At 38.2% G+C, this 72,089-nt stretch overlaps 1 pseudogene across 1 annotated transcript; it reads right to left on the bottom strand.

The window, feature by feature from the left end:
- Positions 1 to 25,839: 25,839 nt before the first annotated feature.
- Positions 25,840 to 61,001, bottom strand: LOC149198169 (UDP-D-xylose:L-fucose alpha-1,3-D-xylosyltransferase MGP4-like; annotated as a pseudogene). The gene is made up of 4 exons (XR_016254799.1): positions 60,007 to 61,001; positions 59,582 to 59,743; positions 56,918 to 57,131; positions 25,840 to 26,579 (listed from the first exon to the last, which is right to left on the bottom strand). The product of XR_016254799.1 is annotated as a UDP-D-xylose:L-fucose alpha-1,3-D-xylosyltransferase MGP4-like (transcript).
- Between the last annotated feature and the right edge of the window lie 11,088 nt (positions 61,002 to 72,089).

Here is a 72,089-nt window from a genome sequence, read left to right as displayed (position 1 = left end):
TTTCAATTCTGAAGTGACTCAAATCTCAGAGACACGGATCTGAAAGAAACTTATATCTTAGCCCAATCACAGGTCTTAAATAGATCAGAACTCGGATATATATATGCCACGGATCTTAATATATATATGCCACGGATCTTAATAGATCAAAACTTGAACCCAGATTAAATAGATCAGAACTCGGACCAATATGTAGGTCACAGATCTCTTTGAATCTCGATCTAGATGCGTCCTTCAATTGTTAACAAAATCAAACCAAAATAAGTCAGTTGGCAACAAATTCGAACCAAAACATATCAGTTGTCAACAAATTCGAACCAAAACAGATCACAACAAGAGGCTCGCGTAACCTACTAGGTATCGGCATAGTAGCAAATCTCAAATAATAGAAATCTCATACTTGGATCAAACCACAGTGCACAGAGATCAAACTTTGGATCATCAACAATAGCCAAATTCAAACTAGATCATATTTTCCCTTGACCTCTTCTTTTTAACCCTTCGCATAGGAGAATATTATCAAAAGTGGGTGATTGAAATTGCTTTGAGGGAGAGCGAATTGAGTTCTTTATATAGTCATTAGTTGTGTTATGTAAAAAATTAATTTATTTTAGGTTATTGTTTAATTTTAGGTTTAGTTAGATGAAAGGGCACGATCATAAGATCATGCCCTTTCCCAAAGGGTGCCTATGGCGGTATATAAGCCAGGCAACCCATTGTAAATCATCATCATCTATCTATTCATTTATTAATAAAGTATTTTTATATATATTTCTGTTATCCAGAAGTTTTTACACTTCATCTGGTATCAGAGCAGGTTGCTCCCCATTGCTGAGAGGTCACCAATTTTTTTCCAGTATTGTTTTCCTCTATCGCTCTGTTGCCGGCCACTTTCATTGCTCATTCGCTACCATCTGTTTCCTGATTTTCTTTTTCTGTCGTCTGTCTCCCCCTCGCTGTCTCTGTTACCATACTTCCGTCGCTGGTAAATCACAACCCGTTCACATACCTGTTCCACTGTTTTACGTCCCCGACAGAACCGATTCCTATTCCCTTGTCATACGTTGTGTTACGTTGCCCCTCGACGTGCTCCCCACCATTGTTTTGTTTCCCTATCCGTCTATTCACGAGGTCTGTCGTGAAGCCGTCCAAGTTTCAACTCTTCATTCATCAATTCACCTTCGACTTCCACGCACTGTCACCTGTTCACACCCTCCAGCGAATCGTAGCTATCCGGATAAACTGCGGTGGTATTTCCATATTATTTTTTGACAGTCAACGGGTTCCAGCAAGAAACGTGACGGTTGGATTGCGTGGGCTCTGCCGGAAACGATTCAGAAAAAACCTCGTCAATTGTTGCCCTGAACCAACGAATTCAGGCGTTTTTTTTAACCTGCGGTGATATTTGCGGTTCCATTGCAGTGGGTATCACGGTAAAATCGGAAGTGTAATCTGCCACGGTTGCTGCCAATCAACACGACTGTTGACTCTCCAGCGGCCTGTCGTTTTAATTAAAGAGCGTTCAAGCATTTTCTGTTAACGTAATCGTAAATCACATATATATATATATATATATATATATATATATATATATATATATATTATATAAATTATATAACTTAATTACGTTATAATATAAGTTATATATATATATAACGGTTAATTTATTTATATATATATTATATAATATAAATATATATAAGTTATATAATATATATTATAAATTTTATAACATATAACTTTAATTTTAATTTAATTATAAGTTTTATATATATATATAAAGTTAATTTAATTAATTAAAATTATTTTAATTAATTAAAAAGTTATATATATATATAAGTTAATTTAATTATTAAAAGTTATATGTATAAAATTTATTTATATTAGATTAAAAAAAAAAAAAAGAGAGAGAAAAAACCCTTAAACTGGCAGATAAATACACGCCCCCGCAAACCCGCTCAATGTCGACAATGACAATGGCGGATTTCCAGAAAATGTTGTTGGATGCCGAGCATAGGATAAATAACAACCACGATGAGGTCAGTAAAAGATTAAATGAAGTAGAGAGCAAGCTGGGAGAGCAAGCGGACAAAATCAAAAATCTCGAAGATACGACAAATCGAATAGAGATAAAGATGGAAAGTCAACATGTTCAAACCGAAGTAAACTTCAGAGAAGTCTTAACAATGCTGAAAAGTCTGTGTAAAAAGTCGAATTGTACACCCGAAGAGCTATTAAAAGAAGGTGAAGAGAATCAAGAACACATCTCGTCAGATTCAACTAAGTCCACAGACTCTCATGACAAAGTTGAATCCCCAAAAAAATCAGCAACACCCCACCAAGAAGCAAGTAACACAGCCTTTAAAAACAAGCAACTCTGGGATAACTTTACCAATCAACATCCTTTCTTCGCTCAACCAGTGGCAACATACCAGCGACGGGCAAAAGTCGAGATGCCTAAATTCGATGGAAACGAAAAAAACAATGTTGCATGGATAAATAAAGCAGAAGAATACTTTGAGATATATGACATCACTGACGATGACGAAAAGCTGAGACATGCATCCATGAAAATGGAGGGAGAAGCATATAACTGGTATATGTGGTGGAAAAAGACAACACATGTCATTAGCTGGAGGAAATTTAAAGATGCATTCTTCAAAAGATTCCAAGGTGTAAAGGAAGAAGAGTTCTTTTCAAAACTCATCAAACTACGACAAAAAGGAAGTGTCGATGAATACACTCAAGAATGGGAGACGTTAGTAACACGAGTACCTGGGTTATCAGAATCTCGTCTAATTCAGTCATACATCTCGGGACTCAAAACCCATTTACAAGCAGAACTTGAGATGCATGATATTACATCTATAGAAGAAGCAAGACGAAAAGCAAAAACAGCCGAAAAGAAATCCGAACCAATATTTTGGTCAACAGCGGAAAAAGCTTATGCAAGACGAAGGATACCCCAGTATGTGGACTCAAATAATACAAGATATGTTCCACCACATCGTCATGAAGATGAAAAATCTAATGTGGAAATGCAAAGAATAAAAGAGGGTAAATGTAAACGCTGTGGTGAGAAGTGGGACCCCAAACATAGATGTGCTAAAGGTAAAGAACTAAAGAACCTATATAATTGTGAAGCAACCAATGATTCAAACAGTGAAGATTATGACATAGAAGAAACAGAAGACGCCCTAGAATTCTCACCAGAATTAGATGACGGAAGTACTCCGCAAGTGTCATTATCAGCCATGACAGGTATATCACAACCTCAGACCTTGAAGTTAAAAGGACACATAAAGAAGAACAACGTAGTGGTTCTCATCGACTCTGGAAGCACACACAATTTTCTAGATACGACTGTGGCCAAGAAACTCAATATCTTTTCATTTCCCTTACCAAACATGAAAGTGATGATAGCTAATGGTAAGAAGATTGAAAAGGTAGGGAAATGCCATAAAGTCAATTTGCAGATTCAAGACTTTAAATTAGAGTCTTCGTTCTTCACGGTACCATTAGGAGGAGTAGATGTAGTCTTAGGCATCCAATGGCTACGAACTTTAGGTACTTATGCCACCAACCATCAATTACAATTTATAAAATTCAAATGGGGAGGTCAGAAGTACAAACTACATGGATTCCAAGCACCAGAAAATCATGATGTATCATCATCTCAGATGATGAAGCTGAGTCGATAAAGAGCACCTACTTATGCAGTACAATGTCATCAATTAGAAATGTTATCTGCAAATATGACCAGAGCCAGAGATACAAGATCTGATTCGGAAGCATGAAAAAGTATTTCAAGACCTACCTATGAAGATGCCGCCTAATAGGGAAATTGAGCATACAATAGAAGTCAAGGCAAGACCAGACCCTGTTAACATCAAGCCATACCGATATCCACATCACCAAAAAACGAAACTTGAGAGATTAATCCAAGACCTTTTAAAGTGTGCGACCTTGATCATCTTAGAACATCTGATCAAGTGGAAGGACTTACCCGAAGAAGACGCTTTCTGGGAGAATGAATCATTCTTCAACAACATCCGTCGTTACTTATGCTTTGAGGACAAAGCATTCTTTCGAGAGGAAGGCAATGTTATGTAAAAAATTAGTTTATTTTAGGTTATTGTTTAATTTTAGGTTTAGTTAGATGAAAGGGCACGATCATAAGATCATGCCCTTTCCCAAAGGGTGCCTATGGCGGTATATAAGCCAGGCAACCCATTGTAAATCATCATCATCTGTCTATTCATTTATTAATAAAGTATTTTTATATATATTTCTGTTATCCAGAAGTTTTTACACTTCAAGTTGATCTGAATTGGTGAGTTCCTAGGTAAAACATATTAACTATCTAGAAAGGTTGATCTGAGTGAGTTTCTAGGCAAGTCGACTTGGCACATGTGGAGCCAGTTGTAATTACAAATAAAAAATACATTTTGACCATTACCAAAGCATGATGAACATGCTAGAACAATAATAAATTGTTTTTGCAATGATAGCAAATACTTTTTATAAAAACCGACCATAGCTACAATTTCAACACTTCTAGAGGGAGTTGATAAACCTAGGGTTGTATCCCTTCTAGTTGTAGTTGGTAAACTGAAAGTTGTATCTTTCCTTGTAATATAGATAAATTGTGTGTGTGTTTATATATATATATATATATATATATATACAAGACAGCCTCAAGATGTCATTATTGGAAATACCAAAAGGGTGTGTGGATATATATATATATATATATATATATATATATATATATATATATATATATTGTGTTCCTTTGATTTAGTATTATTAGTTAATACCTTTGATACTATATTGTGAGTGAAATACTAATTCACTCCCCACCCCCCAATATTTCCATATATATATCGTGTTCCTTTGATTTAGTGTTATTAGTTAATACTTTTGATACTATATTGTAAGGAGTGAAATAATAAATCACTTCCCCACCCTTCTCACCCCTCAATATTCCCAACAATGACATCCTAAGTAGGTCCTTCAAATGTCCCTTGCTAAATAAGAATATACGAGCATTTCTCAACCTTACAATCGATAGCCAAGCATCCTTTCTAGCATTAGCATTTACTTAAACATTTATCATTTATTTTATTTATTTTTATTTGACCTCATTTTATCTTATATTAATGTTATTTGTAATTCATTGATGCCTAAAATATAACTCTAGTTATTGATGCCTAAAATATAACTCTAGTTATTGATTTTTGTGTCAAACGCATGAATGTCATTTAGCATGCTAGAATTTATGCTAAAAATGATTCAATAATTATGTGAGTTAGGATTAATGTTGCATAAGGTTATAATTATGAATATTTAATATATAATTATCTTAGTTGAAAAGAATTTTTAAGTCACATAATAATGTATAATCATTTTTCATTTGGATTTACTCCAAACATAAATTATTCATTTATTTCAAATTGCTTAAATGATGTATTCTCTTCAATATTTTATATTATTGAAGATGGAGTATTCTTATGTTTTCTAATAATGGAGTGTAATTAAGTTTTCCTTATGATGGAGTGTAATTAAGTTTTCCTTATTTATTATCCCTTCTTGTTCCAATTGTCCCATGAAACTTGGAGGCGATATGTTATCCCAAGAAAATTGTATGGTCTCTACAATTGCCCTTAAGGGTCATCCATTGTCCCTGAAAATATCCTCTCGTGTAAAGAGATTATGCAACCTACTAGATTTTTTAGATGAAAAGTATTTTCATATAGGCATTGTATGGCGTGGGTATAGCTTTTTGCATGCCATTGAACTTATTGTGTAATGGTACTATTTAAATGGCACATGTTGTAGGTAGACATTTAGGTTATTAAGTTGTTGACATGTTAGTGTTGGGTAGGCATTTTAGTTATCACACTGCATATAACCAACATTGGCCAATGGGATTGGAGGGTTAAGCCAACTATTTCAATATTAAAAATGTTACAATCCTTGATATTCAAAAAAAAGACATGTTCTTTGTCACTCTCATCCATCCACTCAATTCCACTTGTGTCCAATCATTCCCACTACTTTCATATGTATTTATTAATCAATCCATCCAATTCCACTATAAATCATCTCTAAGAACCCTTAAGATGTTAAAGACTTCAAAAAAAATTGTTCAAAGAAAATTAACTCAAAAATAACAAAATTGACAAATGTATCTTACAACTAACAAGTTTGCAAATGCCACTTGACAACTAATTGCAGGTTCATCAAATTTATATTAATGCTAAAACCCAAGTAAGCACATATAAGGTCATGCACGAGTCCTAAATCATTTTTGACAAAAATTGAAGAGAACAAAACGTGAGCAAAGATTGTTTGTCTCAATATTACAAATCAGTTAAATAAGATTACATTGGAGACATCAACATTAAATGACTGCAGTGAGACTAAACTAAACTGGACTAAGTGAAACTGAACTAGGACACTTGGATGGATGGTTTTTACACCTAGCAAGTGGTTGGAATTAGATTCTCCAAGACTCCCCCTTTATTACAACCACATAAAATTTTAATTAAGATGTTTGCTGGTCTATGTCCCAGCTAAGCTTACAATTAAACAAACAAAAAATCACTTCAGCTAGATTTACTTTTCTTCTTCTCTTCTTCCAGATCCTGTAGCCTCTAAATTGTTTGAGCATTTTCTTCTTGTTGTATCCTTCAAACCTCAAATTCTTCATTTGTTGGTGCGGGTCTTCCATTGTTCTAGGTTGTCTAAGCATGTTCTAAATTTCTTCAAAAATCAGCTTGTATGTGGACTACTGCCACATGTCATCTTTTGTTGTGTGATCTTCATCATCTATTTGTTGCAACATAAATTTATAATAAACAAATATTTCTTCAAGACTCAAACACCTGAAAATTTCATTGATGTTCTCATCATCCAAGATGTCTTCAACATGCATTTCTGCAGCTTCTATGCAGACTTTATCAAGGCATGGTGTTGCAAGCCATGCTTGAAGGAACTTTAACTCTTCTTCATAATCGTTTTGTGTACCTGCACACTGGAAATCAATGTTAGAATTAAAAATATTTACAAAACCACATTGGTTTTGTTCCTTATGCTCTGCAATGAGAGCTTTCTCCTATTGTTTCTCCTTTTGTGTCTCTTCTTTTGTCTTTGTCTCTTTGACTTCTTTACTAACCTGTGTTGTTGCAGACAAGTTGTCTTCCACTGACTCAAGTGGGTTTTTCTCACCGAATAACATTATGTCGATTTGATTTTTCTATTGCATCATCTGCTTCTATTCATCTTTAGGCAATAATTCTTCATCAAAATTTACATAGCAATATTAATTGCTAGATTCACCATAACATTGGTTGCTCCAATGGTAGCTTCACTGTCATCAACAAGCTTTGTTGTTGGATTCACCAAATTGTCATCAGCAAGCTTTGTTGTTGGAATCACCAAATTTTCATCCACTTGTGGCTGTGCACAGTGGGGTTCATGATCATATATGTGCTCCTTCTTTGATTCTTCTACAAATTCTTCACTCATCATCCATTTGTGGTTGAGCACAGTGGGATTAACCAAATTTTCATCTCGTTGTAAATCTGTTGCTATAGATCCACCTTCATCTTCAACTTCAATGCTCCCCTTTACACCAAAACTCCTCTCAAGGGTATCTCAAGCCTCCTTGGTTGTCTTGGCATCTGAAATCAGGGGAAGAATGTTGTCATCCACAGATTCTTTTATGCATGTCAATGTGAAGACATGCTTTTGCCTATTCACTTCCAAATCTAAAAAGATCTCAAACATCTCTTCTTGTCGCTTTGACCTTCTCAACCTCTTGGCTTTTCCCATTTGTTGAGTGTTGGCTTACTACGACTTAACAAGCAAAACAAACTATAGAAATCACATCTAGTTGCAATAAAAACGTCTCTGCTTCTTAGCTTCCACAAACAAACGAACCTACAAATTTTCACATGAGCGACACTTTCACAAAAATGTTTAAAAAAACATTTCTTTTTAAAAAATCTCTGTTTTCTTTTAAATTGCAGCACCTCTTTTTTTATATAACAACTACAATTTTTCTTTTTTCTTTTTTTGGAAAAAATGACAAATGCTCTCCCCTTTTTTTTAAATGACAAATCCCTTCTGAAAAAATCACATAAACTCCTTTTCCTACTTATAAATCCCTTTTCGAAATCCTCTGAAATTCTTTTTTTAATATGAAATAGAATTTTAAAATTTTAAACAATATCCCAAAAATTCCTTTGAAATTACATGATCCAAATGTGATTCGAACCATTTAAAACAACATTGCCACAGAGCACTTTTTAAAAAACCTAAAATATCGAAATCAAGTTCGAAGTGAGTACGAGCATGCTTCAAATTTTAGTACATTTTATAACTTCGATCAGAACCTTTTTAATTCGTTTGACCTTCATTCAACTTCGTCGAGTGTGCTTAGACCTCGTGCTCGTGCTCCTAGAGGTTCGGACGAAACTTGGTGCAAGCAAAACGAAAATTGCCCCCTTTCTTTCTAAACCTCATTTTCGTCTTTGTGCAGTTCACAACAATTTATTTGCGCAATTTTGCGCTATTTTTGAATGGAAAGAACGTGTCAATCGTACAAATTCAACAATTTGGTAAGTTTGTTGTTTCTTGTGCAATTTATTCTTTGTTGAGCTGCGAATATGACCTACTAAGCTTTTTTTTACAGGTGTGCAATTGCACTTTCCTCTTTGGCCTCTCACAACCCTTGCTTTTTTTTGCGAACCAAAAATTATTTGAAGTGCCACTCTCTTTTGAGTCTTATGCAACTTGGTGCTCTGATACCATGACAAAAATTGAAGAGAATAAAACGTGGAGCAAAGGATTGCTCTTCTCAATATTATAAATCAGTTAAAGAAGATTACATTGAACACATCAACATTAAATAACTATAGTGACAGTGAACTAAATTGGACTAAGTGAAACTGAACTAGGACATTTGGATGGATGGCTTTGACACCTAACAGGTGGTTGGAATTAAATTCTCAAACAATTTTAACTACATAACGGTACCCCTCATTACACACCTATGCTTAGGAAAACTATCATAACCCCTAGAGATTAAATTTCCAACTGGAACAAACAAAGTTCGTTCTTAGAGTTAAATGCGCCAGAAGACTTGGAATATGTAGATCTACATTGAAGATACAAGAATATATATTAAAATGTAAGAATGAAAATGATGTTACAATTGAGAGTGAGGGTCCTGCTTATATACTAGGCAGGTGCCTCTTCATGGAAAAGTGTGTCCCATTTAGAGATGCCTCTTCAACACTAATTACTAATTAACTAACCATTATTACAATTATCATCATTGTTTATATCTAATATATTTTATTCACAACATTGTCTTCCTCTTCAAAAAGCTTTGTCCTCGAAATTTGTTGATGAAAAAGCTTGAACTCTTTTTTTGTTTCGAACGTCTTTTCGTCTCAAAACTGTCATCTTCGTTGATACAAGTTGATATGATCTTTGGAGTGATATATAAAATTAACGCACAGAAAAAGGATCTGTCCATCCTAAATTAATCTTTTGTGGAATCTTTCAATTTATAGAAACTTGTAATGAATCGTTATCACTGCACTGAATTATGCGCACTTCAGTATCTTTCTGAACATTAGTTTGTTATTTTTTGTTTTGAGAGATACAGATATGCAGACTTATTAGAATGTTTGCTTTTGTGATTAGGATGTAGATAAGGAGTTTGTTTGTCCCTTATCATGTGTGTGGCAAGATTGAGACTTACTTCAGGTTCTGATGTCGTCGAGTTCGTTACAAAATCTTTCCCTAGGTTTTTCATCATTTGAACTGCAACTTCTGAGTACATCCTTACCTCAGTTGGGTTTGGATTTGTCTGAATTGTGAGATTAATGGGATATGTGTTTGTTTCCTTTTCTTCGACTTAGACCGTTACATCTAAAGACACTGATACTTTTTTCGTGAATAATTCTTCTAACTTGTTTTTTAATGATTACTTATCATCATGTTTCTTAATTTGAGTAGACTTTGATTATGCTCCTCTTAGACGTAAGAATTCTTTGATTTCTAATTCATCAACCTTATTTTCAATGTCTTGACTTTTAAGCTTCTCATCTTTTAGATCTCCAATTTGTTCCAATAACATTTGGTTCAAGTCTTTTAAGCACAAATTTTCTTCTTCCTTCTCTGATATAATCTTGTTGAATTTCTTCTCGACACATCCATTTTCTTCTTCTAATTTTTTCTTTCGTTCCTTCGACTTCTTGACCTTCACAAGTAATTTTTGGCTATGGTCCCTTAGACGCAAAATTTCCTCATCTTTTTATGTTAATTTGTGTTCCAATTTTGCATGTTTTTCTTCTCGTCCTGTCATTTGCATCAATACATCATCTTGAAATTCTTCTGCATTAACATGTTGGACAACATAATTCACAATTTTTATGAATCCAAGAATATTCAATGTATGTTATACAAAACAAACATTTAGTCCAAAATAATGATTGTTGTGTGGAACTCATCTTGACTTCATCATTTTCAAATTGAACTCCATTTGTTCGTCGAATACTAATTATTTTGTGTTCGTCAAAGAACTTAGGGTTTGTAAATAACCCCTTTTTTTCTTAATTGGTATAATTGTGTTATAAATAATATTCTTTTTAACTAAAAGAAATTATCTTTACTGGTTTTTAATTAGTTTTTTTTTGTAAGAAGAGCTTCGGCGTAAATCACATAAAGAGAGATCTTTGTCGACACGTTTCGAGCCAGCAAGTGTGGCTCATCGTCAGGGCAAGTTGAATTTTTTTAATAATTTTTCTTATTAAAAATAAAATAAACTTTTTTTAATCTTTTTTCCCTTTATATATATATATATATAGATATATAGATATATATATATATATATATATATATCTTATTTAAAATATATATATATATATATATATATATATATATATATATATAATCCCTTCTTTTTTTTAACCTTCAATATTTTTTTTGACTTTTTATTTTTATTTATTATTATTATTATTATTTTAAATGGCCAAAGGCTTGGCGATAAATAGATAATCTCCTACTATATAGCGAAACAATTCGATTACGACAACAATCAAATTGACGACGAGTTGATGGCCAAAGGCTCTAATACCAAATAAAAAGAACAAAGTTCATTCTTAAAGTTAAATACTCCAAAAGACTTGAAATATGTAGATCTCCATTAAAGATACACGAATATATATTAAAACGTAAGAATGAGAATGATGTTACAATTGAGAGTGAGTGTCCTGATTATATACTAGGCAGGTGCCTCTTTATGGAAAGTCATGTATCATTTAGACATGCCTCTTCAACACTAATTACTAATTAACTAACCATTATTACAATTATCATCATTATTTATATTTAATGTATTTTATTCATAACATTGTCTTCGTCTTCAAAAAGCTTTGTCCTCAAAGCTTGCTGATGAAAAAGTTTGAACTCTTTTTCTATTTTGAATGTCTTATCATCTCAGAACTGTCATTTATTTATTTATTAAATATTAAATAAGTGAGTTGCTCTTATAGTCCACTATGGGAAAGATCTCCCATTCGCATTTACAAGTAACACTAACAAAATTAAATGTAAAATACAAAGAAACCTGTGTCCAACTTCTAGTTAATTTAATTATTATAACGTCAAAAAAAACACATATCTTTCATTTCTTTTAATTAAAACCAGCATAAATTCATTTTAACTCTCGATCTACCAAGTGCCAAGAGGGATCAAACCTCTTGAGGTGAAAAACTCTTTTAGAATGAAAAGAAATTTGATCCCTCTCGGCCCTTGGTAGATCTAGAGTTAAGATAGATGTGATTGGTTTAATTATTAATTATAATTATTAATTTGCTAGTTTAATCCTAAATTACATCGTTCGGTTTCGTGTTGGGTTCAACACTGATTAAGTTCAATTCGAGTTCGAATTTTTTGATGCGGTTCACCATTAGGTTCATCTATATTCATTTTCTATATATATATATATATATATCAACTTAAAATGTAATATAGGATAAAATAGTAAGGTATCAACATCGATAAACATAAAAAAATGTTATCGTGAACATGGAAATTGCAAAGAAGATTACAAGCTTGAGATGTGACATGAGTTTATAAATTTTGATCTGTCAACTTGGTCAATGGCTATGAGGTTCGCTGAACCTTCAAAGATTTTTAAGGATCACCGAAATTTGAACCTCAAGGTTGAATTTCAACGAACCTTGTGACATAGATTTAATTTACCCCTTTAAATAGACTATATTCCACAAGAATACCATGGTTATAATTATTAATTTGTTGGTTTAATTTCCCTCTTTAAATAAGCTATATTCAACATTGATACCATGGGTTTTCATAAACATTGAGCTCAAAAACTATTGATAACTTGACAAAGTCAAATTAATTAGTTGGAAGTAATTTTTATTATTATATTATTTTTTATTTTTATTATTATATTATTTTTTATTTTTATTATTTTAATATTTTTGTTTACAAGCCAATATGAGGCAAGACAAAACATGACATTACAACACATTTATTCCATAGTAAGCTGGAAAAAGCCTCCGAGCAACACAATAACGTAAATAAATCTAACTTAACCTTAATTTTATTAAAATGTTAAAAAAACAAACAAACAAACCAACAAACTTTTTATTTCTTTTATCTAATTATCATAACATAAAAATATAAGCTAAATTTAATTTATTACTATAAAATCAAAAAAAAACTAGATTTACATAAATCCATCTTAATCTTGATTTTTTTAATTACTACCATTTCTTTTAATTAATTAGTATAATGCAAAAAATAAATTAACAGAAATTCATCTCAATCCTATATCTTATCTTTAAAGTGATGAGAGATTGCACATGGGTTTTTTAATCCCTCTAGATTCAACTCTAATTTTTTTATTACTATAATCTTATTAAAAAAAAATTGTTTTTGATTACTTATCATAAAGTAAACAAATGGTATAAATCCACCACAACCCCTAGAACTTTTCTTTTCAAGCGGTGAGAGATTTGCACCTGCTTTTTTCTATCCCTCTCGGTGCTTAATAAATGCAGTGTTCAGATGGATCTGGACTTAGAAATTAGGAGATTCTCACAAGAGGTGCCCAATATCCAATTTCACAGCTGAGACAGTTCTGGGGATTATGCACATCCACGGTACACTTAATTGACTCCAATTTAAATAGATCAAACTAGTGTGACAACTACATTGCTGGAAACACATACTCTCATAGTAAACTGTGAGAAAAAGACATTGAAACACATGAAAGCATTGCTCCTACCATTTCGCTTGCTCTGAAACAAATATCAAATATATCACGCAGCTCTCGTCAACATGATAAGATATGTAGAAATTTTTGTTTTCCCACCCCGGTTTTCAGTTTCTCCTTATTTTTCCCATATAGTTAAATGCCCTTTCCCATAACCATACATTTAACAAGCTGGAAAAAATAAATTTGTTGAAAACACAAATTCTGGAAATTTTACAGAATGCTGAAATTGCAGAAATAAAAAATCAGCAGTAATAAACAGTCATTAAAACACATTTAAACACTGAGATTTTTGGTCAATGTGACCCTGGAAAAACCTCCTACAACTCTTGGGGAAAACCAGTTTGAGAGCTCTTCTTTATTTCTGAAAAATGTCTTTTTCACAGTGAGAAATATTCAGCAAAAAAATCAGCAAGCAAATTTACAACTTATCTCTTTTCCCATGCCTCACAGCAAACTGGAAATTACAGCAAACAGGATAGCAATAAATGTTGTACGGCCTCCTCGATTTTCGTGCCCACTTTCAGCATTAAATGCTGCTGTACGGCCAGCATTAAATGCGTTGTACGGACTGCAATAAATGTGTTGTATGGCCTGCAATAAATGCGTTGTACAGCCCTCGTTTTGCGTGCATAAAAATCAGCAAACTGCTCCTCGATTTTTGTGCAAACCACTCCTCGAAAATCGTGCCAAAATCTATCTTTCATTGTGTGTTGAACCAGCTGTACAAATCTATTCAACTGCTGCCTTGGAATGTGTGCCAAGCTGCTGTCTCCTTCTCCTCCCTGCTCAGAAATCTCTCTTGCTCTCTTGCTCTCCTTCTCCCAATCTGCTCATGAAAGAATGAATGACCTTTTCCTCCTTTTCCTCATTTAATCTAACCCCAAGTGACTTTTGGGTGATCCAAGTGACTTTTGGGTGATCCCTAAATCCAATCGCTGAAATAGATTGAGATCTAAGGCTGAGATTAAATGCTCATTTAAATCTCACTTTTTATTTTTTAATTCACCCCACTTTAATAAAGACCCACTTAGTCATTTATTTCCAAAGTCACTTTTTCTTTCTAATTTTTCATTGACTTTATAAAAGTCACTTTAAAATTAGACTTAGTAACTTTATCACTTAAAGTCACTTTTAAATTAGATTTAACTTTATAAAAATTATAAAGTTACTTTAGGAGAAAAATTAAATTCTTTTGGACACTTTTCCCTAGGCCAAAGATCAAAGCCTAAGGGAACCACCTGTCCTCCGGTACCAAATTTCAACACTCCCTCTTACCGAGGAAGGTGTTCCTCACCACACCCATCTTGTCTCTAAAGTAGACATGTTTGCCCCGTGGTAAGGCTTTGGTAAGAATATCTGCAACCTGCTCATCAGTGGAAATATACTCAAGCTTCACAGCTCCCTTCTGAACATAGTCTCTGATGAAATGATATCTAAACCCGATATGCTTTGATCTGTCATGAAACACTGGATTCTCCGTGAGTTTAATGCAACTCTAATTATCACAGTAAATCACTGAAGGTCTCAACGGCTGACCAAATAAGCCAAACAACATCTTGTGAAGCCAGATGGCCTCAAAACTAGCTAGACTGGCTGCCATATACTCTGCTTCCGCTGAACTCAGTGGTACTGACCGCTGCTTCCGGCTGAACCATGACACTACTGCTGAACCCAACCCAAAACAGCGCCCTGAAGTGCTCTTCCTATCAGAAGCACATCTTGCCCAATCAGAATCAGTGTATCCTGTCAATCTCACTCCATCTCCCTGCCTGTAGTCCAGACCATAATCCACTATCCCCTGCAAGTACCGCAAAATGTGTTTTGCAGCCACCCAGTGAACCTTCCTAGGCTCACACATAAACTGACTCATCGTGTTGACTGCAAAACAGATATTTGGTCTAGTGTTGACCAAATACATCAAGGAACCAATCAGTTGCCTGTACAATGTGGGATCCACCAACTCGGAATCCGAAGCATGAAGCTTCTTCCAGTTGGTGATCATCGGTGTCGACATGGGTCTACAATCCTCCATGTGGAATCTGCTAAGGATGTCCACAATATACTTCCCCTACCCCAGGAAGAAATGCCCCTCCTCCTGCCACACCTCCAAACCCAAAAAGTAATGCATCAAGCCGATGTCCTTCATCTCAAACTCCGTTGCAAGATCTCTCTTGCAGTGCTCTATGAGTCTCTCTGCACCTGTAATGACCAAGTCATCCACATACAGCACCAGAATGAGAGGCTCCTCACCTATCACAATAAAGTAAAGGTTCGGATCTGCCTCACTCTTTGTGAAACCCATCCCCTGCAAGTATGTATCTATCCTGGAGTACCAAGCTCTTGGAGCTTGCTTCAGGCCATAAAGGGCCTTCTTCAGTCTGCACACATGGGACTCCTTCCCATGCACCTCAAAGCCCTGTGGCTGCTCAATGTACACCTCCTCCTGTATGAAGCCATTGAGAAATGTGGTCTTCACATCCATCTGGTGGATCTTCCAACCCATCTCTGCTGCTATCGATATAATGGAGTGGATCGAAGTCTATCGAGCCACGGGAGTGAAGGTCTCCTCATAATCAACTCCCTCTACTTGGGAGAACCCTCTAGCCACAAACCTTGCTTTGAATTTCTCAATGCTGCCATCTGCAGCATGCTTTACCTTGTAAAGCCATCTGGAAGTAACCACGGATTTGCCCTTAGGCCTCGGCACCACCTCCCAAACATCATTCTTCATGATAGAAGAATACTCCTCCTGCATGGCCTCTCTCCAGACCTGCTGGCTAGCTGCCTCCTCATAGCTAGAAGGCTCAGAGTCAAGGATGCTGGTAACCATCGCCATATAGCTACAAAACCTCTCAGGTGGTCTACTCTCTTTGACCGACCTCTTCGGCTCAGCAACAGATGTGGCATCTCTCAAGGTGTCCTGAAGCCACTTGGGCTTCCTCTTCCCTGAGCGCACTTCTCCCACCGGAGAATGAAACTCCTCCTCATCATCATCATCAGGAGCCTGAACTCCTGACTGTCTGTCTGTTGTCCTCCTGCCTGCACCTGAACCTGTAGAAGATGAGGTACCGTGTGAACTGTCCATCAGTGGACTCCCTAGTGAACTGCTCTGTGAACTGCTCTGCATGCTGCCCAAAGCACCACCCCTCTCGCTCGGTGAGCCACTGCTCACTGACGGACCTGACATCCTCATAGATGTACCTCCTGATCCTCCTGATCCCTGTCCACTGGATCCTTGCGACTGACTCAACTGCTGCTGAGGGTCTGGCTGATCCAGATACTCTAACTCCCGTGACCTCCTAAAGGCCCTGTCCTCCTCGAACTTCACATCCCGTCTGACAACAACTCTCCTCTGTGCAGGAATGTAAATCCAAAAGGCCTTTGAGGTCTCACTGTAGCCCACAAAGATACCCTTCTCCGCGGTGGGATCTAGTTTGGTCCTCTTCTCCTTGGGTATATAGGAGTATGTAATGCATCCAAAGATATGAAGATGACCAATATCAGGCTTCTTCCCAGAGAAACGGATCTGAAATAAACTTATATCTTGGCCCAATCACAGGCCTTAAATAGATCAGAACTCGGATATATATATGCCACGGATCTTAATAAATCAAAACTTGAACCCAGATGAAATAGATCAGAACTCGGACCAATATGTATGTCACAGATCTCTTTGAATCTTGATCTAGATGCGTCCTTCAGTTGTTAACAAATTCAAACCTGAATAAGTCAGTTGTCAACAAATTCGAACCAAAACATATCAGTTGTCAACAAATTCGAACCAAAACAGATCACAACAAGAGGCTCGCGTAACCTGCTAGTCGGCATAGTAGCAAATCTCAAATAATGGAAATCTCATACTCGAGTCAAATCACAATGCACAGAGATCAAACTTTGGATCATCAACAATAGCCAAATTCAAACTAGATCATATTTTCCCTTCACCTCTTCTTTTTAGCCCTTCGCATAGGAGAATATTAGCAAAAGTGGGTGATTGAAATTGCTTTGAGGGAGAGCGAATTGAGTTCTTTATATAGTCATTAGTTGATCTGAATTGGTGAGTTCCTAGGTAAAACATATTAACCATCTAGAAAGGTTAATCTAAGTGAGTTTCTAGGCAAGTCGACTTGGCACATGTGGAGCCAGTTGTAATTACAAATAAAACATATATTTTGACCATTACCAAAGCATGATGAACATGCTAGAACAATAATAGATTGTTTTTGTAATGATAGCCAATACTTTTTATAAAAACCGACCATAGCTACAATTTCAACACTTCTAGAGGGAGTTGATAAACCTGGGGTTGTATCCCTTCTAGTTGTAGATGGTAAACCGAAAGTTGTAGCTTTCCTTGTAATATAGATAAATTGTGTGTGTGTTTATATATATATATATATATATATACACAAGATAGCCTCAGGATGTCATTATTGGAAATACCAAGAGGGTGTGTGGATATATATATATATATATATATATATATATACACTGTGTTCCTTTGATTTAGTGTTATTAGTTAATATCTTTGATACTATATTGTGAGTGAAATACTAATTCACTCCCCACCCCCTCAATATTTCCATATATATATTGTGTTCCTTTGATTTAGTGTTATTAGTTAATACTTTTGATACTATATTGTAAGGAGTGAAATACTAAATCACTTCCCCACCCTTCTCACCCCTCAATATTTCCAACAATGACATCCTAAGTAGGTCTTTGAAATGTCCCTTGCTAAATAAGAATATACGAGCATTTCTCAACCTTACAATGGATAGCCAAGGATCCTTTCTAGCATTGGCATTTACTTAAACATTTATCATTTATTTTATTTATTTTTATTTGTCCTCATTTTATCTTATATTAATGTTATTTGTGAGTCATTGATGCCTAAAATATAACTCTAGTTATTGATTTTTGTGTCAAACACATGAATGTCATTTAGCATGCTAGAATTTATGCTAAAAATGGTTCAATAATTATGTGAGTTAGGATTAATGTTGCATAAGGTTATAATTATGAATATTTAATATATAATTATCTTAGTTGAAAAGAATTTTTAAGCCACATAATAATGTATAATCATTTTTCATTTGGATTTACTCCAAACATAAATTATTCGCTTATTTCAAATTGCTTAAATGGATGTATTCTCTTCAATATTTTATATTATTGAAGATGGAGTATTCTTATGTTTTTTAATGATGGAGTGTAATTAAGTTTTCCTTATTTATTATCCTTTCTTGTTCCAATTGTCCCATGAAACTTGGAGGCAATATGTTATCCCAAGAAAATTGTATGGTCTCTACAATTGCCCTTAAGGGTCATCCATTGTCCCTAAAAATATCCTCTCGTGTAAAGAGATTATGCAACCTACTAGATTTTTTTAGATGAAAAGTATTTTCATATAGGCATTGTATGGCGTGGGTATAGCTTTTTGCATGCCATTGAACTTCTTGTGTAATGGTACTATTTAAAGGGCACATGTTGTAGGTAGACATTTTGGTTATTAAGTTGTTGACACATTAGTGTTGGGTAGGCATTTTAGTTATCACATTGCATATAACCAACATTGGCCAATGGGATTGGATGGTTAAGCCAACTATTTCAATATTAAAAATGTTACAATCCTTGATATTCAAAAAAAATGACATGTTCTTTGCCACTCTCATCCATCCACTCAATCCACTTGTGTCCAATCAGTCCCACTACTTTCATATGTATTTATTAATCAATCTATCCAATTCCACTATAAATCATCTCTAAGAACCCTTAAGATGTTAAAGACTTCAAAAACAATTGTTCAAAGAAAATTAACTCAAAAATAACAAAATTGACAAATGTATCTTACAACAACTTACAAGTTTGCAAATGCCACTTGACAATTAATTGCAGGTTCATCAAATTTATATTAATGCTAAAACCCAAGTTCAAAACCCAAGTAAGCACATATAAGGTCATGCACGAGTCCTAAATAATTTTTTACAAAAATTGAAGAGAACAAAACGTGAGCAAAGGATTGCTCTTCTCAATATTACAAATCAATTAAATAAGATTACATTGGAGACATCAACATTAAATGACTGCAGTGAGACTAAACTAAACTGGACTAAGTGAAACTGAACTAGGACACTTGGATTGATGGTTTTTACACCTAGCAGGTGGTTGGAATTAGATTCTCCAAGACTCCCCCTTTATTACAACCACATAAAAATTTAATTAAGATGTTTGTTGGTCTATGTCCCAACTAAGCTTACAATTAAACAAACAAAAAATCACTTCAGCTAGATTTACTTTTCTTCTTCTCTTCTTCCAGATCCTGTAGCCTCTAAATTGTTTGAGCATTTTCTTCTTGTTGTATCCTTCAAACCTCAAATTCTTCATTTGTTGGTGGGGGTCTTCCATTGTTCTAGGTTGTCTAAGCATGTTCTAGATTTCTTCAAAAATCAGCTTGTATGTGGACTACTGCCACATGTCATCTTTTGTTGTGTGATCTTCATCATCTATTTGTTGCAACATAAATTTATAATAAACAAATATTTCTTCAAGACTCGAACACCTGAAAATTTCATAGATGTTCTCATCATCCAAGATGTCTTCAACATGCATTTCTGCAGCTTCTATGCAGACTTTATCAAGGCATGGTGTTGCAAGCCATGCTTGAAGGAACTTTGACTCTTCTTCATAATCGTTTTGTGTACCTGCACACTGGAAATCAATGTTAGAATTAAAAATATTTACAAAACCACATTGGTTTTGTTCCTTCTGCTCTGCAATGAGAGCTTTCTCCTATTGTTTTTCCTTTTGCTTCTCTTCTTTTGTCTTTGTCTCTTTGACTTCTTTACTAACCTGTGTTGTTGTAGACAGGTTGTCTTCCACTGACTCAAGTGGGTTTTTCTCACCGAATAACATTACGTCGATTTGATTTTTCTATTGCATCATCTGCAACCATTCATCTTTAGGCAATAATTCTTCATCAAAATTTACATCAGCAATATTAATTGCTAGATTCACCATAACATTGGTTGCTCCAATGGTAGCTTCACTGTCATCAACAAGCTTTGTTGTTGGATTCACCAAATTGTCATCAGCAAACTTTGTTGTTGGATTCACCAAATTGTCATCAGCAAGCTTTGTTGTTGGAATCACCAAATTTTCATCCACTTGTAGCTGTGCACAGTGGGGTTCACGAGCATCTATGTGCTCCTTCTTTGATTCTTCTACAAATTCTTCACTCATCATCCACTTGTGGCTGAGCACAGTGGGATTAACCAAATTTTTATCTCGTTGTAAATATGTTGCTATAGATCCACCTTCATCTTCAACTTCAATGCTCCCCTTTACACCAAATCTCCTCTCAAGGGTATCTCAAGCCTCCTTGGTTGTCATGGAATCTGAAATCAGGGGAAGAATGTTGCCATCCACAGATTCTTTTATGCATGTCAATGTGAAGACATGCTTTTGCCTATTCACTTCCAAATCTAAAAAGATCTCAAACATCTCTTGTTGTCGCTTTGACCTTCTCAACCTCTTGGCTTTTCCCATTTGTTGAGTGTTGACTCACTATGACTTAACAAACAAAACAAACTATAGAAATCACATCTAGTTACAATAAAAATGTCTCTGCTTCTTAGCTTCCACAAACAAACGAACCTACAAATTTTCACATGAGCGACACTTTCACAAAAACGTTTAAAAAACATTTCTTTTTAAAAAATCTCTTTTTTTTTAAATTTCAGCACTTCTTTTTTTATATAACAACTACCATTTTTTTTTTGAAAAAATGACAAATCCTCTCCTCTTTTTTTATTTAAATGACAAATCCCTTCTGAAAAAATCACATAAACTCCTTTTCCTACTCAAAAAGCCCTTTTCGAAATCCTTTGAAATTCTTTTTTTAACATAAAAATAGAATTTTAAAAGTTTAAACAATATCCCAAAAATGCCTTTGAAATTACATGAACCAAATGTGATTCGAACCATCTAAAACAACATTGCCACAGAGCACTTTTTAAAAAACATAAAATATCGAAATCAAGTTCGAAGTGAGTACGAGCATGCTTCAAACTTTCGTACATTTTAAAACTTCGATTAGAACCTTTTTAATTCGTTTGACCTTCATTCGACTTCGTCGAGTGTGCGTAGGCCTCGTGCTCGTGCTCCTGCCCGTGCTCCTCGAGGTTCGGACGAAACTTGGTGCAAGCAAAACGAAAATTGCCCCCTTTCTTTTTAAACCTCATTTCCGTCTTTGTGCAGTTCACAACAGTTTCTTTGCGTAATTTTGGGCTATTTTTGAATGGAAAGAATGTGTCAATCGTACAAATTCGACAATTTGGTAAGTTTGTTGTTTCTTGATCAATTTATTCTTTGTTGAGCTGCGAATATGACCCATTGAGCTTTTTTTTTTTTACGGGTGTGCAATTGCACTTTCCTCTTCGGCCTCTCACGACCCTTGCTTTTTTTTGCGAACCCAAAAATAATTTGAAGTGCCACTCTCTTTTGAGTCTTATGCGACTTGGTGCTCTGATACCATGACAAAAATTGAAGAGAACAAAACGTGGAGCAGAGGATTGCTTTTCTCAATATTATAAATCGGTTAAATAAGATTACATTGAACACATCAACAGTAAATGACTACAGTGACCCTGAACTAAATTGGACTAAGTGAAACTGAACTAGGACACTTGGATGGATGGTTTTGACACCTAACAAGTGGTTGGAATTAAATTTTCAATATTTTAACTACATAACAATACCCCTCATTACACACCTATGCTTAGGAAAACTATCATAACCCCTACAAAGTAAATTTCCAACAGGAACGAACAAAGTTCGTTCTTAAAGTTAAATGCGCCAGAAGACTTGAAATATGTAGATCTCCATTGAAGATACAAGAATATATATTAAAATGTAAGAATGAGAATGATGTTACAATTGAGAGTGAGGGTCCTGCTTATATACTAGGCAGGTGTCTCTTCATGGAAAGGCGTGTCCCATTTAGAGATGCCTCTTCAACACTAATTACTAATTAACTAACCATTATTACAATTATCATCATTGTTTATATTTAATATATTTTATTCATAACATTGTCTTCCTCTTCAAAAAGCTTTGCCCTTGAAATTTGCTGATGAAAAAGCTTGAACTCTATTTTTGTTTCGAACGTCTTCTCGTCTCAAAACTGTCATCTTGGTTGATACAAGTTGATATGATCTTTGGAGTGATATATAAAATTAACACATAGAAAAATGATCTGTCCATCCTAAATTAATCTTTTGTGGAATCTTTCAATTTATAGAAACTTGTAATGAATCGTTATCACTGCACTGAATTATGCGCACTTCAGTATCTTTCTGAACATTAGTTTGTTATTTTTTGTTTTGAAAGATACAGATATGCAGACTTATTAGAATGTTTGCTTTTGTGATTAGGATGTAGATAAGGAGTTTGTTTGTCCCTTATCATGTGTGTGGCAAGATTGAGACTTACTTCGAGTTCTGATGTCGTCGAGTTCGTTACAAAATCTTCCCCTAGGTTTTTCATCATTTGAACTGCAACTTCTGAGTACATCCTTATCTCAGTTGGGTTTGGATTTGTCTGAATTGTGAGATTAATGGGATATGTGTTTGTTTCCTTTTCTTCGACTTGGACCGTTACATCTAAAGACACTGATACTTTTTTCGTGAATAATTCTTCTAACTTGTTTTTTAATGGTTACTTATCATCATGTTTCTTAATTTGAGTAGACTTTGATTATGCTCCTCTTAGACGTAAAAGTTCTTTAGTTTCTGATTCATCAACCTTATTTTCAATGTCTTGACTTTTAAGCTTCTCATCTTTTAGATCTCTGATTTGTTCCAATAACCTTTGGTTCAAGTCTTTTAAGCACAAATTTTCTTCTTCCTTCTCTGATCTAATCTTGTTGAATTTCTTCTCGACACATCCATTTTCTTCTTTTAATTTTTTTTTTTTCGTTCCTTGGACTTCTTGACCTTCACAAGTAATTTTTGGCTATGGTCCCTTAGACGCCAAATTTCCTCATCTTTTTATGTTAATTTGTGTTCCAATTTTGCAAGTTTTTCTTCTCGTTCTGTCATTTGCATCAATACATCATCTTGAAATTCTTCTGCATTAACATGTTGGACAACATAATTCACAATTTTTATGAATCCAAGAATATTCAATGTATGTTATACAAAACAGAGATTTAGTCCAAAATAATGATTGTTGTGTGGATCTCATCTTGACTTCCTTCATCATTTTCAAATTGGACTCCATTTGTTCGTCGAATACTAATTATTTTGTGTTCGTCAAAGAACTTAGGGTTTGTAATAACACCTTTTTTTCTTAATTTGTATAGTTGTGTTATAAATAATATTCTTTTTAACTAAAAGAAATTATCTTTACTGGCTTTTTATTAGTTTTTTTTTAATGAATTTTTTTAAAATTTTTTCTTAATAAAAATAAAATAAACTTTTTTAAATCTTTTTTCCCTATATATATATATCTTATTTTCAATAACAAAAAAAAAAATAGATATAATCTCTTCTTTTTTAACCTTCAATATTTTTTTGACTTTTTATTTTTATTTTTTATTATTATTATTATTTTAAATGGCCAAAAGCTTGGCGATAAATAGATAATCTCCTACTATATAATGAAACACTTCGATTACGACAACAATCAAATTGACGACGAGTTGATGGCCAAAGGCTCTGATACCAAATAAAAAGAACAAAGTTCATTCTTAAAGTTAAATACTCCAAAAGACTTGAAATATGTAAATCTCAATTGAAGATACATGAATATATATTAAAACGTAAGAATGAAAATGATGTTACAATTGAAAGTGAGTGTCCTGATTATATACTAGGCAAGTGCCTCTTTATGGAAAGTCATGTATCATTTAGACATGCCTCTTCAACACTAATTACTAATTAACTAACCATTATTACAATTATCATCATTATTTATATTTAATATATTTTATTCATAACATTGTTTTCGTCTTCAAAAAGCTTTGTCCTCAAAGCTTGCTGATGAAAAAGCTTGAACTCTTTTTCTATTTTGAATGTCTTGTCATCTCAAAATTGTCATTTATTTATTTATTAAATATTAAATAAGTGAGTTGCTCTTATAGTCCACTATGGGAAAGATTTCCCATTCGCATTTACAAGTAACACTATCAAAATTAAATGAAAAATACAAAGAACCCTGTGTCCAACTTCTAGTTAATTTAATTATTATAACCTCAAAAAAACACATATCTTTCATTTCTTTTAATTAAAACCAGCATAAATTCATTTTAGCTCTCGATCTATCAAGTGCCAAGAGGGATCAAACCTCTTGAGGTGAAAAACTCTTTTAAAATGAAAAGAAATTTGATCCCTCTCAGCCCTTGGTAGATCTAGAGTTAAGATAGATGTGGTTGGTTTAATTATTAATTATAATCATAATTAATTATAATTATTAATTCGTTGGTTTAATCATAAATCACATCGTTCGGTTTCGTGTTGGGTTCAACACTGATTAGGTTCGATCCGAGTTCAAATTTTTTGATGCGGTTCACCATTAGGTTCATCTATAGTCATTTTCTATATATATATATATATATTAACTTTAAAATGTAATATAGGATAAAATAGTAAGGTATCAACATCGATAAACATAAAAAAATGTTATCGTGAACATGGAAATTGCAAAGATAGATTACAAGCTTGAGTTGTGACATGAGTTTATAAATTTTGATCTGTCAACTTGGTCAATGGCTTTGAGGTTCGTTGAACCTTCAAAGATTTTTAAGGATCACCAAAATTTGAACCTCAAGGTTGAATTTCAACGAACCTTGTGACATAGATTTAATTTACCCCTTTAAATATACTATATTCCACAAGAATACCATGGTTATAATTATTAATTTGTTGGTTTAATTTCCCTCTTTAAATAAGCTATATTCAACATTGATACTATGGGTTTTCATAAACATTGAACTCAAAAACTATTGGTAACTTGACAAAGTCAAATTAATTAGTTGGAAGTAATTTTTATTTTTATTATTTTAATATTTTTGTTTACAAGCCAATATGAGACTAGACAAGACATGGCATTACAACACATTTATTCCATAGTAAGCTGGAAAAAGCCTCCGAGCAGCACAATAACGTAAATAAATCTAACTTAACCTTAATTTTATTAAAATGTAAAAAAAAAAAAAAAAACAACAACAACAACAACTTTTTATTTCTTTTAACTAATTATCATAACATAAAAATATACACTAGATTTAATTTATTCTATAAAATCAAAAAAAAAAACTAGATTTACATAAATCCATCTTGATCTTAATTTTTTTAATTACTACCATTTCTTTTAATTAATTAGTATAATGCAAAAAATAAATTAACAGAAATTCATCTCAATCCTATATCTTATCTTTAAAGTGATGAGAGATTGCACATGGGTTTTTTAATCCCTCTAGATTCAACTCTAATTTTTTTGTTACTATAATCTTATTAAAAAAATGTTTTTGATTAATTATCATAAAGTAAACAAATGGTATAAATCCACCACAACCCCTAGATCTTTTCTTTTCTTTTCAAGTGGTGAGAGATTTGCACCTGCTTCTTTTTTATCCCTCTCGGTGCTTAATAAATGCAGTGTTCAGATGGATCTGGACTTAAAAATCAGGAGATTCTCACAGGAGGTGCCCAATATCCAATTTCACAGCTGCGACAGCTCTGGGGATTATGCACATCCACGGTACACTTAATTGACTCCAATTTAAATGGATCAAACTAGTGTGACAACTACATTGCTGGAAACACATACTCTCATAGTAAACTGGAAGAAAAAGACATTGAAATACATGAAAGCATTGCTCCTACCATTTCGCTTGCTCTGAAACAAATATCAAATATATCACGCAGCTCTCGTCAACATGATAGGATAAAGCAGATATATCGGCTGGTTTTTCCCATACCAAAGAAATTTAATTTCTTTGACACACATCACATCCGCCATTCCAGGTTAGACGTCACCTTTTAATATCTGATAAAGGTGACTCCTGTGAATATTCATCCACAAGCCAAAGACCATAATCATGAAACCGTTTGATTTTCTTATCAAAGCCTGTGATGTAATTATTATGAATAATCACATGTTTCCCCTCTGTTTCCTTCCGCCATGTTTCGTTCTTAAAATATAGACCTCCTGTTGGAAACGCATACTGAGGTAGAAGATAAAGCTTCACCTGCAACCATGACAAGGCATCCACAAGAACTTAATTGAAGGAGCGTTCGGAAACAAGGTTTCATAAGAATATGATCTTCTTATGATCCATAGCTATAAGAGTAGATTATTTGTATGGTCACATGCTTTGGTAAGTTTAACTTACCAATTGCTCAATTTTCTTATGCATACATTAGATGTGAAGATTCTAACCAAATACCAAATTTGATTGATTGCTGATGGCATTCAGGTAGCGTTTTCCCTGATGCAAAGTATGAATTTGGGAAAAAAAAAATTTCCTTTATTAATATCATCCAAATCTGTTAAAATATCTATATAAACATTGTAGAGACATTTTATGCCCTTCTAGCAAAGGTCATTTTATTAATATCATCCAAATCTCTTATAATATCTATAAACATTGTAGAGAGACATTTTGTGCCCTTCTAGTAAATTTGTAGCTTACTAAGGGGCATCATTTAGGCCTACCACTATATTTTGTAACTGCTGAATTTTCTCGGCACTATTAAATGAACCGACTACAGTATTTGTCTTTTTTGGGACGCATGTTTGATATATGCCCAATACAGACAGGTGATGAAGATATGTTTTAGATAATGAGCAGTCAATATGCATACACACTACTTCTGTGTTTACAAAGTGTAATTTTTGTTATATAGAATAAAAATTACAGGTTTTTTCTGCGAGTTTTAAAAAATATATATATCATGTGGACCTACCACTGGGATCACATTATGCTGATTAAGGTGGGGACTCAAGAGGTTTAAAAACTTAGCAGTACATTGGGCTGTATGATGAGGAAAATGCAACTGCTTGAAGGCTTGAGAACCAATGACATGCAATCTAAGTGATTGGACAAACCAGTTTTCTCATTTGATTTATGCAAACAAAACTAACTGGCAAAAGTAGTTTCCACAAGTTCACTTCCATTCAGCAGTGCAGGGCTCCCGAGAGGTTGTCTAAAAAATAGAGCCCCTCCTTCCCTTTAGGGGGCTGACTTACAGTTCTGAAAGTTTTCCTGCTCCTATTTTCTTGGACAAGTTCTATCTTTTTCCAATATCGGCCGTATCATCGAAAGCATGTGCCTTTCTGCCACAACATTCTAGAATATTAGACTCCCTTCAAGCAGCCTAATGTGGTCCCAGACTAAAGAAACTAAAGATTGTATGGCATACACCTTCCAGACATTGATTACAGAAATATAAGGATCTCCCACAAACTAAAGGCTAAATCCATGTGGAAAAGAGCCAACATTTACAATACAAAAAAGTATATAGTTGTCTTTGTCACTTCCTTACTCCCACTGTTCTCTCGGGTCTGTGCCTTGCACTGTTTCTTTGGATTCCATGTCAGGCTAAATAGTATTCTTAGAATAAAGCAATATAAGGATCTCCCTCAAATTAAATGTTGAATCTATATGGCAAAAGAGTCAACCTTACAATACAAAAGCCTATCTAGTTGTCTTTGCTACTTCCCTACTCCCACTGTGTGATATGCCTAAATGTTGACTAATAATCTATCAGAAATAAACTAGGTTTATCACAACCCCACCTTCCCCAAAACCTTCATCCTAAAGCTTCAACATGCGTTGGGTAGTTAATGAGTGTCCCCTCATGTTTCTATGAAGCTTCATTTGTAGATAACTGCTTCTCCATCCCATCTCCAGTATATTCTTCCTTTATTAGTAAAAACTTTGGGCCAATATCATTTGAAGCATCTAAACCAATCTCTTCTGCTGGAGGAAATACAATATATAATCCAGAAGCATCAATGTAAGAAGCACAATGAGAGTACAATGCATGATTTGCGGCATATGTTGTATGCTGGAACTCGTCTTTGAAGTTTCAATACTCCATAAATATGAGTTGAAAAATCATTTGTTCCACATTCTCTTTCTTCATATCTTTGGCACCTCTTTTGTAGATGTGTTTGTCTCTGCTTGTCGGCACTGTGTCCTCCAATTATCAACCAGTTGCAACAAGGTATCCATTTGTCATAATTTTGCATTTCATTCATCAAGGATATCAGAGATCTTGCATGAAGACTGATATCAACATTCTTTATCTCCTTTGAAAAAAACAGCTATCACACATCCATCATAATTCTGTAATAACTCACCAAAGTAAATGAAAAATACAGCACATTGGCAACTACTCTTTGACCAACAAAATTGAGCAATAGCATAAGGTGAATGGACAGCAACAAAGATAGGCGCCTCAGACCAACATATCCTTCTTTCTTGTAGGAGTGTACAATTATGGTCTACAAAAATTCTACCATTATCCTTGCACAAGAGTAGGTCTCCGGATGAAAGAGACACAGCCAAAGGCAAGGCAATTCTGCAGCAGGGGAGGACCTCTAAGAAGGCAAAGTATTTACCATAATGTACTCATGCCTAATTCCCATGCAAGGGTTGTCCCTATACCATGCCATTGACTTGACCACATCGGGTACAAGAAATTCCTTCACTTTCACAAATTCCCAACTTCCATCATAATGGGAGATAAATAACTTCTTGTTTGTTGACCTAGAGAAAACCACATTCATCATCCCAAGCTATATCAAACTCCAATAGCTTAAAGTTATTGCATCGGATGGCAAAGATGGCAGGATTCCTGCATGTAACACATCCTTGCTCCTCATCAGCTTCTTCAAAAATCCAACCACAATTTTCTCCAAGACATGCATCTGTTATGATGCGACCAATGTCTTTGTCGTCCGATGAGATATTTTGCTTTATGGCATTGATTCCAACTGTAGTTCCTAGTTGGGCAGCCATGTCTACAAGCATCACTCCCTGAATTGGCTTTGTTGCCTAAACAGGCAATCTACCAATGTTTCCTCCTTTTTGTTTTCATATTGGTGCTCTAAATTTTTTTCTTTTCTTGGGAGATCTACTATCTCTCCCTCCCCCTGATGTGTTCTTTGTGTATTGTCACCAACAACTGTGCTCCAAAACAAATTGCAGTTAATGCCCAATTTTCTCAATTAGCAAAAAACCCCGAGTTTTTGGCACAAACCCCAAAGTCGATAGTGCAATCCGGAATCCAAGGTCTGGATAGTTTTAGCATGGTTCATGATCTAGAGATCTGCAGATCCAAATCTTCTCTCTATTTTGCAATTTGGCTATTGCTTTCGACCCAGATATCTCTTCCAATCCAGATCATCCACTTTATCTGAAAAGTGGGATCCATCTTATTCTTATAATTTGCAATCGCTATTCATCCAAATACCTCAGCCAACATGGACATCTACTTCGATCCAGATATTTCTTCCTTCACAACTATCGCTTGGATCCAGATATCCGCTCCATAAAGTGTCCAGATTGATGGCAATCTATAACTGACAAATTCACGTTCCTGTCAACTAATGAACTTTTAAAAAAATGAAAGATCTGATTTTGAAAAAGATTTGTGTTATAAGAACTTGGGTCCTGTCAAGTCTAGAAACCTTTGGACTACACTATAAGCCAGATGGCATTTTGCGAACCCCAAATTTAAGCTAATGACTGTGAACTAGGAATTCGAGCTGCAATTCCCAAATTTTGAACTTGATTTAGTATTAGGACTAGTTCAACCTATAATAAATCAATCCATCCTGCAACAAATAAAGAAAAAAAAAACCTGATCTGGTCTACACTCAATCACAGATCAAATTCGAACACACAGAAATACACATACTCTCATATATATTCAAATCGAAAAAGGGAAGATTACAAATGTACAATATGCATACAATCTTCCTCCATACACACCACTCACCCTCTCAAATTCTGAATTACTCGATTACATGGAAGATCTTTTTACATAGAACTCTCGTACAAATCAACAACCTCAACATGTTTTGCTAGATTATCTAACAGATTCTTATTTTGGCTAGATGTATCCCTTTACATAGCAATCAAACAACACTCACCCTAACTTCCTAACATAGATACCTTCTAGATTACAATTTAGGAAAATATGACAACTTAAATAAAATTTAAGTAAACCAACTTCCTTTGCTGTGTCTTAACCCTTCTCATCAAAAGGTGGAGTGATCCATCAATCAACTGGATCCTTGGATCCCATAGCCAAACTGGAAGCTCACAACTCCCAATCCCTACTGACTGTTGTGGTGAAGTCTTGCTAACAGCTGGAATCCATCCGTGCCTTATCTCTGACCCCTTTATGCAACCAATAGAGGGACACCTGTATCATGAATCAATCTAGTGCACGCTAAACTACCCTACTCCTGCCAAATCACACAATGAACTCTATTATCCCGTCTCCTAATGGTGTACCCAAACACTGCTTGGAATCTAATCATCCCTTTGTAGGAGAGGTCTACCATCCCTTGTACCTCATGCTCATATAAGGCCGTGGAATGCCCTACGAAAGTGTATCATTCAGTTCCATCAAGGTCATCTCCCTAAGTGTGATCTCAAGGCCAAAACATATGATAACTCTTTAGTAGGTCACACCATACCTAAAAGTTTGTATCCATCAACTCACACACCATGTTGAAATTTTGATGTTCTATGTTGTAACAATTACTTATTCCAAAACTTCTTTTTGCTGCAATATTAGTTAAGCAATTGTAGATAGAACATAAACCAAATGCACAATTGAAGACAACCAAGAACAAGATAAGACACAGAGAATTTAGGTCCAATGACCAAGGCAAAACCCACAAGGGGAAAACCCAACCAGATTCTTCTTCTATTAGATATCAATTGTTCAGCAAAGATACAAAGTACAATGAGAGATCAAGAGAATGAGTAAGTTCACCCAAATCTGAACAAGTTGTAGCATGAAGATCATTGGTAGCAGCAGTTGATGCAAACACTGAATCAACCTTCAAGTTTTGCTCTTACTCTCCAAGTCTCTCTGTTTCACAATCTTTTTCAAGTCTCTCCAACTTTCTCAAGTTTGAATCCTTCTTTTACAATGCACAAGTAATGGGTATGAGATGATATGAGATACATATATATGAGGAGCAATGAATTTTTGTCATAAAAGAGGAGCAATACGCATGCCTTGCGGAAGAGTAACATATGCCATTTAGGGGAGTGTAACTCATGCCATTAAGGAGAGAAACGCATGCGTTAGTAACTTATGCTGTAAAGGAGAGAAAGTATCATATGCATTAAAGAGTGTGTAAGAGGAATCTTTTATGACATGCTTTAATAAGTGCGTAAAAGAGTGTAACATATCCATTAAGTGTGAGAGACTAACATATGCATTAATTGAGGGGAGTTACATATGACATGATTGAGTGCCATGATTGAGAGCCATGAACTTCTTTTTAATAATAATATAATAGTACCATAAAGGATAATAGTAATAATAATAATAATATTGATGATTAAGATAAGAGTAAACTATTACAATTGATTAATGATAAGTTAAGTGATTTTCCATCAACTATATTTGATAACCAATTGATGCAAGGTGATTCACTGTTTTTGGAAAGTCATACTTGAAATGCTAGAGATGACATTCTATTTTTAGAAAGTCACTCCAAAATTGTCAGAAATGAGATTTTAGATAAGGAAATTCATCCCTGAGCTGTTAATTTTCAACACACCGCCATATGACTCAACTGAGAAATTTCTCTCCTGATGCAATGTGTCTCATCCAATTGTTTCGAGTGAGCCTCCCGTGTCTTGCTACTCATGATGAGAGCATCAAGGGGTGACAACCAAACCCTTTGCGATAGTAAGCGATGCTGGAGAGTGATAAGTATGTGAATTCCCAAGGGTGTGACAAAGAGTCCATATGGATATCCAAGGGTAACCTTGTGAATGCCACTCTCTCCGTCTCTAATCTGTTGATATCTTGATGGAAAACATGATGCTCCCAAATGCTCCTCCGTCCCCTCACTAATCCTGAGTAAGCTTGAGCAGTGCAACTCATCACATGCTAATGGGAATGACATTTTTGTGTTGATCCTCAATGTATCCTGTGCCCAATACATCAATGGAGGTGCATCGTCTCCATACAATGCCCTACCTAGTGGCATACCAATGGCTTCCCATCCGAATGACTCATGTTAGAGCATGTTGATCATCCTGCAATCACATACACGGACAATGTACCAGGACATCTCCCAGAGTATGCTTATTTGCCTATCAAACTAGTTGGCCACTAGTGTTGACCAAAACCCCATGAAGGAATGTGTACGCTCGGTCACTAGCTCAACCATTCTGCCATAGACATCTTGCACCTCTGGTATATGATGGAAAGCCCCACCTGGATCCAAATGCCAACCTGGGCTTCTAGTATGCACTCCACTTGTGTCAACCGAACCTCAATCCTAGATGGATATATCCTCATCTAAAATATACCTATCCTCGTCTAAAATGTACCTGTCTCCACATCCCATGGATGCATAATTAAAACCCTCTGGGATATACCCCCCTGCAAGTGTTTGTTCATAAGGGTGATCCTTGTGCTCAAATATCATAGGAGGTTCCTCAATCAAATCATGAGTGCCCTTAACATCTTATTGTGTGATGGTTGCCATAGTTAACTAATTGTCTGCCATGGAGGGTGAAGGATATCCACAACTCAATCCCATACAAAGCTACTCAACCTGAAACTTTGATTCTTGAAGGGTTGTCTAAGAGCTCTTTAGGGACTCTTGGGTAGCCTCAAGCTCATGGGTAAGCCTGTCAACTTCCTCCTCTTTCTCTTCTAGCGCATCATGGTATATCTCAACAAGCATGAGTAGGTGATCTCTATATGAAAGAAGATGAAGGTAGTTAGATTTCATCTCTACCAATGCCTATTTGAAAATTTGTTAGTGTAGACTCTCTTGGTTGGCTTTGTGGGCCCTGACCCAGGTTCAGCGTTAGTCATCCAAACAAATCCCTACACTACTGGCCCTTTCCGCATCAGCCCACAGAACGCGGACCGAAGTCTCACCCGAAGCAGTATGGGGGGATGCTGGAACCAAGGTTTCGCACCCAAAGATGATCGTGATGTCGGTTTATACCCCCTGCCCCTGCTTTCTCGCAAGTCGCCAAGCCTTAGTGATCTATCAGTCTACCCTTTATTCCACCCTTCAGTACCTCCGCGAAGGTGTACGATTGGCCTTTGCGCAGCCCTAACTCGTGGTTCAGGTACTTTCACGCAGCTATGACAATGTATTGTATAGGTTCCCAAGTTATCTCAAGTGTTTTACTTATCTTACCACTCAATTACAGTTAGCGTCGCGTAAACTGATCTTTACTTGCGTTCAATTAACCGATATAATTCCATACATTCGCACATCAACTAAACATTGTAAAATAAACCCAAAATGCAATATAATCAAATGCATTGGCAGAGATTAAATACACAGTAGTTGCAGAATATCTCTTTATTGATATCTTCCAGTTAATACAGACTCTATACACCCTGCGCACACAGTTGCAAGGATCTGCGCACTCACCTGCAGACTTCCACCCTAGGCCTCTGCGCACTCAGCTGCAGAGCCTCTACCTACGCTAAGACCCAAAACGCTTAAACTCCTCTACCAAAACTCCCAAACCTTAATTGATTCTCCCCCTTTCGAGCGAGCTTACTTAGCTCTCTTTTATACAATCCCATGGTCCGCAGACCATGGGTAGATCTTTACAGCCGACTTGACACTTTACAAAATAAGGGCGGACAACCCTTTATGACTCTTGACACCTTCATGCTCCGCGACCACAAAATGCAAAGACTTTACAATTTTATTACAAAATTGTCCCAAAACATGGGCTTTTAGCCCCAAAACTGCTCTTGGGGGAACCCATTCCCAACAGGCCCCCAACACAAACATGGTGACTCGCCCTCGAGTCACTCTGCGGGCGCGGAGATCTTGGCACGAAGACCTCCCAGCTCGACCTGTATGACAGCAACCTCGGCAGTGCACTGCGCGACCGCCTGCTTCACTTCTTCAACCAACTGCTCTATTGTTGGTCCTGAACTGTCAGCTTGAAGCTTCTGCTGAGTCACTTGCAGACTAGCAAGCTTGCCTTCAATGGAGGCCGTGACTGAATAAGCTTCGTCCAACCAAGGCTTCAAGCACGCCTTCAGCACTGCCTCTTTGTGTTGCGCTGCATCTACTTGTTCCTTCAATGTTTTGGCCTCCTGCAGCTTCGCCAGTCTCTGTGTGAGAGCGACGATGCGCGTTGTTCCTTTTACTTCGTCATAGCGCTACTGCAATTCTCGCGCCTCTGTCTCCAGCCATTGTACATTAGGATCCTCCTACAGACTGGTCAGGACCTCAAACGACTGTTCAAACAGCTGTGTGCAGTCTACTACTGCACTGTCTACTGCCGTTATCGCCTCTGTGACAGCAATTGCACGCTGCTCCTTTACTTTCGGCGAAGTTGAAGGCTGGGCCTTCAACTGCAAATCTGCAATCTGTAGGTTCAGCTCTAGCTGAACCTTAGCCAACTCTATGCGAGCGTCGCGCACCCCTGTAGCAAGCTTGTAGACCTGTTCATCTGCCTCCGCATCCTCAGGAATGGCCAATTCGGGGACCATTCGGCAGGCTTCCTTCACGGCCTTAATCATGCACTGATTTGTGTTAGTAAGTTCCACCATGGAAGTGAGGGCGGTATCTCGCTGCAGGGCCATCTACACATTGTTGATATTTTGCTCACTGATCACTTGCAAAGGGCGTTGTTCGCGGGCCCTCAACGCTGTGATCACTCCATCCTGCAGTAGGTGGAGCGCCTCGCCAGGAAGCGCTGCCAAGTTCAGCCCTACTCCCTTGAGGGCGCTGATAGCGGGCCTGTCAGCTTCGTTTTCTGTGGTCAGTGCTCCATCCGGCAACACTATCGCTTGGGAGTCCTTCACACGCAGCATCTCGACGGCTTCTGAAGTACCGATGGCGAGGCTGGTGGACACTGCGCCAGCCTGTGATGCGCAGATCTGCAGCTCATGCAGACCCGTCTGGATGGCCCCCAATACTTACTGTTGTTACTGCTCGAACTGCTGCAGTACCTCCGCAGTGACATCCTGCACCGTGTCTCTAATGTCATTCAAATCTCCCTCTGTTAGGGTGATTGGGTCCAGCGACGTCTTACTGGCCTTCGATTTCTTCCACAGCCCAACTTTTTCCTATCCCCTTGGATGCTTGATACGATACGACGCCATCTGCGGGTCTACTCCGTGCTGCTCTGTTTGCTCGTCCGTTTCTTCCTCTGTTTCGGGTGAGGGCGACCTCGCACCTTTGTCAGAGCCGCGCTCTGCTCCACCAACCTCTTCTTTTTCCTGTCGTGCAGCATCGCGCTCTACCTGGGCCTTGTCAGCGGCCTCCTTCTTCCTCTTCTCGGCCAGTTGCGCCATCTTGAGCTTGGCCTCCTTTTTGCGCTGCACTGCGGACTTGCTCAACCCTATTGCCGAGTCTGAGGCAGTGCGCTACTCTATCGGCCAGCGATCAAGAACTGCATCAATCGCGTCGTCAGTTGCCAAGGCAAGTCATGCCACTTCTGCTTAGGGTCTTTCCATGCCCTGATCGAGACGCGTTGAAAGTCTAGCTTGAACTACACATACTCCTATAGTTTGGCAAACACAGTAGGCGACAATCGCGGCTTGCGATTGATAGCCATGCGTATGTTCATTTCCATCAAGATCCAGAAGATCTTGCTATCCTTGATGCGCTGAGCATCCTTGGTCGCCCACAGCGAAGCATACTTCACTGCTTCTGGTAGGTCCGACGCGACCGAGGGGAATTGACTATCTTCAAGCAACTCCCAGGCTACCAGCACAATGGACAGCAAGAGCCACGCATAGTGGAAGGTCTTGCTGAGCTCCTGTGCCTCACAGCAATTCGCAAGGAACTCACCGCAGAGATAGCGCGCCCAATTAAACTGAACTCCTTTGCTGCATTGGGTTGCTAGAGCGACGATAGGTGTTGGCACTTCATTTGCGCAACACTTCCTCATAACTTTTCCTGCCAAAATCTGCGTGGCCACCTTGACCGCAGGATCGCAGATACTCGAGATGGCATAGCCTCGCGGCTTCTTCACGAGCTTGAATTTCTCCTTCATGGCCTTCGTGAGGGCCTGCTCACCACCTTTTCCGCCAAACATCATGGCCGAATTTTCCCCTGTATAAGGCAACCGTGTGATCTTATGGATCAACCAGTTAGTGATGGGTATCGGCTCCTCCAGCCACAGACACCCATCGTGCACCAAGCATAGCAGCTACTTGATGACCAACACTGTAATGGGTGTGTGATTGTAGTGCAGCACCCATAGCAAGTTGAGGAGACCTGCCTTGTCTACACCCCTGAGCCACTTCCACAATTCCAACGCAGTCATCCCGGTGGTTGTATGAACAACGCAGTGCATTAGTTGTTCTGTCGCCAAATGAAGGAACTTCTTAGTGTCAGCTAAGTCCCAATCTTCAAGTTTCAACAGCGGGACCCGCCCCAAGTGCGGTCCTTCAAAGACAATCTCGTCCGGCAGCAGAGGTATGTGTTTTCGTCGATGTCCTTCGAGACCTTGGTCTTGCCCTTGCGCAGAGGGACGTATTCAGGCAACTTAGTAATAGGGTCAAAACCCTCGACTTCAACGTCCTCCAAATCTACCCCCAAATCCTCATCATCCATCGTGATGTCCTCAATCTCTTCCTCCTTCGACTCCAAGTTAATAGTCTTACCCTTTTCCTGTGTAGTGGGCTTGTCCTTCTATGGGTTTTTTCTAGGCGACGCACGCACCGGTATCACAAACTGGTTGCCCTTCTTATCCTTCGCACTCTCCTTGGTCAAGCTAGCATTCGGCCTAGGAGTCAATGGTGATTTGGGGACTTCAGCTAGTACCTCTGCGACCTCCGGAGCAGCGCCCTCTGCTTCCATAACAACCTCCGGCACAACCCCCTCGACTGTTACTGCTTCGGCGTCCATAGCTTCAGATCCTAGGATAAAGGATAAATTCACGGATGAAATTGCGGTCGAACTCTGGAAATCGATCAAACACTGGGTAGTCAAGCAATTCTTCGAAGAATGCGCAGATCATGCACGTCTGAGAGCTCACCAACTCAATGCTCAAAATGCCAAGTGTTTTTCGTTGGGCCTCCACATGTAATTTATAGGCCATTTTGAATTCAAATCCGACCGTTCCCCCCACATTTGGTTCATTAATGCCGGATTGGCGGCAGATTTTCAAGGATCTTACCCATAAATTTCGTCTTAAATGTTGGTCGCCCGCTCCATTTGGCCACATTCTCATCGTCAAATCATGAACAGTGACTTTAACGGTCACTTTTTGGCTGACCTGCGCGATTTCTCCCCGGGTAGCGCAGCTCTCTCCGCGCTGTCGCGAACCCTGTGACATCTCCTCGTTCCGCACAATCCTCCAATCGTGCAATTCCCCAACCCGGGCAGTGTAGTTTATAGTCCCGCACCTCCTTTTAGCTACCTGGAGCGCTAAGACTATGCTACCTTCATATAGTCACCTAGCCGGATCACCGATGTATCGCGTCAATCGACTGCCATTCATCTTTCCTAGGAAGGGATCTCCGTTCAATTTAACCAACTGAACTGCTCCACCGTCGATAATTTCCTTAATGACATAGGGCCCTAGCCAGTGCATCCTGAATTTCCCTGGAAATTTATCAAACTTGCTGTCATATAACAAAACTAGATCATTTACCTTAAAGGTGCGCAATTTAATGTGTCGATCATGCCATGCTTTTTCGCGCTGCTTTTGGACCTGTTGGTGAAATCCAGCCAAAAATATTTCTTCCTCAAGCTCAGCAAGCTGCGCGAGCCTCTCTTCCAGGGCTCCGCGATCCATCATACCTATGAGTGTCGCTATGTGCAGACTAGGCACAATGTATTCCATGGGCATCACTGCTTCAACACCATATACAAGCCTAAAGGGTGTCTGCCCAGTCAACTTTTTGCATGTCGTTCAATAGGCCCATAGTACTGCAGGTATGCGCAGGTCCCAATCACTTCATTAAGCGTTGCAAACCTTGGTCAGCGCGTTCTCCAATACCTTATTGAATGCTTCCACTGTCCCATTAGCCTGTGGGTGATAAGGCGTGCTTTTCTGGTGATATACCTGAAATTCCTCCGTCAGCGCGCTGATCGTTTCGTTCAGAAAGTATGTAATGCCCTATTTAATCTTATCCTGCAAATTTTACTAAGTGTTTAAATTTCCTTAAAATATTGACTTATAATTACCAAAAAATATTGGTACATACCTACATTCATGACACTGTAAATTTGGTACTGATATAAATTTTGTTATTTACCTCCCCAAATTTTTAAATTTTGAGAAGACATAGTCCTCTCCAATTCATTACCAAATTATATATATATTCATACCTCATTCCCAAAATGTCCTCTCAGATTTACTTGGGAGAAGACATGGTCCTCTCCAATTAATTACCAATTTATATATTCATCTCTCATCTCCAAAAGGTCCTCTCACATTTACTTGGGAGAAGACATGGTCCTCTTCAATTAATTACCCAATTTTATATTCATATCACATTCCCAAATGTCCTCTCAGATTTACATGGGAGAAGACATGGTCCTCTCCAATTAATTACCAATTTATATATTCATTTCTCATCCCCAAAATGTCCTCTCACATTTACTTGGGAGAAGACATGGTCCTCTCCAATTAATTACCAATTTATATATTCATCTCTCATCCGCAAAATGTTTACTTGGGAGAAGACATGGTCCTCTCCAATTAATTACCCAATTTTATATTCATATCACATTCTCAAATGTCCTCTCATATTTACTTGGGAGAAGAGAAGTCAAATGTAAGGATGAGGGAGAAGTTATGACATTAAGGAGAGGTGGTTGAGGGGGAGAAGAGAAGGGGGCATAAAAGGGGAAGAATGAGGGGAGGAAGGGGGGCTTGGTCTTGCTTTTGGTTTTGGTTTGGCTGTGGTTTTGGAGGAATTGTTTGAGAGGAAGGGAATATTATTCATCTTGGACACACTACATTTGGTTGGACTTGGGCTCGGAGAGCTAGGGAACCTGTGGAGGTTTCTTGAGCTAGGAATTACTTCCTAGTTGGCTGGGAGGTAAATCCAGTTGGTATTCAAGAGGAGCGTTCCAGCAAGAGCAGCAACTCAAAGACATCTCCACTGAGCTATCGGTACAAGTATTCCTCTCTATGCATAGATTACTCATGTAAGTGATTAAAATGAAATGTTCACTATTTAAATTGTAGGAATTAGATTTTAAATGGTAAAATATCATCGTTTAAATGTCTTGTCAGAAAATAAATTATTGTCTTTTTATTGCTTTTAAAATTAGAGAATATAGATCTGGTAGAGGACCCTAGGAGGGGACCTTACAAGTGCGTACCACGATCACTCATCAAAATCTTTGGACACCCAAATCGCGTCAGTACATATTCAAAGAGAAACTTTGCAGCGGTCGCACCTGTGCAATCCTTCATAGGTTGTGCCTCCGCCCATCGAGTCAAATACTCAGTCGCGGTGATAATGTACCGCACACCCATCTTCTTTCCTTGAGGCTGAATGGGTCCCACAAAATCTATTGCCCATTTCTCGAAAGGTTGTAACGTCATCTATGGGTTCAAAGGCAGCTCATCTCTTCACGATGGCCTGCCAGTCCTTTGACACACATCGCACGCCCTGCAGTAGGTTTTTGAATCCTGATGGAGGGTTGGCCACCACAACCCTGCACGTAGAATCTTCTGTGTGGTCGCCCTTCCTGCATAATGGCCTCCTGCGACACCCCCATGAGCATCCACGAGGATACTGCTTCTTTCAAACTCCGGTACATATCGTCGCAATACTTCATCAGACCCCATTTTGTACAGATGTCCAGCAATGACAGAAAAGTCTGTCGCACGCACCACTAACTCCTTTTTCTGTTGGACGGTGTAGCCTTCCAGGGCAGTTCCTGTCGTTAGGAAGTGTATGATATCTTCAAAGTGACCATCCGCAACACGCACTGCAAAGAGTTGCGCGTCAGGCAATCCCTCCTCCAAATTAGTGGGCTCTTCCCCATTTCGATGCGCGACAGATGGTCTAGTCCCGCATTCAGTCGTCCAGGCTTCACAATAACTTCAAAATCATACTCCTGGAACAATAACAACCACCTACAGATTCTCCCCCCCAACACAAGCTTATTGACCAGGTATTTCAACGCAAAATGATCTGTATACATCTTAAAATGTCCACCCAGCAAATAGTGTCTAAACTTCTGGAGCACGTACCATAGCTAATCCTTCGCGCTCGATGGTGGAATAGTTCTTCTCAGCCTTGGATAACCTTCTGCTCGTGAACGCTATAGGGTGGTCCAATTCTCCTCCACCAACTTGTGTCAGTACTGCTCCCAATGCTATACATGACGCGTCTACATGTACATGAAACTCCTTCTTCCAATCCAGGAAGACTAAAATTGGCGCGGTGACCATTTTTCCTTTCAATACATCCAAGCTTTTCTGACAGTCCTCGTTCCAACAGAACGTGACATCCTTTTTCAACAACTTCTCCATAGGCGCGGTGATCTGGGCATAGCCCTTGATAAACTTCCTATAGTACCCAGTATGTCCCAAGGTTGCGCGCAGCTGTTTCACACTCCTCAGCGCCTCCAGGTTAATTATCACTGCGATCTTCGCGAGATCTACCATCAATCCCTGTCTGCATACCACATGACCCAGCAAAGTCCCAAAAGGGACACAAAACAGACATTTCTTCAAATTGAGCGCAATTTGGTACCTTCAACAGGTATCTAGCATTAGGCGCAAACTGGCCACATGGCGTTTTAATAACCCAAACACAGTCCATTCATCAAAGTACACCTCCAGAAACTTATGAATGAAGTCTTTGAATGCAGCATTGACTATGAGCGAAAAGTCATAGGCACATTCTTTAATTCGAAAGGCATTACGGTGTACTGAAAACATCCCCATTCAGTCGCAAAGGTCGTCTTGCTTCTATCTTCAGGCGCGATTTTGATCTGATGGTACCCAGAAAACCCATCAGTGAAGGAGTATGCTTCCTGGCCACCTACATTATCCAATACCTCATCAGTGAATGAAGTCGGGAAAGGATCATGCATGCAAGCGTCATTCAACTTCCTGAGATCTACGCATATCCTTATTTCATCCTTCTGCTTCTTTTCCTGTACCACCATTGGGCTTACCCAATCAGATTCTTCTACGGGCTCAATGATGCCTGCTGCGAGCATCTTATCTAACTCTAAGTGGACCTTCTCCTTATACTTCGGATTGAGACGGTAAGGTCTTTGCTTAACCAACTTCGCATCGGGTTTTAACGTGATCTTCATAATGCCCAGGTCTCCTATTATCCCCTTTAACTCCGTAAACTTGGTAGGGAACAAATCCTGGTATTCGCAGAGCAATTCAACGACCTTATCTACCGTCGCGTCATCCCAGTAATCTCCAATCTTCACGAATTTGGGCTCCACCTCCGTACCAATATTTATCTATTTAGTCTTCAGCGGCGCGGTTATATCAGGATTCTCGATCGGCGATCCCTCGACCTCGCGGTGACCCTCGATTTCAGGAATATTAATCTTTCGCGGGTCCTCATCTTCTTCTTCAGCAGTCACGTTATAGCATTCTAATGCATCATTGCGCTGAGTAGTCCAATCGGGTTGAATCAGATCCAAAGGATCCTGTGGTATCCTAAAGATCGCTGCTTTAACCTCTTGTAGCGCTTCGTCAATACAGTCAAACCCGTCTTCGAAGCTAAACGTCATTATGAACCCTTCGCGCAGAATATCCCATTCTCCTGTGCCATGGTAGAGCTCTGTCTCCAAGTACCAATTCATCAGGATGACATCCAAGGTGTGACAAAACAAGTGCACCCATTCAGGTTGGGGCTTCGCTCCATAGGCCTTAGCCCATTTGGCCAAGTGTGCGCGCGGATCATCCTTCCCGTCATACTTGTCTATCACTCATACCTTCGGCTTCCCAAAGCATGTTCTCATCATCCTCCTACACTCGCACCAATCATCAAAACTACCCTTGTGCGTACCCCACCATCTCGCGGGTGTAGCGCGCAGTGCCCAGTCCAAAGCCTGGAAGCGCTGCTTCTCTGGTACTTCCCTCTCAAATGCATCCAAAAACACATCCACATCATTCAAGCCATCATAAGTGGGCAGATTTCTTACCTCTGACGACACACAGCGCAGTGACCAAGTCATCATGTTACAGCTCAGCGTGGTTACTTCATGTAGCCGATTCTGCCAGCGCTCTAATTCTTCGTCCGAGTCTGAGTTGCAAGAACTCTCACGATCCCATGTAATTCGTCCATCCACTGTGGATTCACCCAATCTTGGTCTCGCGTTGTTATCTTATATATGCAGTCCAAATCATCATCGCTTTCGTAATCGCGGACTAGTTCAGTATAGCGTGATCCTTCAACAGGATCTAGGGGTACTATTACGCGAAGCGATTTCTTTTCAAATATCATCTTTCGCTTCTTTAGGTTGATTATCCCATTCATGTCAATAGCCCAAACAATGCCAAGGAGCACAGGGTAGGGGTTGTTGTCATCCAAAATTTCTATTACTTCAAAATCAACCAATGCGCTCGCGCCTTCAATATCTACAGTTATTCCTTGTAGCCGTCTCATGGGGATGATCTTCTGTTGATTTGCCATCCTTAACTGAATCGGAGACCACTACAGCGCGGATCTCCCCATCCGCTCCCAAGTCTGCTTGGCAAAACGTTCGCATCTGACCCCAGATCTAGAATAACTTGATCCATTTCATATTCTCCTATCTGCGCAATGAGTCTTATTTCTCGTCCTATCCTTGCCTTATGCTTACCGACCTTCCGTAGCACGCACGGGTCACCTGGAGTGTTTCCGGCGCATCTATTTATAAGTTCCTGTAACCCCTTTACAGCCTTGCTATCGCACAGCAGCTTCATGCAGGTCTCTAGGAAAATCGTAAGCATAGAAGGGTCTATTTCCTGAACAAGTTTATCTTGGCTACCTGAGGTAGAGGCCTTAGCAAAGCTCTTCTTTGCTTCCATGAACGTTTCGCGTGCACACTCCAAATCAAATTTAGCCTCCTTCTCTGGAGCTTTGCGAACCCATGCATTGTCTTCAGGTTGTTTCCCCTTATCGTCGCCCATTGCAATTCCACTTCAAAGCACTATATTCACATTTGGATCCTCTTCGCGAGGCTCAGCCCTCATCATCTGCAGGTTTTGAGTCAGCTACAGTGGTAGCACCCCTTTGTCGCGTATCCTTTCTACCAGTGTAGGACAGTCCTCAGTCTCATGATCAAACTGAGTGCAATATTTGCACAACGAACGCATTGGGTTAGTGCATTCACGGGCATAGTGTCCAAGTCCTCCATAATTGTAACAGATCAGCTGTCCCTGACCTCTACCAGGTCCTCCTCCGCCTCGGCCTCGTCCGCGCCCCTGAAAGCCTGTCCGTGCCATCCCAACGCTCTGGTCAGGAGGTCGCGTTTCTGCCTGAACTCTATAGGCGGGTGTTCTGTCCATCATCAATTCATAACTTCGGCAATTGCGCTCATCATGCCCTACCGACCTGCAGAAGTTGCAGAACAGTTGTTGCAATGTTTGTACAAACTTCTGCAGCAAATGACAATTATCAGTCATATGTTTTCCTGCTACCTAACATATAGCGCACCACAACGCAGGCCCTGCGCTTGGTCCTGCTTGGGCTTCCGGCCTCAAAGGCATCGGTCCTCCTCCTGCAATATAGTTCGCAAAGACCGGGCAGTGGTCTTTGTCATGCCCCTGACCTTTACATTTTAGGCACCATACCTCTTCGCACGCCTCCGGTCGAACTGTTTTGTCCTGCTTCAAACTTTTCATTTCGAGGCAAAGATTTTGCAACTGCACATGGATCTGTTGAACCCCCAAATTCGGATCTTGCATCGGTGTTTCATGCAATCTTATTGCAATCTCCAAGGCCTCTGCCTGAGTCGTAATCTTTTGTTGTGACAGTGCAACCCTTAGGTGAGGCAGGAGCAAAGCCACGAACCACTCGCGGTGTTGTCCATCTGTTAAGTTCATATTAGCTTTGCGGATTTTACACTTCAATCTCTGATCCAACTCCCAAGGTGTCTCACCTGGTTTCATCGCAATTTCCTTGAACCCCACAATTGACTGCGCCTCAGATTTAGGCCTACTGAACTCTTTATTCAGCACGGTCTAGATCTCTGCCAACCTAGCATTTGGGTTATCATTAGAGTACTTGATGTACCAAGTTAGCGCACGATCCTGCAAAGCACTAACCAACGTCGCCTTCTTCATGTGATCGTCTGTGATGCCCTGAGCTTCCCATACAGCTTTTACAACGAACTAGAACTGGTCCGGGTCCTCATTTCCCAAGCCCTTAAACAATGGAAGCTTCACTGAATTCGCCATGTTGAACTGGGGTGGAGGTGGTGGTGGTGTGGGCGAAGTCGTAGGTGATGGTGGTGAAGGTGGAGGTGGTGTGGGTGGAGGTGGTAGTCGTGGGAACCCTTGTTTTATCAACTGAACTGCACTTCGCAGAGAAGCCTGTGCTACTCCCTCTTCGTCACTCAAAGGAGGTGAAATCAGTGGGCTATATTCAGGACCCTTTCTTCCTTCGTTCCTGTAAGTCTTTCCACTTCGCGTAGCTCCGAACATCAAGGTAGCTGCATAACCTGTTTTTCGCACAATAACATCTTAATCCAAGTATTTAAAGACTTCAAGTACTTACCTCGCAGACCTTTGAAAAAGCGTTGCTCTGCCTCGCTATAACTGACTGAGGTATCGACCGCGAATTTTGTCACAAACCCTCCTATGATACGATCGAGCCAATGATCGACAACGCAGGCGATCTTATCCTCAGAGGCTTCCAGTCTCTGTACTAACTCCGGGGTCCAGACAATAGGACCGTCAAGCCTCCACCTTCCTTGGCTATCCGCTAGCTTCATGATCCACTCGTATAACTCAACTGGAAAGGAACAGAAAAAGATCTCGTGGATTTTTGTATACAGGTACCTATCTAGCCATTGTTCCTTTGTCAGTCGCGGATTTCTGTTCTCCTGCACCGCGAATTCGTGGATCTTCCTATCCAACCAGTCTTCGATCTCTTTCTTAGTTGGATTCCAGTGATACGACATCACACATCTCTCATGCAGATTCTGGTCCCGGCAACAAAACCATTTGTTGGCTTTATGGGCCCTGACCCAGGTTCAACGTTAGTCAGCGAAACAAATCCCTACACTACTGGCCCTTTCGGCATCAGCCCGCAGAGCACAGACCGAAGTTTCACCTGAAGTAGTATGGGGGGATGTTGGAACCAAGTTTCCGCACCCTGAGATGGTCGTGATGTCGATTTATACCCCCTGCCCCTGCTTTCGCGCAGGTCGCCAAGCCTTAGGGCTCTATCAGTCTACCCTTTATTCCACCCTTCAGTACCTCCGCAAAGGTGTACGACTAGCCTTCGCGCAGCCCTAACTCGTGGTTCAGGTACTTTCGCGCAGCTATGACAATGTATTGTATAGGTTCCCAAATTATCTCTAGTGTTTTACTTATCTTACCACTCAATTACAGTTAGCATCGCATAAACTGATATCTTTACTTGCGTTCAATTAACCGATATAATTCCATACATTCGCGCATCAACTAAACATTGTAAAATAAACCCAAAACACAATATAATCAAATACATTAATAGAGACTAAATACACAGTAGTTGCAGAATACTTCTCTTTATTGATATCTTCCAATTAATACAGACTCTATCCACCCTGCGCACACAGCTGCAGGGATCCGCGCACTTAGCTGCAGACTTCCACCCTAGGCCTCTGCGCACTCAGCTGCAGAGCCTCTACCTACGCTAAGACCCAAAATGTTTAGACTCCTCTACCAAAACTCCTAAAGCTTAATTGATTCTCCCCCTTTAGAGCGAGCTTACTTAGCTCTCTTTTATATAATCCCATAGTCCGCGGACCATGGGTAAAATCTTTACAGCCGACTTGACACTTTACAAAATAAGGGTGGACAACTCTTTATGACTCTTGACACTTTCGCGCTTCACGACCACAAAATGCGGAGACTTTACAATTTTATTACAAAATTGTCCCAAAACATGGGCTTTTATCCCCAAAACTGCTCTTAGGGGAACCCATTCCCAACACTTCTCCCCAACTTTCATGTGTCACTGCATTTCTCCAACAATAGTCGGCCACTAATGCTTTTGTATCATCATAATGCCTCGTGGCTACCATGATCTTGTCGGCGCTTAATTTCAATTGGTTTTCCAAATTATGGGCACAAGTAAGTGTATGAGCAACATCTTCAACATTAAAGAAATCATTTGATGGGTCTGGGTTCATACCATTGACTTCCTGAGTGTTATCATCTTTGCACACCTCTTGGGAATCATCATCAACAGTCATCAAAACAAAAGTGGCCTTATGATTTTCTTGTATTCATCAACCAAATCAACAATCTCGCTAAATGATGATGGGCATTTTGCATCATTATCTAACTCTCCTTCATCCCAAACCCTTGTACCAACCTGATTGAGTGAATCTAGGCTAGCTTTATCTTAAACAGGTATGACTTCTCCCAATTCGTCCTGGGAGGTTTGATCATGGGCATCACTTCCAATCATCATTTTTCATACACTTGCAACACTAACACTGGGATTTGTTCGGCAGTTGTGCTCTTTTTATCTTCATCACCCACATATCTGCAATTTCTTCTTCTTTTTTTTGCCGCCTCTGATGATGCCCATGCTCCGATTTGCTCTATCGCCTTTGTGAAGTTTTTGCTGTAATCTTCAAATTTTTGATATATTTCTGCAAATAGTTCTTCTTGCTTTAACTGAATTGGAAACTTCTTCATTTATTTATTTTTAATGTTATAATCTGCCCTTCAAACCACACAGTTGTCCAAGACTATGCTCTGATACCACTCTAACATACCCCTTGGAATATCTCAAATATTCCCACTAATATTTATAGTTTTACTGAGTTGGTCTTTGTGGTATTTCGTCAAATAGTTGGCGTACATATGGCTGTAGGTGCACTTTTTATAATTTATTTCAATAAAGGTAAACACAGAACCACATAGACACCATGAAAATGCTTCAACACAACAACATATAATTTATATTAGACTTTGAAAGGGGTACATACCACTAATAGAGGGTACTCTAGCAATACATAAGAGAAATAAAATGATAAATATCAGCAGACCTTTGATGTATATATATGGTTGTAGGTCACTGATAAGAAAGCCCAGAAATGCACCAGCATTACAATATAAGCTTCAGCCGCTTGAAGGATGCCAGCAATAGATATATGACTCCATTATCTTTTTTGGAATCAACTCAGAAATGTACCAACAGTGAATAAATACCTTCATAACGGATGACAATACAATTCAGCCTTCAATATGAAGTATACAGCTCAAAAATTCATCCTTTATACACAACAGTAACATTCAGCCCCTTAGACACATGAATCAGCTCATAAAGGTAAACTCGGCCCTCTGTAAGACAGTTGCTCGGCCTCCATAATGTGGATGTAGCTCGACCCCAAGAAAGAAATAAACTTGGCCAGGATATCAGCTCTTATTTCTAAGAGTGTCAACCTCCTTCGTGACTGTTGTAGGTGGTGTCTTAGTGACCAAAAATGTTGTGACCCAACAAACTCAACCAGCAATGAAATGATGCCCTCAACCCTCTTCACATTATGCAAACTCCGTCCCTTTCACAACAGACTCGACCCCTTTAGATGGCTGCTTATGGCCCACAGAGATAACAGTGCTTAGGCCCCTTTTAGTGACTCAACTCAATTCCAAACTCCAGCAAGAATAAAAATACTCAGCCTTCAAAATGTGTGTTCCTCGATCTGCAAGAAAAGAAGAAGGAATACCACATTATAAATGATAAAATCAATTGATAACATCTTCAACCCTTCTTCATTTCTGTCGGTGCTTTTATCTCCGTCGACAATGAAGCCCAATGACGAAATCTTAGTGATTCCACTCCAATACTAACTAAGGTGTATAGTTTCAATACCGAAATTAGCAACCAGAATGAAGGTTTCCAAAAATCTTAATCTATTCCTCAAGAGCTCTCCAAAATTATATTTCTCAAGTGAGTGAAAGAAAGAATGAGGAGAGACTCCTTATTTTCCCCTTTTTATAACTCACTTAAATATTTTGCCACATTTTTGTCTTTTCCTCCAAAAGCACTTTTCACCTCTTTTTTTAATAAAGTAACTTTTTATTAACTAATTAAAGTCACTTTTAACTACAGAAAATACCTAATTCACTACCATGATCACACCGACCATCTAAAGCCCCTTTTTATCATCCTTCCTTGTAGGCTTTTTTGTCCTGTTTCCAACGAACTATAACACTAAGGTGTTCCTCCAAGTTGTTAAACACACATGGAAAACATAGAATAGGAAAGATAAATCATTGAGTTCATTTTTTATTAACATCAGATATACATTTATAGTACAAATATGTGACTCTTGGGTTTCAGATCCCAAGGTCTCTTGGACTGCTTTTGTCCATTCGACTTCCACACTAACCCATTAGGATTAGGTGTCCAACATTCCCCCCTTAATCCGAAGGGTTATGTATGAGTCCAAGAAGAGAGCTGTAATACAAAATGTGCAAAAAATGCATGGTAGCACTAGGCTGAATGTGCTCTATGAAATGTTGGTAAAAAAGGGCGGTGGTTTAAGGATGACCACCAACACTGGAACGCTTAGTGCAATTCCCAGAACTCTTCCAAAACTGGCAAGAAACTGAAGTTTTCTGCTAGAGGAAGTGATCCTATTGTTTTAAAGAGGGAAACCTTCAACCATAAAAGGGAGGTCTCACCCCGCATAAAAGGTAAAACTTCAACCTGAAAAGGGAAGTCTCAACCTGTGATGGTTTAAGGATAACCAACAACTCTGGAATGCTTAATGCAATTCCTGGAACTCTTCCAAAACTGGCAAGAAGCTGGAGTCTTCTGCTAGAGGAAGTGTTCTTAATCTGTGATGGTTTAAGGATGACCAACAACTCTGGAATGCTTAATGCAATTCCTGGAACTCTTCCAAAACTGGCAAGAAGCTGGTGTCTTCTGCTAGAGGAAGTGTTCTCAATCTGTTCACGGGCATCTTTGTCTCTGGCTGCAACTCTGAAACTGGTGTGGCAGGTTGTGGCTCAGGCTCGCTTGATGTGACTTTGAAGCTTGTAGATGACCATCATTTTCCCCCCTGTCAGGTACAAGGTGAGAAGATGGAGAAAACTCAACTGCAAGACTGTTCAATACTCTGGAACAAGTTCTGACATGTGTTTGGAATATCTTCTTGACTGTTGATGCCCATTGCCAAGAAGCGATCCATCCAAGGTGAATCTTTGTTCTTGCAGGACGTTTGTTTCTGAAGCATCTGTGTGAAGAATGGCTGGTTTTATGACAGTGCTTACATGGATGAAGATCAAAACAGTGATCTTTCAAATGGCCAACTCGGTCACAGTGTTGGCATTTCACGATCTGTTGTTGTTGTTGTTGTTGTTGCTGTGGAAGAGGCGCAGAATCTGGAACAGCTGGAGGTGAACTGTCATGAGGAGCAAGTGAACTGTCATGAATGAATCCAGCACTCTGAAACTGAATGGGCTTGGCATAGTCTGGAATATGAAAGGACAAGTCCTTGTCATATCCAAGACCAGTTTTGTGCTTGTTGTGGACAAGTTGTTCCCAAGGTCTGATGATGGGCTTGGGAAGTGCAGTCTTAGTATCTGCATGTACAACTGCTGCTTTATTGGGCACAGAATGAACTTGAACAATATTAACTTGCTGTTTATGGGAGTCTGCTTCATTGTTCTTAACAGAAACAGGTTCAGAATGATGACTCCATTTGTATAATTCTTCCTGCTGTAGCTTTGTCTCAAGCTGCAAAAACTCTATCTTTTCTTGTGCATATTGCAGACATGTTTGAATGTCTGAAAGAGAGGCTTTGTTAATTTTGACTGTGCTGTTAGCAGTGGACATGATTAGAGTTCTCAATAACTCTAATATTCTTTCAAGCTTAGCCATTTTTCTACCCCTTAAAAAACCTCCAAATCCCACAGAAAAATGTAAGCTGCTAAATATCTTCAAGTTGCACAAGAAAGCCCTATAGCTTAAAGGGAAAAATCAACCAAAGATATCTTGAAACTGTCAAAATTATACAAATATCACCGAGTACTTCTATATTTAGCCAACAGTTACCCAAATCCTCTAATATTTTGAAGAAATCCTTCGACTGCTGCAAAAGAAAACTATCAGCTGCTAAATACCTTCAATCCACGATCAATGTGCATCATCACTGCTAAATACCTTCTAGATGCAAGCGGCAGGCATAAAAAATTTGTTATGGCCAACCAGATTCAACTAAGTGGCATAGAAAAAATCATTAGTGATTTTGCAATCTGCACGACTCCATGGTTGCATACAGAAGCAATGCCTTTCACCAACTCGTACAAAATTATCAATAAAATATCACACTGTTAACGCTCATAACCACAGTTCAGTTAAAGTTCTAAATCTCCATGCAGAAATCAACAAAATCGCCTCAGCGCACCTTGATAACCAAAATATCTGTTGGAAATTCAACTAGAAGAACAAAAAGTACAAATAGAGAAACAAATCCAGGTCACTTCTTGTGGGTGGATTGATTCGATCTACACTTGATAGAAAAGCTATATATGGGCAGTCTCTCGAGCTCACACCCTGTGTAGGTCTGCGCTTCAAATTTGTTTTAGATAACACATTTATCTGCGAACAGGAATTTGGTATGGAGATAGTTGTACGATCTGGTACACTACCTTTGCATAATGTATTTCCACATGAATAGGACAATTCAGTAAATGCACGTCGGAGAGGAAAAAAACAAAAACCTTGAAGGGCAGCGGTCGGCCGGATATTCTCAAGACTTATTAATTCGCAGAGTTTTCAAACTTATTAATTCTGAATTCTATTATGCACTAGGCCCAAACTTCTCCTCAACAAAAAAATTACACCGTCTTACCTCGTAAAAATCTGTTTATATCCATGCGACTGATCTTAACAATACTCAAAAACACTGTTTTCAAATAAAATACCAGAGTCTTCAACGCACAAAGGGAACCGCACAGTCTTCAACAAGGAGCGCACAAGCTATTTTTCTCGAAAGAATATCCTGGTCCGGCTGTCTGTCTTTAAAACTCAGTATCACTTCGTTGGCAACCTCTTCACTAATGATTCCTCGTGCTCGGCGAAACTTTAGTATGTCCAACAAGACATCCTCTGAAAATTCTGGATGGAACTGAATACCAAGTACAGTGTTTCCAACAGCAAATATTTCAATATCTGTCTTCGCAGAATAACCCAAAACAATGCCGCACTGCTCCAAGTCTCGTTCGTTGTTCTGCAAATCTCATACACGATGTTTACATCCCGCTGCTTTACCACAAGTCCATTGTACATAGCAGATTCATGTTTACAGCCTTCAACTCAAAACAGGAGTAACGCAATCGATGCACATATGTAATACAAATGCCTCAAATAACACATCGAATAGCATAACGAACATCACATGCATACCACGTGTATCAGTTCTTTTCTTCTAGATCATCAGTTCTTTTCTCCCGCTCCAAGTATAAGCATGATATTGCATACTATAATATGAGTCACATACAATAACTTGTTCCGCTGCTGGATGACAGCTTGCACATTACAAACGTGTTATTCAAAGAAACAAGCCTCAAAACACCATCAGGCACCACTTGCATAAAGCCTTGTCCATTCCACGTGGATTTATGAAGCTACAAGTCACTTTATCAGGCACAAATAGTGAAAATAGGGAAATTCAGAGCAGTTACTTTCCCGAATAAACAAGTAGCAAGTTACTCTGTTATAACCATTAAGAAGGCATATAAAGCATCCTAATAGTAATAGTTCATAAGATTATTGTACGTGATACTTGCTAGAAGTTTGAAAAGCCTATCCTTGTTTTCATTGCATTTACAAGAATCATATTTGACTGCATTAACCAGGAGGCACCTCAGGCACAACACTATATTCCGTCAACGCTTCCACGCATCAGATTGATGTATCACAAATGCTCGTCTTGAATCCACTCTCAGCATTCACGGATTTTACATCAGAGGCACAATCGAGCACTCACAATAATCAAGGCCGCGGTCTCTCAGATACGTGATGCTGAGTTCAAATTTCCGCAGAAGAGAAAAACAAGAGAGAGGTGGTCCCAGCTATTGAATCGGAAATGGAATAGAGAGCGTCATGGAGAGATTGCAGTGGCGTTTCATGAACCAAAAACGATGCCAGAGCACTAGAGCGTTGGCAGAGAGGACAGAGAGAGAGGGGCAGCGTTGACAGGCAGCAAAAAAAAAGGGTATAACAACGCTCAGGTGCATTCAATATCAAAAACGCACATTCAGCAGGGCAGAGGACGCAGTGTCAGGAATGTACCTGAATGTTTCTGAGAGTAACGTGCTGCAGGTCGGCATCAATTCTCCTCAACGGAAGAATCTACAACGTTCTCAAAGACAAAGGCAGCACTGGTGCGCCAGAGAGCAGAGAGCGTTATGTCAGGCAAAAGCTCAGGCAGATGCAGCTCTAGTAAATGGAGCGTATATGGACAGAGAACGCAGGTCTCATAAATAGAATAGGGAAGACAGACATCTCAGAACGGCTTGGACAGATGCGTTATATGGCAGAGGCAGCATGTCAGGAGCGCTGGAAAAGAATATGGCAGAGGGCCAGGACTGACATGACATGCACATAACAGGCCACAGAAAAACAAGCGGCTCTGATACCATGTTAAACTCACATGGATAGTAAAGACAATAGAATAGGAAAGATAAATCATTGAGTTCATTTTTTATTAACATCAGATATACATTTATAGTACAAATATGTGACTCTTGGGTTTCAGATCCCAAGGTCTCTTGGACTGCTTTTGTCCATTCGACTTCCACACTAACCCATTAGGATTAGGTGTCCAACACAAGTAATAAGCCCAAAATTGCACCTTAAGCATAAATAATTAAAATATGTTTGATAATAACTATGTTAATGATTGGAGACTTCCACAGTGATTCATATTGTTATAGATTTCTGAAAGGGCACTATGTAAAATATCTGATCCATCCAACATTTCGGATGGGAACTCCATCCATCATCAAGGACCAAAGAGAGAGCCTAATGATAGATGGAGTTCCCATCCGAAACGTTGGACGGATTAGATATTTTACATAATGCCCTTCTGGAAATCTATAACAATAACTATGTTTTACAAAAATCGTCGAAATGCAACAGAACCAAGATCGAATTGTGCGGAACTAATCTTGATGATGAAATATGGCAAGCAATCCCAGTCGGACCCCATAAAAATCCTCCAAAACCCTCTAGGCCCGCTAATGGAGTAATCGCGCTCCTATGACCGGGCTAACACAAGCTCTAGAAATCCCTCCTAACCACATCACAAGGTAATCCAAAATTGGGGACATTACATCCATGTTGCTCTAGATCAAGGGCTTCTAGGAGGATCAAAGTTGCCTGAGGGCACAGTTTAAGCAAAACACCTACTCAAAGATGCCTTACTAGTTAATTCCTTCCTACTATGAGTCATTTGGCCTTGGATGTTAGGAGTGGTATATTACCTCTTCTTCATCACTAAATATTATCATGAGTAGGTTGATGCCACCCAAGATTACCCTCTGAAGCCCCATCATTCCAAGCCACTATCCAAAAGACATTATTCAAAAGGAACTTGGTATTGATATCTGCACTATTGATTTGGATAATAAGCAAGGCTAACTCCCTCCCCCCTCACCTTTGGTAGCTGCATTTTTGTATAGGCTACATTTCTTTACTTGCTCTTTTTTCATTGTATAGGAATTTTCTTCTTGGGTTAACCTACTTGTATGCCTATGCTTATACCATTTCATTTCCTGCTGCTCTTGTACTCCTTTCTCATTTCATTTCATCTCATTTTAGGAGGGATATTAGGTAATTTGCACCCCAATATTTTGATTTAGCTATTTATTGTTGGTTGTAATAATTGGTCCCTTTGACATGTGTTCACCTTTAGTGGACATTATTACAAATTTCAATTTCAATTTTCTCTTAAACCCAGTGATAAGGAGGAATCAAGTCCTCTATTGTGTTCATTACCTCTGAGAAATCAAGAACTCGATCCTTTGGAGTAGACTAAACCCACTGATTTTGCAGAACAATGCATTGAGAACTGCCATTCTTATCATCATCCTTGTCTCTATATGACCTATCAATAAGGCAAGGATCTTCATCAACTCCATGGACTGTACAAACGCCATTCTCACTTGACATATACTTGCTAGAATCTTCAAGTTCCAACAGCCACCTCTTCTGAACCTTTACCCTAAGAGGTATCTTCAAGAGTTTCTTTGCCATAAGTTTCCCATAAGTTCATGTACTCATCATTGAGAGCTAAAGCCTAAAAGGTTTGCTAATTCTTGTCTTATGACATTCTTTGACTTCTTGACCTATGGGAGCTACTGAATCTCGACATGACTGATGTGAATATCACTCAGAGTTGCAAGAACAGCGGCTTTGATACCAACAAAATATCCCTGACATTGTATACTAAACAACCCTGGCTGTTTTGCCTCCACAAACTAAAGTTGTTGCTGGACCCGATGATTAATCATCTGACCAGTAATAAAATAGGTTTATTACAGGTTGAGATTGCAATATCTATTTTTAAGGATTAAACTTTGGTTATTACTTCATACTCTTCAAAACCTTTCATTTGATAGAGAAACATAAGAGGACGTTCTTGAGAGACATCATCATTTTCTTTTTTTAACACTCTGTGTTCAAAATATAGTGATGGAAGGCCTTCTGACTTGTGCCTTAGCCAGTGAAGACCTCGAATTAGTCTTTCTCTAGCATGAATGTGAATTCATGAGATAGACTTCAGTTACAATGAGTTGATTTCTAGTTTACTGGAATGGTCATCAAGTTTGCATGTGTAGAGTTGGAGCTTCAGTTAGTTGGAGTCTTCTTCAGTTAGACTACAGGATGAGGTGGCAGTGACAAGTTGAGTTAGAACGAGTTAAGACTTCAATGTTGATTGGAGAGAGAACGAGTTGAGTTCTCAGTTAACTTGCAATCACAACTAGAGTAAATCAAGGAGGAACTCGAGCTAGTTAACTGAGAGCTAGTCCAAGTGTAACTGGGACTTGCTCCAATTAACTAGCAAAGGAAACTCGTGACACTAGTGTGAATTGGCATTCGACTAGGCCTCCTTGCATGCATCGATTTCTTTTATGAGAGAGAAGGGCAAAGGCACAATTAAATAGATCATTCTTTGTGTGGAGTGTGCATAATTTAGGAGCCAAAGTGCGCATAGATTTAGGAGCCTGAAGTGTACAAGGATTTAGGAGCCAAAGTTTGCAAGGATTGTGGAGCAGGGATCAAGATTATAGAGCAGGTCGAGACTTCCTTCAGCAGAGATCAATTGTGCAGGGTCAAGGACAATTGTAGAGATGAGAATAGTGAGGAGAAACCTAGTGCTTTCTCAGTGACAAATTGCTGGCTACAGTAGCAACGTGAATTATAATAGATCCATTTGATCAAAGAACAATCAATAAAAGACCACAACAAAGAAAGCAAGTCTTTCCTATTGAATTTCATGGGTAAAACAAACATGTCAATTTTGTGTGGATGTGTTCTTATCTCTGGTGTTTCTCCCACTGCTTATTGATTGTTAAGACACTTTGTATCTTGATGAAAGTAAATTTGGTTTCAGTTGCCTTGTTTTCAATGATTCATCTAAGTAGTGCACAGAGTTTCAAGATATTTAACACTCTGAATCTTGGAGGTGTGTGACAACTAACAACTCATGAATCCACTTTTCATCATCAATGAATAGTATATTATGCTACAATGTAATATTAATGTGCTGTTTTAGCCATTTCTCCAGGTGTGTGCTTTGTATTTTAGTAACTGTCTATTGCTCAATTACACCTTCTACTGTCTTAAGCATTTGCCCTGGGACTCAACCCCTAGGGCAGTAAGAGTTGTTGGAAAATAGATATCTATCTTTCATGCCAAAGTATTTGATTTCTGACCCTGTTTCATTTTTTATTATTGTACATACTCTTAACACTTGCACCTATACAAATTAAAATCAGCAATTTTTCGAAATTAAAATTATCCATTATATCATCAAAAAGGAATAGTTTCTATATTATCAATTGACCTCATTCACTCTGAAATATGTCAGTCAGTATTGCAAATTGACCATCCCTAAATGTAGTTCTTAGCTTAATTACATGAACATGATAATTATATAGTCCTCGATAATATTAATTCAATGGAAATCATTTTAATAAGCAAAGGTGTGTAAAGATACCTGGTCAGCAGTCTTATTTAGTGCCCAGTTGAATGCAGGTTGATCATTTGTTTTTTTAGTTCGAGACCAAGGCTGAATTTCAAGTTCTTCTATCCATTTTCTTAATACAAGTTTTGCTCCAAATGTGGGATGCAGAAAAATCATGCAACTACAAATTAAGTATGCCCCTTCTTACCTGGAGGTGGCAAGCATTAGAATAATTGAGCGGTTTAACCTGCATGACAAAATTTGCATGAACCTAACGGTAATAGATGAGCCCAGAAAATTCAATAAGCTTGCATTCCTTGCTGATTAGATAGTAAGAACTCAAGCAAATAAACTAAACAATCCTCTTGTTCACCTTCTACTTGGTACAACCATTCAGGAACTCCTCATCTAAATGTTAGTTTCCTAATGTTATTGCAAATAATAAAATAAAATTTACTATGATCTTTTCTTTTCTTTTCCATTATAAATGCTTCAAACCACACTCAGAGAAGTACCCTCTTTGTTCTGATGCTAATATATTTGAAGAACTACAGCCACAGGCAACTCATGTTGAAAAACATATTTCTCCCAATATCAGAAAAAGAAAAAAAGAACCAGTAATCCAGTCCTATATGCCAATAAGGGGCAAACACTCTACAATATACATACTGAAATTTCAGATCATTTCTCATGCATTGTAAAAATTACAATCTTTGCTGGCCTCTGATAGTGCCGTATCCTACAGAGAATGCACGTTAGACTCATAGGTTTGCAGTAGCCATTTCAAGTGATATTATATGACATAGCATCTACCCGGAGAGAAATCAGATGAACAAGCCTCCTGCAGAAAATCTTTAAACCAGACTATAGGGGGGGAACAGACACTCAGGAACAGCTCTGTGATGTGTCTCTCATCTATGATTGCTGATCTCACAATAGTGTTTCTAATTAAGATATTCTGTTGTTCTAGTTTATAGCCTGGATCTATTAGTGCAACAGTCATTTCCACCAGCCTATAGCATGGGGATACACTTAACTGGGGTGAATTTCAGATATTCAGAATGCGGTCTTTTCCTCAGACATTAGGCATATTTTCTTCGGGATATACACAAAGAAGAACTGCACAGCATGGTTGGACAATTATATCAATCACAGCCCTCACAGAGTCACACTTTCTCATAAGAGCAACAATGGCAGCAAGAAACCTTAAAGGACACTCTCACGAGAGTGCTGGAGAAGCTAAAGACAGAGAATACAACTACAGGCATCCAACAAAAGCAGCTACAAGATCGAATTATGAATATGACAACAATTGCAACTCTAGGATTGGATGATCCATTCAAAACAAAAGGCACAGTGTTGGGAAAACCATTGAGACTAACAAATATAGCATTTTATGAATCCCCACAATAACAGTTCCTGAGTCAAGCAAGCACAAGCACAACAAACATCAAACTTGGCTTGCACATTGGAGAGTAGCGAGAAAGAAGGCTGCATTGAGGTATCAAACAAGGCTAAACATAACAATGGATATAATTGTTCATTGTACCTACTACCAAATGCCACAAGAAATAAGTTTTGAGTTTTTTTGTCTACGGAAGAGGAAAAAGAGGTCAATAGAACCAAAAAGATATAGCATACACAGTGCATGTAGCAAAGGAACGCATAAAACATCCCAAATCTAAGTCTATTAATTAAATCAAAATTAATGTCAGTATAGGGTCAGGGAAAAAACAACAATGTTATACTAACAACTTCATAATAGCAATGCATTGCGCTAAACAATTAACATAGGGACTACAGTGAACAACTCTCTAGACCGAACCAGAGGGAACTGAACCTCAGGATAAGCCATCCCATGATCTTATAAAAGAAAATATTGCACTGCTTTCACATAGCAATTTGTTACATGTGTTGGCGGACAGACTCAACAGAGATTATCAGAAAATTGAAGAGATTCTAGACAGGTCCGAGACACTTCAGATTTTGCACTGGTAAACCAAAAATGTTTACTTGCTATCTGACCAATGAATGCACCATTTCTGGAAGACTGCAGTTTTCAAGCAGGATATTTTAATGGTGGGTATGTTGTCAGGGCCCTCGTTGACAGGAAAATAAATGAAGAAAATAAATTAGAATAAAATACAAATGTGACGATGCCGAGGATTTCGAATCAACATTAATACTCTCCTCACATTCTTATCCATCCAGTTTTCAGTCTTTCATTCCTATCCAGCCACTTGTAGTTCCTCACTGTTTCCCTAATAAGTAATCGTCCATGTGTAATTGTCTTTATATATCTAAATCTCAAACTGTATTTTAAGAAATTCTAGTGTCGATCAATTTTCAGTTTAGTATCTCCTATCTATAGATATTGGCCAGGCTCTAGGGCACCTAGATTTTATGAATGATTTGATCTTTCGGGATCTGAACGACCACTTATATACTAAGTATCCTTGTAAACTACCTTGAGGTCTACTGTATTCTGTTCTCGGCAATCAGGGTAATTGTCTGGAACTTTTTTCTGATTAAGTATATGAGGAAACGAGGTAACACCAAATTTTTACAGTTTATTATCTTATTCTGCATATCTTGCTGTCTAATATCCATACATGCAAGGGGGCACCAACGACAGAACAACTGCCCTGTTTATTTATCAGCAACCACAAGACAGCAAAGCAAGGGGAGAGAGAATACCGCAGTCATGTCATCTGTGAAATAAACATCATAGTTGCCCTTCAAGAAAGGAAAAGGATCGCCAAGCCAGACCATATCAACATCATTATACATCACGTGGTAACCAAGATCCAATATCTGTAGGAGGTGGCGAGGTCTGCGAGATGTAAAATTAAAGAAGCCCTGCCACAACAAAAATACCAAATAATCAAACAAAAAGATAAGTTCCAATACAAGAGATCAATATATCTGATTGGAAGAGAGGAAAAGAAAAAGCATTGAGATGAAACCCATAAAGGATGGTACTTCGCATTTAATATGAATTAGACTTGAACAATGTACTGGAAAAACAGAAGCAAAAGAAAACAAACTAAAATAAAAACAAACTGACAGTAAACTCCAATTGAAACCTCATCGCATGTCAAATGCACTTCTTAACCACAAACCTGGGATCCAAACCGATGCGTTGTCTGCAGATGTGGAGCAGGAGGAATGAGAGGAGCATGCCCGGGCCATTTTTTATTCACTTTGTACAGAGTAGCATAATCCTGGGCAATAAGAAGGACTTTGTCTTGATGTTTCTGCTTGCTAATGCTGATTAACCAATTATTGAGGAAAGGCAGGTAAGGCTGGCTCACAGCACACACTGCAACAGTGCCATTTCTGGCCACAGTTTGAAGTGCTTGAGCCAGCGTATAATCGCTCCACCTCAACCGAGACCCACCAGTGCTCGAAAACAGAGATGTACGAACACCAATCCATGGGGAAAAAGTACCCAATATGACCACAAGGGAGAGCAAGAGGATCAGGCCTGTGCGACTCAAAACTGATCTCTGATGGGTATACAATAAAAAGGATGATTTGGACAGAGAATGAAGAGGAGAATTCTGCTGCTGCTGTCGCTGGTGCAGAAAAGCCATGACTTTCGACTCTCTTTTATTAAAGGGAAAATAAATACTAACTGCAAAACTTCGGTATTGAATTCCAGTATGAAAAACTGGGCAATGAATTATAGTTCTGGCTATAGCCTTGTCGTAAAGCTATAATGTGGAGCTCTGATGAAATTAAAACCACAAAAGCATCTTTACCAATTCAGATATGCTGCATCCATTGACATTCAGTGCTTAGTCTGTGCCGAGGTGCCTCTAGAAGCATCGGCGTCCAGCTCCCAAAAACAAAGCATGAAAGTGTTCAAGTGGCCCTTTGCTTATGTAATCAAACCCCAAAACGACCCATGAAAATGTTCGAATGGGCGCTTGCTTTGTAATCAGACAATGTTCACCAGATCTGAATGGTATAACAATCGCGGAGTCGAGAGCATATATGAATGTTTTTCTGTTTGAATTCGGGAGTGTTTTGAGCTCGGCAGTATTAGTTTCATGGTTTCCAGGCTATAGGTCGGATGGTGTTGGGTTTGTATTGAAAAGTGTTCGTTCATCAATATTGGGTTGGGTTGGGTTATTTAGCATATTATAAAATGGACAATCAATCACTTGCGGTTATTAGGGTTATTTCACTTGCGGTTATTAGGGTTATTTTAGTGGGTTAAGTGAAATAGTTATTATGTTATTTAATCATGCTTAAATTTTTATTAGTGATATGATGAGTTATAATGTTTATATTTGTAAGGGTTTTGTTTACGAATATTGTTGTATTGACTCCGATCCATGTGAACTCGTAAGTGAGTATTTATGTGCGTTGCCTTGGTATTAGCAACCTCACTCTAACTCATGTGGGGAGAGGGAGAGGGAGAGGGAGGCTGAATTCTTTAAAAAAAAAAGTTGGACAATAAATTCAAAGTTTTATTTTTCCAAAGAAAAAAAGCGAACTTTTTATTAAAATAAAAAGTTACAAGCATATGCAAAAAGCATTCAGTTTAGCTGTGTGGGGAAAAATCACACAGCCTGCAATATACAACACTGCCTAAAGGCAGGAAAAATGAGAGCTGCTCCAATACAGCCCAAAAAGAAAGCCCAGCTGGCCTAAGTCTTCCTGCCCTTCTTCTTCTCCACTTTTCGCCAACCATCCATGTTGGGAGGGGAGTCAAGAACGGCTAGCTGGTTTTCCATCGTACACATTGGTTGCTCCTTATCTGAATCCGATCCTTTAGGGCTGTGACTTCGTTTATTACCTAGCTGGTTTATTGTAGAGTGCTATCAAAACTTAAGAGCTATTAATTTTATATTTATTTATTTCATAATTCATTTGCATTTGGATTTGTTATTGGATTATTAAAAAAAATCTTGGAATCTATAATTCATAATTCGTTTACATTATGATTTTTTGTTGGAAGGGTGACAAAACCTCAAAATTTGTAGTTGACGATTCGAAGTTTATGTTGGGCTTTGTGTATGTTATTATTCAATCTACATGCTTCTATTATTGCTAGATAATCATTAGTAATGGCAATAGTTGCTTGGTTTGATCAGTGGTGATGGCAGTAAAGCCTGCTCTATGTTGCAAGTCAACACATTCAAGGCAACACTCTCGTAATTTGATCCAACATCTGTTGTCTTTGTAGTTTGATTCTCTGTCATGGATTTTTATTTTTCGTTTTCTTTGGCTCTCTCAAACTTGGTTACCATGTGCAATTGTTCAAGCAAAGCCTATCATGTGTCTAATCGACTACTAGAAGGTTGTAGCCTCGGAACCACTCTCTAGAACACTCTAAAACACCACAATTATTCTTTCTTGTTGTGCTTTTGTTGGGAGGTGAGTGTTAAAATATTCTCCTCTTCAATTCAATCATCAAAATCATATATATATATATATATATATATATATATATATATATATATATATATATATATATATATATATATATATATATATATCATTAAGCTAAAGGATTTGCATTGCAATGTTGAAAAGTGACAACAATGTAAACGATTAGTTATCTAGGTAAATCTATTTTTATTGTCAGTCAGTTTTATAACCAAAGGAAGCTATGTAACGAAATAGCCCATATAAATTGGTGATTGCCTGAGAGGCTTGTAATATGGAGAATCATTCTTAATTAATGACATTTCCAATGCCTTGCCCTGTGGAGGTTTCCTTGACACATTGTCAAGGTTTTACCACATAAATATTATGTTAGTTTTATTTGATTTTCAATTTCCTATATTTCTACATTTCTTTCTTGTTTATATATTAATGAATTTGAAATCAATAAGTGGTATTAGAGTCGAAGTGAGTATTTGTGAGGGAGATAAGTTACACCTTACAAATTGTCAGCGAATCGTGGAAGAAGTCGATGCCCACTGAGCAAAATCACACCGCCGATTCCACCAGAGCTCATTATTGGTTGAAGAAAAAGCTCGTCCGTGAAGAGGTCAAAGAGGCAACTGCCAAGCCACCAGTGGAAGAGGCAGTCGCTGAGTCGCTAGTGGAAAAGGCAGTCGCTAAGCCACCAGTCGAAGAAACAGTTGCCGAAGGAAAAACAATTTGATGCCACCATTATTGTTGTTGCGTGTGTGCAGCTCGGTGAGCCATTGTTGTTGGTCGAGCAACCCGAACCATTGTCTTCGTTCTGAAGCGACGCAAGGTCAGCAATCTTGTTGTTGTCGCAGGTGAATTTATTGTCCTCCAGCAGCGATCTTGTGAGCGGTTGAAGAAGCCTAGACCCTGACCCTTTTAGAGAAGCCTAACCGCGTTGCCTGTCGATTCGATTGGCAGTCTGTGGCTGACACTGAGTCGTCGGTTGAAGAGCCTGAAGCCCACAAAGTCATTGATGTCAAGCATAATCTAAGTTGATTGTGGGGAGAACAGTGTTGTGCACTCACAAGGCCGACCAAGTCGAGGTATTTTTCCTTGATATGTGCATTCCTAATTTTTTTTTTTTTTAAATATAATACGTTGAAGGGCGCAGTCACGGGTTGAAGAAACATGCATTATGTTGCATTCAAAAAAAAAATGGCAATCTCAAAAAATCAGTGAAAATTCTCAGAAAACTATTAAATTTTGGATGAAGAAAAGGAGTAGGGTTTCTTTAACTGAAGCAAAGAAAAGTCATCTTTTAATATTCTGGAAAGAAACAAAATTGTGAAAATTCATGAAAGTGGAATGGAGTAGGGTTTGTTAAGCAAAAAAATTGGAATATGAAGGGAAATCCAAGAAACTAGAGATTTTTTTTAAACCCTAGTTGAAATAGGGAAACCCTAGCAGGAGGATTTGTAGAAAGAAATGGCAAAAATGACGAATGTTAGAGGTGGATAAATTCACTGGAAAGAACAATTTCGCATTGTGGAAACTAAAAGTTAGGGATTTGATGCTGCAATAAGGGTTGCACAAAGCTTTAGACGGGGTTAAAAAGAAACTTGTTGGCATGACGGATTTGGATTGGGAGGACTTGGATGCCCCAGCTCTCATTACCATCAAGTTGTGCCTTGCAGATGAGGTTCTCTTCAACATTGTTGAAGAAACCTTGGCATCAGGTTTATGGGGAAAACTGGAAACATTGTATATGACCAAATCTTTAACCAACAGAATTTATCTAAAAAGACAATTATATAGTCTTCGGATGAAGGAGGGTACAAAAATTGCAGAACATTTAAATGTTTTTAATATGCGTATTTGCCAATTGTCAGATATGGAAGTTAAATTTCAAGAAGAAGACAAAGGCATCACCTTGTTGTGTTCTTTGCTCGAGTCCTAGGACCACTTTGTAGCTTCTATTAGTTTGAGCACAACTGAATCTTTGGAATTTGAAATAGTTGTGGGAGCTCTGTTATCTGAAGAAGTACAGAGGAAGTCTAGCATTGAAACCTCTGTAAAAGAAGCCATGGTAACCAGAGGCTGGTCAAATGAAAGAGGGGAGAAAGCAAGGAGTTATTCCGGATCAAAGTCAAAGGGGAAAAAGTGTAAATCCAAATGTTGGTACTGCAACAAAATTGGACACCTCAAGAAAGATTGTTGGAAAAGAAAGGAGTTTGTTGAAAACCCAAAGAAGGAAGCAAATCAAGTTGAGTCGGGTATGATTGATGAAGTTTTATCTGTTGAATTGGGTATGGTAGATGAAGCTTTACCTGTTTGTAATGTCTCTTAGAATTATGAAAATTGGTTGTTAGATTCTGGTGCTTCAGAGCACATGAGTCCGCACAGAAGTTGGTTCACTTCATATGAAGTTGTGAATGGTAGTTTTGCGTTTATGGGTAATAATGTATCTGTTCAGACGGTTGGGATGGGAAATATCAAAATTAAAATGTATGATGATACAGTTAGAACATTAACTGATGTTAGACATGTACCTGAGTTGAGGAAAATTTTGATTTCTTTGGGAGTGTTGGACTCAGAATGTTATAATTTTACAGGCCAAAAAGGAGTGTTAAAAGTTTCAAAAGACACTCTGGTTGTTATGAAGGCAAAGAAGATCAGAAACCTTTACAGAATTAAAGGAAGTACTCAGGTCAGTGAGGCAGCAACTGTATTTGAGAAGGCAGAAGAAGGTACTCGCCTATGGCATCAACAGCTGGGTCACATGAGCGAGAAGGGTCTTCAAGTACTGATGAATCACAAGTTGCTTCCTGATTTGAAATCCTTGAGGTTGGATTTTTATAAACATTGTGTGTATGGAAAACAATGTAAACAAAAATTTAAAACTCAAAGTCATAATAGTAAAGAAATTTTGGACTATATTCATTATGATCTTTGGGGACCATCTCCTACTGTATCTTATGGAGGTGCATTATACTTCTTAACATTTATTGATGATTTCTCCATGAAAATCTGGGTCTATACATTGAAAAGAAAATCTAATGTATTTAGTGTTTTTAAGCAATTTAAAGCTATGGTGGAAAAGAAAAGAAGCAAACCAATTAAATGCTTAAGAACTGACAATGGCAGTGAATTTACTTCCCTATAATTTGAACAATACTGTAAGGATGAAGGGATTGTTAGACATAAAACTATTGTTTATACTCCTAAACAAAATGGCATTGTTGAATGTATGAATCAGACTCTTATGGAAAGAGCCAGAAGCGTGATCACCAATGTTAACCTGCAAAAGGAGTTGTGAGCAGAAACAATATCTATTGCTTGTTATTTAGTTAACAAATCACCTTCAGTTGCCATTAATTGTAAAATTCATGAAGAAGTTTAGTCGAGTCAGCCTTGGGATTATTCACATTTAAGGATGTTTGGTTGTGATGCCTATGCTCTTATTCCAAAGAATTAGCGTCTAAAGTTCGACCCAAAAGCAAAATGTTATGTCTTTGTTGGGTATGACTATGCGGTGAATGAATGTAAGTTGTGGGATCCTTCTTTGCGGAAGATAGTCATTAGTAGAGATGTAAAATTTGATGAATCTTCTCCTCTAAAATTAGATGTTGAAAAAGTTGAACAGGAACAAGTATTGTTGAATCAACAAATTCAGTTGGAGGCTAAACCTTTTTCAAAAATTCGAAAGAAAAGAGAGACTTCTGAAGAAAAAGGTGAAGAAGATGTAAAGGAAATTGTGGAAGTTCCAAAACTAGTTTAGCAACCAAACACTCTAAGAAGGTATACAAGGGAAAGAAAAACACCCAAAAGGTATGAAGATTATGCTTCATCTATTGCATTGATTACTGAAGATGTGGAACCTTCTTATTATCAGGAAGCAATAGATGATGTAGATAGCTAAAAGTGGAAAAGGGTTACAGACGAAGAAATGGATTCCTTAGCCAAGAACAAAACTTGGGATCTTGTAGAACTTCATGAAGGGAGAAATGTTGTTGGATGCAAATGGGTCTTCAAATTGGAACAGAATGTTGATGGAAGTATCGAAAGGTATAAGGCGAGGTTGGTTGCAAAAGGGTATTCTCAGGTTGAAGGTATTGATTTTCATGAGATTTTTTCACCAATCGTAAAACTTGTTTCTATTCGTACTATGTTAACACTAACTGTATTACTTGATCTTGAGTTAGAATAGTTATATGTTAAAACAACTCTTCCTCATGGAGATTTGGATGAAGAAATTTATATGGAACAACCGCAAGGTTTTGTACAAGGTCGCAACAGAAGATTAGTTTGCAAGCTTAAGAAATCAATGTATGGCTTGAGGCAGTCTCCCAGGAAATGGTACAAGAAGTTTGACTCCTTCATGGTGATCCAGAACTTTACTAGAAGTGAGTATGATCATTGTGTGTACTTTAAAATTTTCAATGGAATATTCATTATCTTGGTCGTGTATGTTGACGATATGCTTATTGCGAGCAAAATTTTGGAAGAGATCAACAAGTTAAAGGCTCGACTCTCTAGGATGTTTGATATGAAGGATCTTGGAGCAGCAAAACATATCTTGGGCATGGAGATACACAGGGATAGGAAAAATGGCAAGCTTTGGTTATCACAGTAGAAGTATGTGGAAAGAGTACTTGAAAAGCTCAGTATGAACAATGTGAAACATGTTAATGTTCCATTAACTTCTCATTTTAAGCTTTCTTTGGTTTTGAGTCCTAGAACTGATGAAGAAAAGAAGTATATGTCTCGTGTACCATATGCAAATGCAGTAGGAAACTTAATGTATCCGATGGTATCTACAAAACATGACATTTCACATGCAGTTGGAGTTGTTAGCAGGTTCATGGAAAATCCAGGAGAAGAACATTGGCAAGCAGTGAAATGGGTGCTTTGGTATTTGAGAGGCACAAGTGACCATTGTATCATCTTTAATGGTAGTGAAGGTTCAATATGTAGATATGTGGATGTTGATTATGCAGGTGATTTGGACAAAAGGAGATCTACTACAAGATATTTCTTTACTCTTGTAGGTGGGGCATTTAGTTGGATGTCAAAACTTCAAGAAACTGTTGCTTTGTCCACTACCGAAGCAGAGTATATAGCTGCTTTAGATGTCAGTAAAGAAGTAGTCTTGTTAAAAGGTCTATTGGAAGGACGCAGGAGAATGTGAATGTGTTATGTGACAGTTAGAGTGTTGTTCATTTGGCTACAAATCCAGCTTATCACGGCAAGACCAAGCACATTGATGTAAGGTATCATTTTGTGAGACATATGATCAATGGCGGCAAAGTAACTGTCAAAAAGGTACATACACAGGAGAATTGTGCAGACACATTCACGAAACCAGTTACAGTAGAGAAGTTGCGATGGTGTTTGGCTTCTCTTGGCTTGCAGAAGAGATGATGAATGGGCATGGGCAATAAATTAGGAAATTTTTTGTCAAGGTGGAGATTGTTGAAAGTGACAACAATGTAAATGATTAGTTATCTTGGTAAATCTATTTTTACTGTCAGTGGGTTTTATAACCAAAGGAAGTTATGTAACGAAGTAGCCCATATAAATTGGTGATTGCCCAAGAGGCTTGTAATATGGAGAATCATTATTGATTAATAAGATTTCCAGTCCCTTGGCCCGTGGAGGTTTCCTTGACACACTGTCAAGGTTTTACCACGTAAATATTGTGTTGGTTTTATTTGATTTTCAGTTTCCTATATTTCTGCATTTCTTTCTTGTTTGTATATTAACGACTCCAAAATAAACATGTAAGTGCACTATTTTTTGAAATTTTACCTCGAAGGTATGACGTAGCATTTTTTCTACATTTAGAGGTCTTCATTTTGAATCCCATTACTTCTCTCAATTTTTCCATATGGCATTTGAATTACTTGATGAAATTTGCGTTGATCAGTGAAAAAGGAAAAAAATGTCTTTAGTTATTATTCTTAATGTCACTTCTATTTGCTTTTTGAATGAAACTTTCATAATTGATTTAGTATGTCTGAGCCTTTTGTTACATTTTGTGGAATGTTGTTAAATTAGACCAGTTATAGTAGAAATGCAAGGTAGTGTGTGAGTTTGCTTTATTCTTGAAACTTTCCACTAAAAGTTGTAGTGTGTTACGGAATTAGCTTTCAAAATTTGAATTACTTGATAGCGTATGTATTTATAGTTGAAAGGACAGTGATTTGGTATTTAGATGATTGGAGTTCATATTTTGTTTTGAATCATTGCATTTGTTCGTATTCCAAATGATACTTTTATACTTGATTTTGTATGTTGAAGTCATCTATCATATTTCATGGGATGTTTCTAAATTAGGTCAAAGTTAGTAGAAATGCAAAGTAATTTGTGTGTGTTTGCAATTTTTCAAGTTTTCAAATGAAAATTATAATTGGTTATTAAGGGCGGAGTCTAATATCAATCTTTTAAAAGTCTTTAATATGTTTTCTCTTGTTTTTAAACTAATGATCACAACTTAAAACATAGAAAGGATAGCATTCCCACTCTCATTATTCAATTTTCTAAATGCAATAGCCTGAGTTTTGAACTCTATAGTCACTTGAGATCTCTTCATAGCCATAAGTTTGATATGATCCCTATAATTATCAATTATATTTCACTCTTATAATATTCCATCTGTTATTAATGAAAATTGTCTTTTCTAGATTTATTATATTTCTAATACCTTCCATTCTTTCACATTGCTAGGATTATGAAATGTAAGAATTAGATAGCAATTAAATCTAGACGACAATGGTGTCTTGAATGTTAGATGGACCTATAAGGATTAGATAGGGATTATTATAAAATCTGAGGATTAGAGAGCAATTAAGTTTATGGCCAAAATGATAAATTAATCTAAACTTATAGCGTGTGAATATTGATGTGCCATAGGCAACACTATCATTTACTAAGAAAACCTTAAAGTTCAAGGTATTATTAAGGACAAATGGGTCACCAAACTAGTTCCAAGTTGCTCATTACCAGCGCAAGTCTACAACACAATTCTTAATCTTGTAATGTTATGGACATCTAGGAATTAAATCAAGTTAATAATTGTGCTTGTTATATATTTTTCCATAATGTTTAATTGCGATTAATCCCAAAATTTATGTTACTACAAATCAATTCACCTAAGCTATCCATATCATCTCTCTTAAACCATCTTGATCATTATATGTTTGTCAATTGGCCACAAGGATATGTTAAATGTAGAATCTACCATATTATTCAAGATGCTTAGAGGATATTAGGACAAAGTGTGTTAGAAATACTGAGAGGGGGGTGAATCAATATTTCTTATCAATTAGTATATTTTTAACTTCATATAGCATTAATTGTTATTAGAAACAAATAAACATAAACAATTTTCAACACCATTCAACAATGCATAACAATAGAGATAGTAGACATAGAAATTTTTAGGTGGAAACCTCTCCAGGACAAAAACCACCGAATGCTTATCAATATTTGTCGTCAAAATATTTACATCAAGTTTTTAGCTCTAACTGAAGAAGGCTCCAACCTGTAGGAAACTCTCACACCCTATTTATCATATGCAATCAAAAGGACACTCCAACACACTAAATTTTAGGCTCCAACACCCTATTTACTAGCTGCTACTAGACGGATGCTCCAATACCCTATGAAGGCTACAACCTGCCCTAGCACCATCTTGTCACTTTGAAGTGTTCTGAGAATACAACTTGAAGGAGACTCCACTCTCTTACCTTACACCACCCTGCCACCCTAATTAGTCGGCGGACCACGTTTCAGAAATTTTCAGCCTCGATCCACCTGTGCTCAAAATCAACATAGGAAACTGCAATAAAGCGAACTACAACACAAATTTTGCCTTTGCTCTTGTCCAACATTCCACAACCAGACTGATCTCATCAATAGTCTCAGAATTCTACAATTTGTACCACACAACCTGCAACTCCAATAACTATCACTGGCATACATCATTGTCTCACTGTATCATGTTATACAAGGTCACGGTCACATATAAAAAGTATTGTCATGAAAGTCACTATCGAGAATCTTTGCCATAGACTATTGTGCATACATTATAGTCAAACATCATGGTGTCATATGTGATTGTCATACTAGGTCAGGTTTATTGCCATGGCATTACTGACATATAGACCATTATTTCACAAAGCATCATTATCATTGCCTATTACAATGTAATATCCATTTTCAGGGATATCCCTCAAACCCAAGCAAACTCCCCACAAGTGATATAGTAGCCGGGAAGCTCAAAGAGATAAAAATAACAGTAGTGCAACATACAATAATGTAAACATGGAATATAAGTAGATACTCAAGAAATGCAGAGAGAAATGCTAAGCCATTTTATTATACTGAGTAATGGAAGAGTACAGGAGGTGATAAAAAAGATAGCACCTTGACTTGCACAAGGCAAGTGAAGAAATGTAGTCATAATGGTAAGGGAATGGCCTCTCTCTGAACTGCGTCCAAGCTATCGGAGAACTGTTGTGCTGCTGCTACCGCTGGAATCAAATGAGGGTTTGGGGCTGTTCCCCTCCTCAGAAAATGCTGAAACTCTGGAATCAGCCTCTGCTTAATAAACCCAAAAAAGCCCAGAAAGCTTTTCTAAAATAGCTAACCCCCGAAAATCACCCCCTTGAGGATCTACGTTGTCCCTCAAGGATCTGCGTTGCCACTGAATAGAACCCTCCAAAACTTTGCCCGAAACTCTGCCAAAATCCCCCAATATGCAAGGGATGATCCCTTACTCAATCTCCCAGCTCAAATCCTCCACATAAACCCAATCCGGAGCTCCTACCCAAAGAAACTGCGTCCTCCTCTCTCAAGACTGCGCATTCAGCAAATGCTCAGTTCCTCCTCAGCTCCAAAGATCGATCCCCCTGCAAAAAGACTGATAAAATTACCTTGCCCAAGCAGGCACTCGAAGTCCCCCGGGCTAAGGGTGAGATCTTCGAACAGAGACACTCAATGCACTAAACAGTGCTGCAGACAGAATAAACAGCTAGCTTGCTCTGAGTCAAAGTGACTAGCTCAACTGCACATAATCGAATGCCAAAATGAGGAGGCTCCTCTCTCATTTATAGCATTGGCCTCTCTCAAACCCTAAGGCCCACCTCCTCCAACGTAGCCTCTCTCTTGCCACGTGCTCCTCTCCATCTACGCAGTCCCTCCAAGTGTCTACGTGGGCCCCTTTCTCTATGTGGTCCTTTGGCCCCCTTGGCTCCCCTTTTAAGTTACAACGTTGTGCTACTAGGGAGTGACTTTATTCGAAAAGTGAGTTATGTCCCCCTTTCCTCACTTTTTTATTTATAAATAACTATAGAAGGCAAAATTGAGCAAAATCGAATATTCTAATTAGCCATGGCTAATTAGGAATATTACAGTCTCCCCCGGCAAAATGTTGCTTGTCCTCAAGCAACTGAAGTGATGGATGCTGTAAAATTTTCTAAATCTCCCAAGTGGCATCCTCATCCAGTAAATTCTTCCACCTCACCAAGAATTCCCGGACCGTCCTGCTTCGCAGCAAACTCTCCCTGGTATCAATAATAGCCTCTGGCTGTAACACCAAATGCCCCTTATCATCCGTGGGTGGTAGCTCATCTGTCACTGTCACATGCTGCCCCAATGCCTTCTTCAGGCATGATACATGAAAGACGTTATGAATCTTGCTGCCTTGGGGCAGCTCCAACTCATACGCAACCTGTCCAATCCTGCGTATCACCCAGTATGGTCCATAAAAGCAGGGCTTAAGCTTCTCAACCCCCTTCTGCTTTAGTGACGACTGTCGGTATGGCTGTAA

Source organism: Pinus tabuliformis, chromosome 2_2 (assembly GCF_031772625.1).
Source record: "Pinus tabuliformis cultivar Carrire ecotype Pingquan chromosome 2_2, CPIR1, whole genome shotgun sequence".
In the NCBI taxonomy this organism is placed as follows: Eukaryota; Viridiplantae; Streptophyta; class Pinopsida; order Pinales; family Pinaceae; genus Pinus; species Pinus tabuliformis.
This window is presented reverse-complemented; position numbering and strand designations above follow the sequence as displayed.